At 40.4% G+C, this 67929-nt stretch overlaps 2 protein-coding genes and 1 long non-coding RNA gene across 5 annotated transcripts in view; 1 reads left to right on the plus strand and 2 right to left on the minus strand.

Annotated features, from left to right (window-relative positions):
* LOC306670203 overlaps nt 1-23883 on the plus strand; it is a 505412-nt gene extending 481529 nt beyond the window's left edge. Inside the window, exon 3 of the long non-coding RNA XR_013766345.1 lies at nt 23830-23883. This is a non-coding gene — a long non-coding RNA (uncharacterized lncRNA). The remainder of the gene's footprint in view (nt 1-23829) is intronic.
* Nucleotides 23884-43451: 19568 nt separating this feature from the next.
* MGARP (mitochondria localized glutamic acid rich protein) lies at nt 43452-58363 on the minus strand. Of its 3 annotated transcripts, none has more exons than XM_079154838.1 (5): nt 58205-58361; nt 54126-54155; nt 52588-52691; nt 46288-46381; nt 43452-44959 (listed from the first exon to the last, which is right to left on the minus strand). In XM_079154838.1, exons 1-5 carry the CDS (start codon nt 58284-58286, stop codon nt 44544-44546), a joined length of 726 nt encoding a protein of 241 aa, XP_079010964.1. In that variant the 5' UTR covers nt 58287-58361; the 3' UTR covers nt 43452-44543. The 3 variants fall into 3 exon arrangements, with proteins under 3 accessions (XP_079010964.1, XP_079010966.1, XP_079010965.1); XM_079154840.1 differs by lacking the exon at nt 58205-58361 and adding an exon at nt 56435-57177; XM_079154839.1 differs by lacking the exon at nt 54126-54155 and having other exon boundaries at nt 58205-58363.
* Nucleotides 58364-66287: 7924 nt separating this feature from the next.
* Nucleotides 66288-67929, minus strand: part of NDUFC1 (NADH:ubiquinone oxidoreductase subunit C1) — a 4961-nt gene continuing 3319 nt past the window's right edge. Inside the window, exon 4 of the mRNA XM_079154852.1 lies at nt 66288-66426. The gene's annotated coding sequence lies outside the window, so the exon portion shown is untranslated. The remainder of the gene's footprint in view (nt 66427-67929) is intronic.

Raw genomic sequence — 67929 nt, forward strand, 5'->3', positions numbered from 1 at the left:
TAAAAATGAATTCAACCATATATTTTTAAAATGAGAGAAAGAATGCTTCACATGCATACTAATAAGAAGTCTTTAGTTGTTTTCTTTAAATATTCCAAAATGTCTTATCAAATTAAATTATACATCTAAGTTTCATCAAAATTCATACTATTTTACATCTTTTTTGTATATGAGTTTGTCTTCCACATCTCAAACAATGTCTTTTAGAATCTTCACGTTGTCATTGTGGGACATGATGCAGGGTTTGAATAATTTACAGTGGATCCGTACAGTGCATGTGAACCTTATTGAAAAATCCAAGTTGGCATGCATGTTACATGCCCCATCTAGGGATTAGAACTGGTTCACTTAAATCATGAACCTTAAAACGTGACTGTTGCAAAATACTGAAGTGGACTAAAACCTCAGGTATTATGGAGGCAATTACTGACCCAGCCCTCTACCTGGAGAAAAATAGCTCACGGTGGCTGTGACAGACTCCAGGTGAATAGAGAGAAAAAGATCTTCACCTGTCATTAAAATGTCTTCAAAAATTTTACAAAAACATTTGACCATTTGAGTATATTGCTAGGGCTCACCCCAGATGTCCTAAAGCAGTCAGCTTAACTAAAAAGCCCTGAAGTTCAAGTTTATCAATCTGAGGCCCATCTGTTTACCTGCCCCCAGGGTCCCCAGGACTCTCTGAATCACCTGTTTCCTTATAATATGCTTTTCTTTTTTGCTTATACATCAAGTTGATTCCCGGTTTTCTGGTTTTTTTTGTTTTTTTTGTTTTTTTTTTTTTTGCGCGCGGTACTGGGGATGGAACTCAGGGCCTTGTGCTTGCAAGGCAAGCACTCTACCAGCTGAGCTATCTCCCCGCCCTGATTCCCAGTTTTTGCAAATCAAAGTGTCTCGTGCAAGGACCTATTATGTTTTTTGCAGATGACACTGCATTTGACTTGTAACTGTTGTGCTTAATGCTGTTTTCAGTTCCACTTGGTTTTCTACATCCCTGCCCTGTTAAACTTCCTGAAGCACAGGTGAGGTCATTACTCGGAATCTCTGAGTACAAATCCTCATCCTAGCATGGAAGACCTGGGTAAAATCTCCCGTCGGTGACTTTCAAGGCTTGCTTTCCACTACTTTTCTCAAAGGAGCCATGTGGCTACTCAGAGAGCCCACCCTGATCTGCCCCACCTGTGCCTGTGCTCCTCCTACTCCAAATCCCTCCCCTGCTCTTTGTCTCTCAGAGCTGCCTGTCTTTCAGGGTCCATCTGAAATGTCATCTCTCCCAGGAAGCTTGTCTGATTTCCTAGCATACCCTCACCCCAAAAACTAAGTGTGATTCTTACCCTTCTTTGGCTCACCACAGCTTTTGGCTTTTACTTTGCCCCGACACTTTATTTTGCCTTAGTTTATAATTATCTCATACAGCAGCCTTACAGATTACACAGGGGATAAGCTTCAAAGTCAGCAAGCAAGACAAAAAAAAAAAAAAAAAAAAAGTAACAGTCAAAACAATTGCTGGAAATATCTTAAGGAGGTCCCAGTTTAGAGAGCAACTTATTGCCGCACTAGATCATCCACACTCCCTGCAAGCATTGAAAGGAATCGCTCTTACAAGTTGGATAAGATTTGGCCTGCATGCGGGGAGCCTATTACATTAACCACAAAATCTTTAAAGCTAAAATCACCCCCAGCATGGCAAAATGTCCCTATTCTAGGAGTCACAGGAACTGAGCAGGACAGTTTCCCCCTTTCCCAAGGCACCCTCCCAGGAGCTGCTCAGTTGAATTGGAATGAGAAGGGAAACTGCCCCATCCATTTAAATCCTCCCTTCTCTTGGCGCATACAATTGAATTCATATACTCTTTAAAAGCATGTATAATGAAATTTTATAGTAGATGAAGTAGATTTAAGAGTGATTAAGATGCAGACTGTGGCAATAAACTACGTTGATCGGTCCCTGGCTCCATCGCCTACGAGATGTATGAACTGTGGCTGTTTATTTACCTATATTCTATCATCTCTAGTTATGTTTATAAAAAGAATAATAATAAGGCCTAATAAGCTTATTATAAGGATTCAATTAATCTGTGAAATAGTATTCTAAACTTTTAATGAAAATTAAATGAGTTTGGATACATATGTGTATAACAGAATAGTGCATACATTAGTGCTTAATACACATTAGCTAATATTATTACTTGTCCTGCCTTTATTTCCGTTTTCTCATCTGTAAAATGAAACTAAGAGTAGTACCTCTTTCATGTACTTGTAGTAATACTTAGAATAGTGCCTATCAGAGAAAATGCTCTGTAAAGATAGGCGGTGATGATGATGTCACCACAATTGTGTCCTCCCTATTGTCAGTTCCTTGGGGACAGGGATATTGTCCTGTACAATTTTGTGTACCACAATGACTCAAATAGTTTCTTGTACATAGAATATTCTAAAAAAAATATTGTAAAATGTCTTTCCCAAAATATTGAATTACATTGATTTTAACTTTTGCAAATTCATAAAAAATAAAAGCAATGTATACTCACGTGACTTGGCTGCCCCCTTAGGATGTTCTTATTGTCTTCTACTAAATTCTTCAAAGTGAAAACTCCCCCAGGGGGCACTGAGTGACTCTGAATACACAGTTATTTAAATACCAAAGTCAACTGTAAATTACTTGGGAATAAGTATTGACTTTGGCTTCCCTGAGTTTCACTAGGTACATCTTTGCTATAAAAACAGATCTTTAAAGAGAGTAATTAATGATCTACAATTTGAAATTTGAAATCACCTTGGAAATGACAAAAAAAAAAAAATAGAATTTTAACTACAGTTCTTTCTTTTTGGGGGGAGTTTCATAGGTCTTTATGTGGTGTGGAGGTGGTAGTATGGTGGTATGGAGGGCAGGGTAATGGGGATTGAATCTAGGGCCTCACACATGCTGAGCAATTGCTCTAACACTGAGCTACACCCCTGCCCAATCCTCTATCTTTTAAATGATACCAACTGACATAAAAAAATTTAGTGATGGATCATTAACATGCTTAGAAAGTTAATACAGCTACGGTCTATTAGTTAAAAGGCTTCATTATCAGGGATGACTTATTTTCCAGGCATGTACTTCTTTAGGAAGAGCTTCCTCTTTCACACATACAACATTCAAGATGACCAATGGAGAGATAGAGGAAAACTCTCAGCCCAGTTAAAACAAGTTTTCCAATCAATAGTACGTTGGAGATCTTAGATGAGGCTCTGTTAACCCCTGCAGTTATCAAATATCCTCTTTCTTACTTTAACAGATGCAAAAATTTTATTTTCCTAGTAACTGATGTGACGATTTCTCTTAGGAATGAGACACACTTTAGTTGAGAAAATTCCATGAAGCCCAAAGTGTAAAGAATCTCCCAAAACAAAATGAAGGGAAGAAGGGCTAGAGAGATAGCTCAGTTGGTAGAGTGCTTGCCTCACAAGCACAAGGCCCTGGGTTCAATCCCCAACACTGCAAAAAATAAAATAAATAAAATTAAAGGGAACAATACGTTGATCCTGCTGGACAGGGAAGGGGTGCAGGTAGACCCCTTGAGGTGAAAAGAAACACAACCCTTCCACCATGTCACCAACCTACAACCATCTTAACCTAAGGTAGAAACATGGAGGGACTCGAGGGAGGAGGCCTGAGGGATTCAAAAAAATCTCTGAGTGGGACCTGGACTCTGGATGCACAAAATGGGTGATGGCACTATGAATTTACCTAAATCTCTGAGAGACGGGAAGACCCCAGGCCCACCTGGTTTACATTAGTAGTAGGACTAGGATAAAAGTAGCTTATTTCCAAAATCATGAAAATTAAAACAACATGGGGAAAAGAAGAAATCAAGATTTTAAGTTCTAAGTAAAACTAGAGAATGTTGCCTGACGAAACCAACCAGACCACTTTCACTATTATGCCAGAAGGAAAATTCCCTGCTATGTTAATAATTTTGAGCAAAATGTGGGAAAGTACCTTAAAAGAGAGATGGGGATGGGGATGTAGCTAAGTGGTAGAGTGCTTGCCTAGCGATCCTGAGTTTGATCCTAAGCACAGCAAGAAAGAGAGAAAGATCACTTTATTCTATATTAGCATCTCTCTTGTATCCTATCCAGAAATTAAGGGCTCTCAAACAGAAATACAAATTTTGTCCATTCTTATCCGAAGAGCTTTTTTTCAGTTAAGATTGGCTTTTTTATTATTATTATAAAAATAACATTCCCATTTTGGAAAAGTTTCAAAATCTAAGATAGTAGATGCATATCTTTCAAAATTATAAAGTCAGTTGATCTCACCGGGCACTCACCTATAATCCAACTGCTCTGGAGGCCAAGACAAGAGGGTCTCAAGTTCAATACCAGCCTCAGCAACTTAGTGAGGCCCTAAGCAACCTTGTGAGACCCTGTTTCAACATATAAAAATGGCTGGGGAGATGGGGAGATGGTTAAGTGTCCCTGGTTCAATCCCCAATACCAAAAAAAAAAAAAAAAAAAAAAAATTTTTAAAGTCAATTTATCTTTAATCTCTCTAAATGCAGAGATCATTCATGGTATTATTCCCAGCGTGAATAGCATGTGCTGAGAATGAATTAATGGTGAAGGTCATAAAACTGGAAATGTTACCTTTAGGGAGGGAAAAAAAGAAAGAAAAAGAAGGAATAATTTTGTACCCTACTCATTGAAATCAGGATTTCTTTTCTTATTGCTGGGGATGGAGCCCAAGGCCTTGCGCACACTAGCCAAGCACACTCTACCACTGATTTATCTCCCTTGCCCCAACTTATCAGGATTATCAGCATTCTTTCTTTTTTTCTTTTTGTAGTCCTAGGGATTTAACTCAGGAACTCAGGGATGCTTTACTTCTGGGTTATATCCCCAGTCCTGTTTTTCATTTTATTTTTAGACAGGATCTCACTAAGTTGCCAAGCCTGGTCTCAAATTTGTAATTTTCCTGCCCCAGCCCCCAAGTTACTGGGGTCACAAGTGTACACCACCACACCTGGGGTTTTAGTCAGGTTTTTGCCTCTGTGACCAAAAGACCTGACGAGGACAATTTTAAAAGAGGAAAAGTTTATTTGGCATTCAGGATTTCAGAGGTCTCAGTTTATAGATGGCCAGTTCTATTGTTCTGGGTCCAACTGAGGCAAAACCTTATGGCAGAAGGGTGTGGAGGAGGAAAGCAGCTCAGCTCAGGGCAGCCCGGAAGCAGGAAAGAGTGAGGAGTCCCCCAGGGCAAAACCTGCTTTCTCCAACCAGGCCCAACCTGCCTACAATTACTACCCAGTAGTCCATTCAGCTATCCATGTATTAGTCCAGCAAATGGATTCATCCACTGATGAGGTCAGAGTCCCGGTCTCATAAAACCCCACTTCTGAACCTTGCTACACTAGGGATCATGCTTTCAGAACATGAGCTTCATAGGGGCCATTCCAGATCCAAATGTGACAGTCCCAAATAAAAGCTGCCTTGCCATTTCAACAGGTGTCACTCAATGTACCTTTATGTAACAAACCAAACCACAGGACAGGCAAGGACAGCTAAAACAAAACCTCTCCTTTCAGGCTGCTCCCTCTCTGTTTTTCTCTGCTTCTCTTGGTAGTCTGGGATTCTTCTTGCAAGTCAACTTGCTTCAGCAGAGATGTTGCAGGCCCGGGACCTCACAGTGCCAGGGACCCCATGGTGAGAGTGAGCATGGGTCACTTCTCACCAAACACAGGGGAGATGGTGCTGCTATGAAAGAATACCACAGACTGGGTTATTATAAACAATGAAGGTTTATTTGCTCACAGTTCTGAACACTGGGAAGCACAGTTGGAGGAGCCCTTTCTGGTGAGGGCCCTCCTGCTGCGTCACAGCATGGGGGAAGGCATCACCTGGGCAAAGAACTCTCTTCTGTAAGAGGGGGCCAGACACCTTCTTATAATGGCATCATTCTAGTGGTGAGGGTGGGGTCCTGGTGACCTAAACACCTCCCATCCCAGCCCCCCTTCCAACACTGTTGCATTGAGGATGAAGGTTCCAACACCATCCATGTTAACTTGACTTTTTTTTTTTTTTGGGTGCTGGGGATTAACTTGACTTTTTAAAGAGCACTTTATAATTGTATCGTATACAAGATTTTAGGCATATTTAAGTAGCAGGCCAAGAAACTTCTACAGGAAGACTTGGATATCCTTCTCCTACAGAGAGCAATCTTCAGCTATTGTTCTCTTTTTATTGAAATAACAAATAAAACAAATTATCTGTGAGTACAAGCACTGACAAAGAAAGCAAGTCCTGAAATGACCAGTATCTAAAGAGCATCTCATAAAAAGACAGAGATTACAACATGGCAGACGAAGAGCATAGGAAATTATTTGATCTGAGACTGATTGATTCCTTTGGTTTTTAGATGTAAGTCCAGAAGGTCCAGTTCAAGCCCCAGCAGCCTGCTGAGTGAGTGCTGGTCCATATTTAATCCAGATATCCCTGCTGTGAGAAAAATATGTGACCCTGACCTTTAAGTGTGTCCAGTCTAAAGGATTGGGATGGAAGGAGGGCAGATGGAAGCAACGATTAAAGTGTCCTCAGAAAATAAGCACGGTGAGCAATTTCCTATTCTACTTCAGAACTCTGTGTTGAATGGATTCATATAACATAGTCATCTGCACACAGCATCATGAGAGGGCAAAACTTATAATTCAAAACTATGAAAGTTAACTTCATATAATTCAGAAAACATGTTTTACAAATAAGAGTGAAAAACGCATCATTCACATATAATTCACTCAATTCTGAACATAAAATTGTAGTTGAAAAGAAAAATGGAATCGAATCTACAAAAAAATTAGATTATTAGTGTTAAATCTTTTTATTCTAAATAGTCTAGTTCCATTTGTATTTATTTACTTAAGAATAGAGAAACCATGGCAAGCAAAAGAAAATTTGTAGCATTATATTGATCTTTATAGAGAAATGTAAAATTCATCACAGCATTATCAGTATAATTAAAGTATAATTTAAAAATATACATAATGACTATAAATCACTTGTAAGTTTTTTTCCTTGACTTCTGTTACTAGATTAGAAAACAACTGCTTTACCTCAGATGCCCCAGCCCCTCGCCTCTCAGATTTTTACCCTCAGTGATATAAAGTTTTGTGTCTGCGAAATACTTAGAGATAAGCACTGGCAATGACTTACCTTGTCCCCAAAAGTAGTTTGAAAATTTTGTTGAAAATGAAAAAATAGGGCCGAGGGTGCAGCACGTGGTAGAACAGATGTTTAGCACACGTGAGCGCCCCCCCTTACACATTAAAACGTTCAGTTCTTGTTCTTCTATCCAAGGGGGAGATATGTAAACATTCTGAGTGAAAAGATAAAAGATATTCAGTGTTTTTAGTAACTTTTCAATAATTTTTAAAAGTTAAGGTCAAATTAGACTTTTGGATGACAGTGCATTTTATTTTTTATCGTTATTTATTGATGAATTTGTTTGTTGTGGTACTGAGGATTGAACCCCGGCCTCTCTCGTGTTAAGCAAGCCATCTATCAATAAGCTACATCCCCAGCCCTGCATTTTAGATACAAAATGTATTAGTTTATTGCCATAAACTAATTGCATATTTTTCCATGACCAAAATTAATGAGATCTGGACTTAGGTTTTCTACTAGCCAGTAGTCACCTATGGCACCTTCAGTGGTTTATCCAGGTGGAGATGTTCTAGGTGAGTAAAATACTGCAGATTTCAAAGATCTAGTTAAAAAAAAAAAGTAAAATAGCTCATCAATCATTTTTAAACGTATGACACATTGACAACAATATTTTAGATAACTGATTAAAACAAAATATTTTAATAAAAATCATTTCACCTCTTTCCTTTTTCCTTTCTAAAATGTGATTTCTAATCCACTGGAAGCTGCCCACGTGGTTGCTGCTACACCACACCTAAAATGCTGCTTCTCTAAAGGAGCAGGAGGGAGAGCCTGGCCCTTTCCAGATATCCTGGGGTGAAAGACAACGTGTTCCTTTCTTCCCAAAGAGGGAAATTTGAAATCTAAAAGTTAAGACATTCTCCTTTCCATGGAATCCTGAGGTATTTGTTTTGAATTATGTGACCCTAAAATCTCTCCAATTTATGAAGTTTTCCTTCACAGATTTAGTCAGACTTCTAATAATTGATCCAAAAATTTGAAAAGTAATTTTCTAATGTGGAAAAAGCCAGCAAACTATGATCTTTTTTTTTTTTTTTATAGAATTTACTAACTTTCATACTTTAAATAAAGTCCAAATGGAAAGAAGTGGCAGTTAAAAACCAAAACTCTTGGTTTCGTCATAGTATAGCCTTTGTCCATTCATTTTAGAAAATAAACACACAGGAAGGATCTTTTCAGTTGCTGGTTTCCTTTGTTTACCCTTAGGGTTTACACCCTGTCCTCTCCAGTCTGCTTCTTCAGAGCAACGTTCACAAATTCTCCAACCTAATGCTTCACACCTAATCTCAGTTGCTTTTGAGCAAGAGAAATCACATAAGTATCCACTTCCTTCCTAACTTGGGCAAGTTCACTTTTTCAAATTGAAAATCGGTTTGATTGGGGCTGGGTAGAATGCCTAGCATGTGTGAGGCACTGGGTTCGATTCTCCGCACCACATATAAATAAAATAAAGGCCCATCAACAACTAAAAAAAAAACGTATATTTTTTTAAAAGAAAATGGGTTTGATTATGAATCCCCGTCAATCACCAGTCCGCTGTTCCTCTGTCCTTCCCTTGTTTTCTCCCTTTCTTCCCAGGAGTCCTCCTCCTCCCCGTCCCCTTTCTCCCTTCTCTGGTCAGCTTGGTGGCCCAAGCTCTCTGACTTAGTGCCCTCTTCTGTTCAAAACTTAAAGTGCACATCCAGGCTGGGCGTTCCCAAGCAGCCTGAAAAACTGTTGAAAGCATACCTAAGGAGAATTCCAAAGGTCTCCGTCTGCATTACCCAGACAGTGTCTGAATATTGGATTTGTCTTGTTTTCCTTTTCCAGTGCTATGCCCAATGCCTTTTAATTCCCAATATTTCTGATTTAGAGAATATCAGCACTTTTTTATAGGTCAACGGAAACAAGTTTGCTTGCTTTCTCATTAGCCAAAGTGTATTACCTATCTTTACACTGATGTTGAAAGTTTTAGAGCTGTTCTGACGAAAGAGAATGCTTACTTAAATCTGTACCGTGTGGGCTGGGGAGAGTGCCTGCCTTGCAAGCACAAGGCCCTGGGTTCAATCCCTAGCACCGCAAAAAAAAAAAATCTGTCCCTTGCCCTTGATGACCGTCCCATAGCCTTCTCTCTTTACCTGCTGGGAACGGAAGACCACATGTTGCTGAAAGCCCAGTTCTTGTCCCCGGGGCCCTACCAATAATGAGGACACCGTTTTGAGAAAAAGGAAAAGGTGTATTGCTTTGCTAGCGAAGGAGAAACACAGGGGACTCCTGTCCCAAAGGCTGTGATTCTGACCATTATCAGGAACAGGGGGCTTTTAGAGAGGTGATTCAAAGGCTCCATTCTGTGTGTTCCCTGCTGGAGTTGTCAATTTGGGAGATGGTCATTTCTGAGACCTTTTGGTGCCATCCCCAAAGTCTGGATGACTTCATTCCTGTAGTGGGTGTGTGCTCAGGACAGATGACTCTGCCTCCATGGGGAAGAAAGGTCATCCTGTTTCCCCTCAGATTAGGGAGGTGGGGGGATTAGGAAGGAGCAGGGAGAGAGGAAGAGAAGGAAACATGTCCATTTTAAAAATCAGTTGCGGTGGCAGAGCAGCAAGGGCTACATTCAGAGCATAAAGTGGCCTACTGCTACATACATACTCCACTCTCTTCCGATCGTGACTTGGTAGGAGGGGGGACATGACATCTCAGAAGCATCTGGGGCAGAGCACTCAAATGAGAATGGAAGTGCACTCAAGGCCACGTGGAGAATGGCTGCTCTGCATGGCCCCTTGCCTTCGCTTCTGTCCACCGGGACCCAGACTCCCAGAGCTGATGCTCTGCACTAAGATGCTCGGGCCTATTAGCCATCACTTAACAGGCTTGAATTTATAGATGGTCCTTGACTCTGGACCACTGTCAAATCATGCCGCCACCAATTGTGAGAAATAGAAAGTTCAGTGATCAGAATGTACTATTTAGCCATGGTTGGGATGTAAGATCCAACTGTAGGCATTTTAATTATAGTCCTTCCCTTTGCCTGCCCCAATTTTAAAATTAGCTAAGCCTGTAGATGGTAACCCCCAGATCCTCCAGTCAGGGCTAGGGGAGCGCTGCCTAAGGATAGAATCACCTGCCGCCCAGGTGTCTGCTGGCCAGGTTTCCTAGCATGTCCTTCTGGAGAAGTAAAGTTTGCTTGCCCACCCACTTCTGGGCACGTGTTGGATTTCGTATAGCACCTCAGTATTTCTAACACAATGGAACCAGGCCTCACGATTAGATCTCATGATCTAAAAAGCAATAATTCCCCATAGATTTGATTCTCATGGTTAAGAGGTAAGTGTGCTTCCTCATGAAATTCTGACTTTTACCAAAATATAAACTTTAAGGTTTCTAAAATGAATGTTAACCGGTCTGTACTGTAATTCATTACTTTCACAGTGGTGGAGTTCACTCTTGGGAGTTAGGGGATCTGTTTCAATTACCAGATTTGCTGCTAACTGGATGTGTGACTTGTAGCAAGTCACATGTATAAGCCTTCATGTTGACATCCGTGAAATGAAAAGAACAACACTTGCCCTATCTTCCTGAAGGTTGTTGTAATGATCGCAGGACAAAACATGAGAACGTGCTTTTTAACCTGTCAGCCAAGGGTGTAACTAACCAAGTATAAAATTAAACAGGCTGTTTTTGATTTGCAAATGAAACCATTTGGGAGCCTAAAGAGAAGATTTGCCTAGTCAAAGGCTGTTTGTTAGAAATGTTTAGCAGTCATGTGACCAATACAACAATCCTGGAGGGCTTGAGAGCCCTTGGAAACCACGTAATTGAGATGTAACCGCCATGATTGAGATGTATGTGGAGAAAAGTTTTAGTGCAGTGAATCAAATCGTCCCTGAGTGAATGGCGTGTAAGCTTTTTAAAAATAATTATTAAATTTTTAAATCATGACAAAATACACATAATATAAAATTTGCCATCTTAACAATTTTTTTTGTACTGGGGATTGAACCCAGGGGTGCCACATCCCAGCCCTTTTAAAAATATTTTATTAGAGACAGGGTCTTGCTGAGTTGCTAAGTGACTTCCTAAATGGCTGAGACTGGCTTTGAACTCAGATCCTCCTACCTCAGACTCCAAAGCCTCTGGGATTACAGGCATGCACCACCAGGCCTAGCCCATCTTAACAATTTTTAAGCATTACATAATTTCAATAGTGTTAACAGATTCACATTGTTGTGAAATGAATTTTCAAAACTTTTTGAACTTGCAAAACAAAAACTCCATACCCATTAAGTAACAACTCCCTATTTATTTCTCCCCTGACAACAACATTGTATTTTCTGCTTCTAAGAATTTGACTGCTCTAGTAGCTCATAATGAGTGAATTATGCAGTACTTCTCATGACTGGTTTATTTGGCTTTACATAATGTCCTCAAAAGTCATCCATGTTGCAACATGTGACAGTATTTCCTTCCTTTTTAAGGCTGAATAATATTCCACTACATGCATATCCCATGCTTTGTTTACTCATTCATCTATCAATGCACATTTAGTAAGACTTTCGTTTTAACTGTATTATATTCCGAATTAGCTTAAGAGCAAAGGAACACACACACATACACACACACATATGACCTTCAGGGATGGGGTGTGATACAAGGAGATACAGAAACTTGGGATTTGCAGAAAGGCAAGTAGCTCTGGACAGAGGCTCCTCCAGCTGCCTCATGCTTGATGAGATTGTAAAGAATCTACCTCAGGAAATGGTAGCTTTATTCATGACTGCAACTTAGCTAAAATGACTCATCTTCTTATCAGTACATCTAGAATTTCTGTTTCCCAAAAGAGAGATTTTATTGGATGTGGTTGACCTGTCAATCTAATGTGTCACCCTTGGACAGAGCGCTGCAGGCCAGCAGCGCCCTCGTGCCTTCTGCTCTTGCTGCAGCTAGTGTCCCAGTCCTCAGCCAGGGCGCTGTGACAAGGGGAGCAGGCTGCTTCACTGAAAGTGCTGGCCAGAAGCTGGAGGAGCTGACAGGAAGCAGGGATGGTGTTTCTGCTTGAGGAGAGAGCTGCAAAGGTACATCTTGTGAATAAGCCTTGTAATATACACACAAGGGCACACACACACACACACACACACTCACGTGCATATATATATATATACACACATCTCCAAATTTGAAAATTCGAATTATGTATCTCTTCCATTTGTCCCCTTAGCATCTTCCTTTTGTTTATTTATTTGGTTATGCTAGGGATGGAACCCATGGCCTTATGTATGCTAGGGAAGCACTTTACCACTGAGTTACCCCTAGCCCTATCCACCTATTCACCCATTCATTTGTACTTTCTTGCAACAAAAATACATCAAATCTGTGGCGGGCGAGACCCGGGGCCCAGGGTTACGCCACATGCACCCAAGATGGCGACTGGCAGAGAGCCAAAGGGCGTCCTGAATACGCCTTGAGAAAAACAGGAAGGTTTACCATTGGCTGTATGATAATTGGTTCAGCTGCCTAGCGTGTGGACAGATATATCTTACATGTGTGATTGAGCTCGTGATCGCTTGACCTTTAACAGGATTGGATGGACATATCTGGTTACAATTGCTTATGCATGAGACTGCTTATATATTGAGGGTGTTTTCCGAATAAAGCAAAGCTGCTTCATGAACTTCAGAAGAGTACCTGTCGTTTGTCCCGCTGGTCAGCGGCAAACGGCAAAATCCTCCGGTGTCCAGGTTCTTCATGTCTCTCCATGCTCTGGACCTATGCAGGCTGCTTTACCACACTAAGACTTAGATATTTTCTCCTTCAATCCTTTAGAACTCTGCTATCTTAATTAATTAATGTCTTAATGTGACAAAATGCTACTGTGATAACTGGAATTAATATAGTATGTTTTTCAGGTTAATTATTTTCTTCTAAATAGGACCTTTTTTTTTTCCTTTCTTTCTAAACAGGGCCTTTTTGAGGACAATGCTTTCACCCAAAGGATTGACTACTAAACTTGTGGGGTCTCCTGTCAAATGAAAATGCAGGCCTGGGTACACGCCAGTAATCCCAGCAATTCAGGAGGCTGAGGCAGGAGGATCCCAAGTTCAAAGCCAACCTGGGCAACTTAGAAAGATCCTGTCTCAAAATAAGATAAAAAGGGCTGGGGGCTGGGGATATAGCTCAGTCAGTAGAGTGCCTATCTTGCATGCACAAGGCCCTGGGTTCAATCCCAGCACCACAAAAAAAAAAAAAAAAAAAAAAAAAAGAAAAGAAAAGAAAGGGTTGAAGATGTAGTTCAGTGGTAGAGGGCTTGCCCTAGCATATTTGAGGCCTTGGGTTCAATTCCTCTTACAACAGGAACTTTTGTATAATAATTTAAGGATTATTAAGAATTTTAAGGGGTTGGGGAGATAACTCAGTTGGTAGAGTGCTTGCCTTGCAAGCATAAGGCCCTGGGTTCAATCCCCAGCACCGCCAGAAAAAAAAAAAAGAATTTTAAGACAGGGCTGGGGCTGGGGCTCAGTGGTAGAGCGCTTGCTTCACACATGCGAGGCACTGGGTTCGATCCTCAGCACCACATAAAAATAAGTAAATAAAGATACTGGGGCCACCTGCAACTAAAAACTATTTAGAAAAAGAAAAAAAGAATTTTAAGACAACAGCAGCAGAGCATTAAAGCAAGCCCAGAGCCCTTCAAAGCACGGAGACCTGTGCAGCCACACAGGCTGAACACCACCAGGCTGGTTCCACAAGAGTGATGTCAAGGTAGAATTTGAAGCAATACAGCCAGTCAAGGGAAAAGACTGTTTGGACAGGCAGTTCTCTTGCCATCTTTTAAATTAATTCAAGCTCAGCAAGCCTCTATTTAAACCACTTTTATGATTCTGTGCTAGCCAGAGTAAAGAAATAGTTTTGTGAAGATAGCTAGGATGGAGAAAGAAAGAAGCTAACGATAAAACTCAGAGAGGTTAAATAACTTGCCTAAGGTCACATATTCGTTAAGTATTTGAGCCAAGACTACAAAACTCCTGTTCATTTCCCTCTACCTCTGGTTTCCAACATACAGTGTCCATGGGCCCGGAAAGACAGGGACGATAGCATGTCTGTGCAGATGCTCCTTTACTTACCATAAGGTTGCATCCTGATAAACCCACCACTCTGAAGTATCATATGCCAAAAGTGAATTTAATACACTATGGTTGAGATATGTGATATCCCCCAAAAGCTCACTTGTGAGACAATGCAGGAACATTTAGAGGTGAAATGATTAGATTACAAGAGGTATAAGCTAATGGGTGGATTAATCCACTGATATGGATTAACTGCCTGTTAAGTATAGGCAGGTAGGGTGTGGCTGGAGGAGGACAGTGACTGGGGGGAGACTTTGGGGTTTATACTTTGTCCCTGGCTAGCAGAGTTCTGTTTCCTGTTACCATGTTCTGAGCTCCTTCCCTCAGCCTTCCACCATGCCTCATCTTGGGCTTAGAGCTACAGAGGGCTGATCATGGACTGAACGTCTGAAACCGTGAAACAAAATAAACTTCTCTAATTGTTCTTGTCGGGTCCTTTGGTCATAGTGATGAAAAAACTGACTAAAACATACACCTTACCTAGTAAACATCATAGCGTAGCAGCACTGCACACTGTACAATATTGGTTGTTTTCCCACGGGCTCACTGGGAGCTGTAGGTTGCTCCTCTGCCCCAGCACAGGGAGAAAGCATGGTACTGCCTATCACCAGCTTGAAAAAATATTAAATTCAGAATTCGATGTATCTTTTCTCCTGAATGCACATCACTTTTGCACTATTATGAAGATGAAAAATCATTAAGTCACATCAGTATATAAGTTGGTTTATTTGGGTTTGTTCAGATTGACCTTTGAACCCTTTGCTTTAAATACAGAGGTCCTGCTGGGTGCGGTGGCCCATGCCTGTAATCCCAGGCTGAGGCAGGAGGATCATGAGTTCAAACCTAGCCTCAGCAACTTAGTGAGGCTGAGGCCCTAAGCAACTCAGGAGACCCTGTCTCAAAATAAAATACAAAAAAGGGCTGGTATTGTGGCTCAGTGGTTAAGCACCCCTGGGCTCAAACCTGGGTACCAAAATCAATCAATGTAGAGGTCCTTCTCCTGAAAAGGTAAAAAAAAAGTATTGAAATGTGTTATTTGAAAATATAACATGCTGTTAAAAAATAAATTTATCTTAGAAGTGATGGCTGTACAACATTGTGAATGTACTTAATGAACTGCTCACCTTAAAGAAAGCTAAAATGGTAGATATGTACATTTTGAAACTAAAAAAACAAAATGAAATAATGTATCCTAGATTTCCAAACTTTTCAGATACCCAGTTCACATTTGGACATTGAAAGACATCCAATTTTATAATTGAGTGAAGAATCATATCATTCCCCACCGTGGGTCGAATGTATCATTAATATTTAAGCATACTAAAATGGAGAGTAGAGAGAAGCCTCAGTCTCTTTTGAGTTCACATACTCTTGCATTATTTAAATTTTTTTGCAAGGAATATATATATATATATATATATATATAATCATTTTTTAAAAGGCTTCTATTTTGAAAGTGGAAAAATATAAATATTTCAGAAATGGGAGTCACATTTAGGTGCTAGAGAGAGACTAAGGCTGTAGGTCTCAGCTGCCTGATTGACCACTCTTGACCACTCTGAGATCTGGTTCATTCTTGTGAACACAAACCAATTCTCTGGGATCAGCAGCATGCTCTTAACCTAAAATTTGGTTTCTAGTGAGGTTCTCTTCTAGGCTAGAAAACATCTGCCTCTTGTGCCCTCACCTGGCCTTTTTCCTGTGTGCACAGGGAGAGGGAGAGATTGAGTACCCAGCCAAGTGTGGACTACCTGCCCGGTCACTCAAAGTCTTAATCAGAAGGATCGCCAAGTTCAAGGCCCGGCTGGACAACTTAGTGAGACCCTGTCTCAAAATAAAGCCGGAAGGGATGTAGCTCAGTGGCAGAGCACTTACATGGCATGTGCAAGGCCCTAGGTTCAATCCCTAGTACTGGCGCGGGGCGAGAGGACTCTCCAAATGTAATGGAGTCACACTGAAACGGGAGTTTGGAGAGGAAACCCCATGCTCTGCTTCTGCTGGCCGGCGGGTCTGCACACCGCAGGCTTCTGCAACCAGAAGTGGGGCAGCTTTTCGTGGCGGCCTTGCCCTCCAGTGTGGCAGCAGACCCCAGCAGCTCACCATCAAGGTCTTCGGCTCTCGTGAATTCTAAGAATGAGCTCCACAGACCAGGACGGGCGGGTGTCACAGAATTTATTGAAGAGCAGGAACAGAACCCTTGCAGAGCAAGAGGGCACAGCATAATGGGTTTTCTCCCTCCACGCGAGCTAGTCCAGGGGGTGATAGAGCACTGGGTTCACCGCTATTGGTCCAAGTGTGTGCTAATCAGGGCTTGGAAACCGTGCTAGCTATTGGTCAATTCTTGAGTACGAACTTTCACTCCATCTGCCAGCGCCGCGCATTAGTTCTGCAGGGGCATCCGCACTGGGTGCAGACCTCGCTGCCCCAGGGGAGTGGACCACCGGCTTGCCCTGGCTGGGCCCTGGCCTTCCCTGCCTGTACCGCAGGCTTCACGTGGCCGTGGCCATGGACCAGCGCTTGCTGCCTGTGCTTTAGCCCACCTGGCCACCATTCTGCTGCTTCTAGGAGGGCAAGGACCAGTAGGCTGGCTGCACAGCTCACAGCTGGAGAGCCAGGTTAACATTGAGAGGGCTTCCGTATGTGAGTGGGGTAGGGACAGTTCACTCCATTGAAACACCTTCTGTCAAATTGCCTTTCAGAAAAATTGTATGAATTTATACTCGCACTTGCAGTGTTTGAGAACACCAATCCTGCACCCTCATTAAGATTTTAACCTGCCAGGTGAGGTGGCGCTCGCCTGTAATCCCAGCCGCTGGGGAGGCTGAGACAGGAGGATCTCAAGTTCAAAGCCGACCTCAGCAATTCAGCAAGGTCCTGCTCAAAATAAAACATAAAAAGGGCTGGGGATGTGACTTGGTGGTAAATGCTCCTGGATTCAGTCCCTGGTACCACACACACATACACACACACACACACACACACACACACACACACACACACAAAACAGCTTTAACAGTTTTAATGTTTTGATTGTATAGAAAATGATGCATGTTCATTTTAACACATTCAAATACAGAAAAGCATAAAGTACAAAGTAAAAGTCATTACAATCATCACCCAGGGACAACCATTATCCTAATCACAGATATATGAAAATGACTTTATTTAAATAAGTTCATACTTACATTCTGGGACCAATTTACTCAACCACACATGAACTCTTTCCAAGCCAGTAAATATGGAACAACATTACCATTATAGTTGATTGTAGTTACCATTATAGTTATAGTATAACTCTGAATACACGTATTATACTTAGTTCTCAATTATGTTGTTTCCAATGTGAAGTTACTAATACAGATGGTCCCCAACTTATGGTACTTTGACTTAAAAGTTTTTGACTTTGATAGTATGAAAGGAATATGCATTCAGTAGAAACTGTATTTTAAATCTTGAATTTTTACATTTTCCCATGTATGTTAGCTTTCCAGTACTATAACATAATTCCTGAGATAATCAACTTACTAAGAAAAATGTTTTATTTGGGGTCACAGTTTTGGAGGTTTCAGTACATGTTGCTTTGGGTCTGTGAAGATATAGCACATCATGTCAGGAAGCACATGGTGGACCAAACCCACTTACTTCAAGGTGGGAAGGAAGAAGAGGAAGAGGAAGCGGTAAAATTTCATTGCTCCCTTCAAGGACAATGGCCCTAATGACTGGAATATGCCCACTAGGTCCCACCTCTTAAAGTTTCCACCAATTCCCAATAGCACCTTGCTGGGGACAGTCTTGAACACATGGGCCTTTGAAGGACATTCCAGATCCTAGCTACAGCACTGGGCTAGTGATATGTGGTAAGATACTAGCTCACCATGCTGCCAACCACAACCATTAGCAGCTCCCAGGCAGTCATGAGATCAAAAAGATAAGCCAGTTCTGTAATCCCAGAGACACAAGAGACTGACACCCGAGAATCTCAAGTTAGAGGCCAGCCTCAGCTACTTAGCAAGAACCTGTCTCAAAATAAAAGATAAAAAAGGTCGAGGATGTGGCTCAGTGGAAGAGAGCCCCAGGGTTCAGTCCCTAGTACCAAACCAAACAAAACCAAAACCAACCAAACTAAAACCCCCAAAAGGTAAGCAACTGGTCCTCTGCAGCGTGCTATGTTGCTGAACCGTGATGTTTGGTAGGTTAGAGGTATCGCATACGTTTTTGAACTTGTGATGTTTTCAGTTTACAGTGGGTGTATCAGGATATGATGCTTACCAAAAGTCAAGGAGCATCCGTATACAGCAATGTTGAGAGAAATGTTCTTGTGCATATATCTTTCAGAAATATTTAAATGGGCATGTCTAAAGTCTTCAGGATTAATAACACATTAAAATTATGAAGTCACATAAAAAGAAATTGAAGATATAGATTCTCTATTGATATCTGTAGAAAGTAAATGGGTATTGCTAGCCTCCTGCAGGATGTGAGGGCCTGGAAATTCTTTAACTCTGATTGGCCCTTCATCCTCCCTCTGCCTTATGTAATCTTATGTTCAGAATTTGGAATCCTATCTTGATGTTTTTTACTTTGATTTTTTTTTTTTAAACTGGGTATTGAACCCAGAGGCACTCTACCACTGAGTTATAACCCCAACTTTTTTCATTTATTTTGAGATGGAGTCTTGCTAAATTGCCCAGGCTATTCTGTAACTTGTGATCTTCCTGCTTCAGCCTACCCAGAAGCTGGAATTACAGATGTGGTATTGCATCTGGCCTTTACTTTGATTTTTCGGGGGGTACTTGGGATTGAACTCAGGGGTGCTTTGTCACTGAGTTGCAGCTGCAGTCTTATTTATATTTTATTTTATTTTATTTTATTTTGAGACAGCATCTCTCCAAGTTGTTGAGCATCTCACTAAATTGCTGAGGCTGGCCTCTAACTTGAGATCCTCCTACCTCGGCCTCCCAAGTCATTGGGATTGCAAGCATGTGCCACTGTATCCAGCTACTTAGATTTTTTTAACTTGAAATTTTTCTTTGGGGAGAGGAGGGTAACATGTATTGAACCCAGAGGAATATTATCACTGAGCCACATCTCTAGCCTTCTTTATTTTTTAATTTAATTAATTTATTTATTTTTGGGGTACTGGGACTTGAACTGAGGGACACTCAACCACTGAGCCACATCCCCAGCCCTATTTTTATTTTACTTAGAGACAAGGTCTCACTGAATTGCTTAGTGCCTCACTTTTGCTGAGGCTGGCTTTGAACCCTTGATCCTCCTGCCTCAGCCTTCCAAGCCACTGGGATTACAGGTGTGTGTCACCATCCCCGGCTCAGCCTTTTTTATTTTTAATTTTAATACAAGGTCTCACAAAGTTGCTTAGGGCCTTGCTAAATTACTGAGGCTGACTTGGAACTTGCAGTCCTCCTGAGTTGCTGGTATTATAAGCATGCACCACTGTGCCTGGCTTAACTTGAAAATTGTCAAGCCCACAGAGAAGTGAAAGAATATCTCAAAGAACACCTGCATACACCTTACCTAATTTTATCAATTATTAATATTCTTGCTCTTTTTCTCTATCTCCTTCTTAGAGATATTTCTTTTAGGGAAGTTTAGCTTTCCATTTAAAAGAACATGTACTATATTCTGCACAAAATTTCTAGATATTATTTGAGTTTTTCAGGATATTCATTTGGCTAGTCTGCCAGAAATGAAAACCCGGTTTTATTAATTTATATTCTGATTTTTTTTTTTTTCACAGAATATTGTGTAATTTTCTTTTAAGGCTCCTTACTGTGGACTAGATTGTGTACTCCCAAAAACTGTATGTTGAGTCCCTAACTCTTGTGTGACTGTATCTGGAGCTAGGGTCTTTAGGAGAAAACCGTGAACCAAATAAGCATCTATTCTTTATAAGTTACCCAGTCTCTGATGTTTTGTTATAACAGCAGAAAATGAACTAAGCCCAATCCACACCGACTGAGACAGTGATTAATTGTGACATAATTCACTAATGATCTGCTAAATTTTCTCAGACTATTAGGCCACGAGACTGCCCTGTGTGTTATTTTGGCACAGCTGTAGGAGATACAGAGTTCAGTAAGAGAAGAGTACCAAAGACTCTTTAAACAGAAGGAAAGGTGGAGAAAGGACCCAGAGTAGGTGTGTGGAATATCTGACCAATTGGTTTCTCACTCATGATATTATTTAATACGACAAATCCTAGATTTGGATAAATGTACTTTTGTGCTGCATCATAAGAACCATAGGGCCAGAATTCATACCTGTATGTAGGAGAGAATTTTTTTTTTTTTTTTTTTTTTCTGAAAAAAACCTATGTTCCCACTGTCATTGAACTTAGGAAAAAGTAAGTTCTAGGACAAGAACTGAGGTTGTGGACAGGGGAACTGTGAATCAGAGAGAAGGTCTCACTTCCCTGTAAGGCACTCTACAAGGACCCTGTGAGGTCTGGGTTCCGACATGGCTGCTAGAGATTACAGTGGTGACCAAGATTTTTCAGGGGACAGAGTGAGTTGCCCCCATTCAATCACAATAGTACCAGGGCCAGGCAGGGAGCTAACTGGTCCAGAGGGCCCGGGAGAAGATCTGTGATGAGCTATTATCACAAGTTATTTTGCATTTGCACTCTCCCTGAGCCTCGGGGGAGACATGCCTTAATTTGTGTTATGGGAATTAGCTAAAGGCGTGCCCCGCTCCTCCCACCTTGGACAAGTCTATGAAGGAAACACAACGTCCAGACACCATGACCATGAGCCTCATGCACCATGCATCTAGGATTTCAAGGGCCCTGTGAGTGACATCCTGAACAATGAGGAGAAAGATGAAAAAGAAAGGCAGCAAAGAACAAAGATTCCAGCTTCACTGCCATCGCTGCCATCGCTGCAGTCAGAGGATACAGATTAGCGTGTTAGCCAAGTGAGCCAGCTAACCTTGCCCCCTGGACCGAACGTCCCTCCACAGCACAGGAGTGCTGGACGATCACGTGACAAAGCAGACAGAATGCACACAGCCTGCGGGCAGGCAGCACTCAAAGGAAGGGAGGAAAATCCTGACCTGCTCAGCCCTTCTCCCAAGCCCTCCTCCTTGGATCTTTGGGGACACACCTTTAAAAGAGAGGAAGGTAGTTCTCAAAAAAGCACTGTTTTAAATGGAACAAACCTGCCCCCATCCAGTGCTCTCTGCTTCCTGGCTCAAGATGTGACCACTGCTTCTGGGCGCATTCCCACCTTTGCTATTCACCAGGAGGCCATATATCCAAGGGACAGCACTTGCCAGAGCCTACACCAGGCCATTTGGATTTTCAGCTTCACAGTTAGCTAAATAAACCTCTTAAGAAGTTAGCCTGTCTCAGGCATTTCCTTATAGCACGAAAAGCTCACTAACACATGGGAGGACCAAACATTTATTTTTATTGCTTTTGCTTTTGATCCAATTTGTGGTTCTGGGGTTATTTATGACTTGGTATTTTATTTTCAAAAGTTGCACATGGCAGGTAAGGTTTAATAAAAACCAATTCATTTTACTCTTACATTTGTATATGAGTGTGCTGCATTCATTATCTAAGGCTATTACAAAATCAATGGGATGATTACAAAATCATCGCATAGCTTAATATCTTAAAATATCAATAATAATGTATCATCTCTCACCATTTCTCATGATTACAAATCCAGGAGTGGCTTGGCTGAACCTTTCCAGTTTTTAATCTTTCATGAGGTTGTTCTCAGATGTAGATGTTGATCTATAGTCAGCCAGGATTTGACTGGGACTGGAGAATCCAGTTCCAAAATGGCTCACTCAAATATCTGGCAAGCATGTGTTGGCTGTTGGTGGAAGGCCTCAGTTCCTCGCTATGTTTTTTGTTTTTTTTTTTTTTAGTTGTAGATGGATACAATACCTTTATTTTATTTCATTCATTTTATGTGGTGCTGAGGATCAAACCCAGTGCCTCACACCTGCGTGTGAACAAGTGCTCTACCACTGAGCCATGATCCCAGCCCCCTCGCTATGTGAACGTCGCCTCCTGAGCTGCTGAATGTCCTCACTCCATGCCTGCCAGCTTCCGCCAGAGCAGGCTGTCCTGGATGGAGACAGAAGTTCAGTGCATTCTCTGACCTAGCTCTAGAGGTCCTACAGCATCTTTTCCACCACATTCTATTGGTCACACAGACCAGCCATGATGCTACACAACAGTATGAATGCCAGGATGCAAGGACAATCGCAGGACATCTTAGAGACTGGCACCTGCATAGTTTTATTTATTTATTTATTTATTTATTTATTTGGTGCTGAGGATTGAACCCAGGGCCTTGTGCCTGCGAGGCAAGCACTCTACCAACTGAGCTATATCGCCAGCCCCAGCTGCATAATTTTAGATATAAAGTGATATCTACGATATCAATTTTTTAGACAAGAAATAGATATTTGCTATAATTTGGATCTTGAGTGTCCCTCAAAGACTTATATGTTAAAGGATTGGTCCCCAGGGTGGGATGGGGACAAGTCATCAAGGATTGACTGGGGTTTTTAGAAGATGGCAGAGTCTTCAAGAATGGAGGCCTAGTGTGAGGTCTTTAGTCACTGCAGGCCTGCCTTTGAAGAGGATGATGGGACTCCAGTCCTTCCTGTTCTTCTTTTGCCTCCTGAATATGAGAGGAACAGTTTTTTTCCATCATATGCTTCCATCAAGATGTGCTGCCTCATCCAAAGGAATGGCTCCCAAACTGGGAACCCAAATAAAGTTTTTTTCTTTATAAGCTGACTATCTCAGGTATTTGTTATAGTAATAGTAAGCTCACTGACTCAATATTGAATGTTTAAAATGGGAATATTTACTTTTACAGAAACATTTAATAAGACATCACATGTTTTTTAGAAGAAAAATCTAAATTTCAGCTTTTAAAAGTATATTTTAAAATGTAAGGAGGCTGAGGCAGGCGGATCATAAGTTCAAAGCCAGCCTCAGCAACTTAGTCTGGTCCTAACAACTCAGTGAGACCCTGACTCTAAATAGAAAATAAAAAGAGCTTGGTTTGGCTCAGTGGTTAAGCAACCCTTGGTTCAATCCCCAGTACCAAAAAATACAAAGTGTTAAATGTAATACTTGTTAATTATAATTTGTAGTTTCTTTTTCAGCTTTAATAATTTTAAGTATTTTTACAAGAAAAATAACTGCTTTGGGAATAACTATTTTTCCCTAGCACTCCCTCTCCTTATTGTGAATTAGCATCCATATATCAGAGAAAACATTTGGCCTTTAGTTTTTGGATTTGGCTTATTTTGTTAGCATATAAATATTTTTTTTACATTTAATTTAAGTTTTTTATTAAAATATACTCAAATGTTTTATATTATGAATACAGTTGAATTTTTAAAAAATCTAGATTATGGCTATCATTTGAATTCGTTTGTGAAAATCTTGATCATGAGATTTTCTGTGGCTCACTGAAGTGAAAAAAATTCATAGAAATTTATGGGGGCTGGGGAGATAGCTCAGTTGGTAGAGTGCTTGCCTTGTAAGCACAAGGCCCTGGGTTCGATCCCCAGCACCCAAAAAAAAAAAAAAAAGAAAAAGAAATTTATGTATTACGATTGCCTTTACTATATCATGCATCAATAGAATGTAGACGTGCAATAATAATTAAAATCATTTTAAAAAATATTTTGCCAATGTTTCATCATATGAAAAATCTTGGCTTTATACATATTTCAGGTATGTTGTTTTGAAGTATATTTTTTCAGGGTAGAACAGACTTTATTAAACAACTTGATTTGTAAGTTATCCCTATCTATGCAGGCATGTGGTGTGTGGGCCTCCATTTGAGTTCTTGTGCTGCTTACTTGACTTAGCCTGGAAAAAGTAGTCTCAGGCTGAGGGGAGGATGGACAGAGCTTGTTTTGGTCAATTTACTGCGTATGAATGCTTGTGGAAGAACAGGGATAAGAGCAAGAATAGATATTGTGATGAAACAAAATCTGCTGCCTGAAAATTTGCCACTTGTGTATGTCTAAATCAAGGGGGTAAAAGTATCCTTACTTTCCACAGTATCCAAGGAGTTCTAATCTGGCAGGTGGGTCATGTCAGCAGAAGTCCTAGCAGGGAGAGGTTTATCAAAGTTGGGTGAGTGGCAGTGTTGGATAGTCCATCTGGCTTCCAACAGGACCACAGATTAGCTGTAAGGGATGAAGGCCAAGTTCAACTCCTTGGAAAAGTGACAAAACTTAAGTATACTGTGAGCATCGGGTCCAAAGAGTTAGTAGCAGGAAAGATTTCATTTTTTATTTTTTTTATTTTAAAATTTGTTCTAATTAGTTATACATGACGTAGAATGCACTTATGAATTTTGATAAATCATACAAAGATGGAGTATAATTTCTCATTTTTCTGATTTTATACATATGAGATCACATCAGTCATGCAGTCATATATGTACATGAGGTAATAATGTCTATTTCACTCTACTGTCCTTCCTGTCCCCATATCCCTTCCCCTCCCTTCACTCCCCTCTACCTGATCTAAAGTAACTATTTTTCCCTAGCACCCCCACCCCTTAGTGTGAATTAGCATCCACGTATCAGAGAAAACATTTGGGCTTTGTTGTTTTGGGTTTGGCTTATTTCGTTTAGCATGATATTCTCCAACTCCATTCATGAAATCTTGTGCGTCTAGGTGTCCTTCAACAGATGAACCAAAATAAGGTTTTTTTTCTTTTTCTTTTTTTTTTTTTTTTTTTTTTTTTTGTGGTGCTGGGGATCAAACCCAGGGCCTTGTGCTTGTAAGGCAAGCACTCTACCGACTGAGCTACCTCCCCAGCCCTAAGTTTTTTCTTTATAAGCTGACTATCTCAGGTATGTGTTATAGTAACAATAAGCTCACTGACTCAATATTGAATGTTCAAAATGTGAATATTACTTTTATAGAAACACTTAAGAATTTCACTCTTCTTTAAAGCTAAGTAATATTTCATTGTGTGTGTATATATATAGATGCATATGTGTATATATACACACATATACATACCAAATTTTCTTGGCCCATTCATCTATTGAAGGACAGCTACATGCACAAGATTTCTTTTTTTTTTTTTTTTTTTGGCGGTACTGGGGATCCAACCCAGCGCCTTGTGTTTGTAAGGCAAGCACTCTACCAACTGAGCTACCTCCCCAGGCTAAGACTTCATTTCTTGAAGAAGATCCTGCTGTCTCAAATATTGCAACGTAGTCTAAGCACACAGGTGGTGGGCATGCAAAGCAGGCGGCCAAGAAAGATGCCACTCAGAGAGTAGGTACTAGGGTTCCAGTGCTTACCCAGGAAGTGGGGCTGGGGTGGAAGCATAGGCTAACAACAGTGGAGTCAATCCCAGACCCACCTGTGGGTAAAAACGTGTTCTTCAGGTATTCCCCGTCTTGATCAGGACTGGTTCCAGAACTGGGGAGGCGGTGCTTACAGGGCTGCACCTGGAACAGTAAGCGCTGGGAGGGAGAGCGCTGTTGTTGAGTAAAAAAGTTTCTCGGCGTCCGTCACATATGGCATTCAATTACTCCCACAGAACATTAGTTTTGAGCAGAAACAAACTCTGGCTTCTGTTTTTAAAGTACAATTTTTTTTTTTAAATACTCAGGTGGCTGCATAACAGTACACAGTAGGGGTAGAAGCAGGGCGACCCATCAGAAGCCGCAATGAACCGTCTCAGCTGCAACCAGTGCGCAATGGTGTCTTGATCTTGAGAGGCACTGGGGGATTCTGGAAGAGTAAAGAGGAAACGTGGGGAGGTTACCTAAGTCCTTATGGAAGGGAGTGGGAACAAGAGCGGAGCACCAGGAAGGACTGGTTCAGGCATATGTTGTAATAGGAGAAAGGGCAGAAAAGGTGGAGACAGAGGAGATGTAAGATTCATCCAACACCCACTATGTGCCAGAACTGTTCTAGAAGTTCCATGTGTATTGATGCATTTAATCCTTACAACCACCCCATGAGACAGTTATCATTATCATCCTCATCACACAAAAAAAGAGAAGCACTCACAGAGTGGGTATCTTACCCACGGTCCCATTACTAGCAAGCAACAGAGTTAAGATTGGACATTGAGCCGGGCATGGTGGCACACACCTTTGATCTCAGGGACTCAGAAGGCTTAGGCGGGAGGATGGTAAGTTGAGGCCAGCCTCAGCAATTTAGCAAGTCCCTAGGCAACTTAGTGAGACCCTGTCTCAAAATTAGAAATAAAAAAGGACTGGGGATGTGACTCAGTGAGTGGCTAAGCACTCACTGGGTTCAATGTCTTGTACCAAAAAAAAAAAAAAAAAAAAAAAAAATCGAATTTGAACCATCCTTTGAGTGATCACTAGACTAAGTAGAGGTAGATTTGGTGGTGGGACAGTTGCAGAGAATAAATAGTGTAGTCCAAGAAACGTGCTTTATAAATAGCTTCTGTTATGGTTTGGATATGAGGTGGTCTCCCCAAAAGCTCACGAGTTAATGCAGGAGATGAAAAGATTAGACCATGAGAGCTATAACTTAATCAGTGGATCCATTTGATGGATTAGTAATTTGAATGGGTTACTGGGAGGTAACTGTAGGCAGACGGGGCATCGCTGGGGCAGGCGGGTCACTGGAGGCATGCCTTTAACACTTATATCGTATGCCGGGTACCTCTCTGTCTTTCTCTCTGCTTCCTGGCTGCCACGAGCTGGCACTTCCCTCACCATCCCTTCCCACCATGATGTTCTGTCTCACGTTGGGTCCAAAGCTGTGAAGTTGGAGAACCACGGATGAGACCTCTGAAACCATGAGTTCAAAATAAACTTTGGGGGCTGGGGGTATAGCTCAGTTGGTAGAGTGCCTGCCTCGCAAGCACAAGGCCCTGGGTTCAATCCCCAGCACCCAAAAAATAAGAAAATAAATTAATTAATTAAATAAAATAAACTTTGTATCCTCTAATAGTTCTTGTCAGGGATTTTGGCCACAGAGGCAGCTCCCAAGAAAGAAAAAGAAAATATCTTTCACACGATAATCTCAAGTGTAATTATTCTCATTTAGTAGTGTTTGAAGAATGTGAAATGCATTCTCACAAATGCAGTATACTATTTTTTTTTTTTTAGGGGGTACTGGGGATTGAATTCAGGAGCACTCCACCACTGAGTCACATCCCCAGCCCTATTTTGTATTTTATTTAGAGACAGGGTCTCACTGAGTTGCCTAGTGCCTCACTTTTACTGAGGCTGGCTTTGAACTCTCGATCCTCCTGCCTCGGCCTCCTGAGCTGCTGGGATTACTGGTGTGCACCACTGCACCCAGCAGTATACTGTTTTTTAAAAAATATTCTTTTAGCAGGGATCAATGGCACAGACCTGAAATCCCAGTGACTCTAGAAGCTGAGGCAGGAGGAAGGCAAGTTTGGGACCAGCCTGGGCAACTTAGCAAGACCCTGTCTCAAAAAAAATAAATAAAGATAAAAATACTGGTGATGTAGTTCAGTGGAAAAGTGCCCTTGAGTTCAATCCCTGGTACAATAAATACATTAATTAATTTATTCAATATATTTATTTTTAGCTGATGAATATTGATTGTGTATATTTATGGGTTACAATGCAGTGTTTTGATCTGTGTTTACATTGTAGAAAGTCAATCAAGCTAATTAACATAGTCACCCTAACCAACTTATTTTTTTTCCATGGTGAGAATGTTAAAAATCTATTCTTTTAGCAATTTTGTCCTGACCACTAGGGGGAAGAGTAGAATTTCAAAACATTTAGGTGTCTTCCATGGATTCTCAGTGGCTGATAATAAGTGTTAGTTCCTTCCCTAACATAGCAGAATATGAAAGTTCTTTTGTATTTTTTACTTGTGAGAGATTGTTTTCAAATAAAATACACTTGCCATTCATAAACATTTCCCTCCAGTTTCTTTCTAAAAATAACTGTATCATGCAGAGGGAAATAAGGTAGACAAAGATCACATATTATGCCATGTCATTTACATGAAGTGTTCAGAAAACTATACAGACATAAAGTAGGTTAGTAGTGTTCGGGGAAGGGGCTCAAGGAGCTGAGGTTAACAGACGATGTGCTTGAGGGAATCTTACTAAGTGATGGGAATGTTCTAGAACTGACATATGGTGATGGTTGCACACATAAAATAGTAAAATGTACAAAAGATCACTGAATTGTAGACTTAAAATATTGAATTATATGATATGCAAAATAAGCCTCAACAAAGTTGTTGAAAAAAGAAATGTAACATTTAATGAATCAAGTCAAAAACCCCCATCTATTCAAACAATAGTTATTAGAGTTTTTGTTTATTTTGTGGTGCTGGGGATCTAACCAAGGGCCTCACACATGATAGGCAAAAGCTCTGCCACTGAACCATCATCCCTCAAAAAGACTGAATATATAAGTTTATCTGTACATAGAAATGCATAGAAAAATATTCATTTTTAGTAGTAATTAACTGTCAGAAAAGCTATCATGAGGAGAAACTGGGAACTTTTTTGGGGGGATACCAGGGATTGAATCCAGAGATGCTTAACCACTGAGCCACAAATAAAGACTTTTAAATTTTTCTTTTTTTTTTTTTCTTTTTCTTTCTTTTTTTTTTTTTTTTTTTTTTTTTTTTTTTAGAGACAGTGTCTCTCTAAATTACTTAGGGCTTTGCTAAGTTGCTGAGGCTGGTCTTGAACTTGGGATCCTCCCACCTCAGTTTCCTGAGTCCCTGGGATTACAGGCATGCGCCACAGCACCCAGCTAAACTGGGAACATTTTTATGCTGTATGTCTTTTTGAATGATTTTTTTGGTCAATAATTAATTAAAAGTTTTTAGACTTTAATTAAACACTTTTTAAAGATAGGAAGCTAAAATGTGTCATGAAGTTATAAATATGCCTGTGGTACTGTGAGATGACATAATTTTTTGTCTTTCTCGCTTTATTTTCCAATGAAAAATAATCTGCAGATGTTCAAGTTCCTTATGTAAAATAGTGTAGTATATGCATATAACATACAGGGATCCTCCTACAGACTTTAAATCATCTCTACCCTACATTTACTACCTAATGTAAATGCTGCATAAATAGTTATATTGTATGGCCTAGGGAATCATGACAAGGGAAAGAAGTCTGTACCTGTTCAGTACTGATACCACTTTTTTCCCTCAGTATTTTCTATCTGCAGTTGCTTGAATCTGCGGACGTGGAAACCCATGGATACAGAGGTCAACTGTACTACGCGATGCCTTGAAGAAAATGCCTGCGTGTGATGAAGAAGAAGAACCTTCATCCCGCCAAGCGTGACACTGGAGCCAAGTGCCTGGAAGAAGCACTGAGCCCGGCCAGAGTCTTGCATCAGTAGCCCAGACACAGAAAGCAGGGCACCAGGGCTAACAGAAATGGAACTTAGATAAGCCTCTGGCAGACTAGGATTTTGGTCTCTAAGAGTGTCTGCATGCCTGGGTGGTGGTGGGCACTCAGTAAACACTTGTGAAATGACAAACATATGGCCTATGGCTCTGCCTGGGTTTCAGCACCACAAGGCTGGCCTGCAGGGAGGTAGAGCCCCCGGGGTCCGCAGGGAAGACAGGCAAGGTGGAAGCAGTGATCAAGCCAAGCATGATTAATCCATAAGATGAACTTCTCACTAACTCTGGAAGTCAAGCGGGTGAGGGCGAGGGTTCGCCGTCATCCTGTAGCCAGGCGTGACCCAGCTGACCATTCTGCTCCATGCCTGCCCACTTTGAGCCATGACTCTGGTCCAAAAGGTGACCCTTCAGCAAAAAAAGCAGAGGGTGCTCTGGACAGAGCACATGCCAAGTTTCCATGTGGTCCAGAAACACAGCTATAATCTCACTTAGAGTTGGGGGACTTTGGTTTGTTGGCTTGCTGCTTGTTTTTTGGATGTGAGAGAATGTCAGGAAATATTCTTTAAAATGATGATTTAAAAAATTACCTCTTAGGGCTGGGGATGTGGTTCAGTGGTAAAGCGCCACTGAGTTCTATCCCCAGCATGAATAAACAAACAAACAAACAAATAACTTGCTTTAAAAAAAAAAAAATCCTACCTAAAGGGGTCATATCTAGAATCTAATAGGTTGTAGATATATCTATCATCCTTCCTGAAAAATGAAGATTCAAGTTCAAAAAGTCAAATAAAATGCCTTTTTTCACACTCTCCCTCTCTCTCTCTTTCTCTTTGTCTCTCTCTCTCTTTCTCTGTCTTCTGAACAAAGAAAATACCCCAAAATCTCATAATTGTCATTTTATTACCTAAAAGAGAATTTGTGTGTGTGTGGTGTTTGAAAAAGAATACAGTACAATCCAGACAGATCTGCTGAGACCAAGAGTAGTCAATAAAATAATGGTGTTGGGCTGGGGTTGTGGCTCAATGATAGAGCACTTGCCTGGCATGTGTGAGGCCCTGGGTTCAATACTCAGCACTGCATATAAATAAATGAATAAAATAAAGGTTCATTGACAACTAAAAACTTTTTTAAAATAATAATGGTATAAGAGTAGGCTCTAGGTGCTGATGTTCTGATTACATAATATCCACACTTTTTAAAAAAATCTAGGGCTGGGGAGATAGCTCAGTCGGTAGGGTGCTTGCCTAGCAAGCACAAGGCCCTGGGTTCGATCCCCAGCACTCAAAAAAAAATCTAGTTCATGTGAAAATATGGAAGTGATTTAGACATCAGAAGGCAGCAGTAACTGTAAGAGGACCAGACCAGAAAGGCAAGGTCCTGTGCAAACAGGTCCCTTCTCTGTGATTATGGTTGGAGATCAAGAAGTTAGAACTCTGTGCATCACCTAAACTCAACCAACATGAACTACCTGGTAACCTGTGACATAGCCCTAATTAAAGTGGTGGACTGGTTTCAGGAATCCCCCACAGACCCCAGACACCTTAGACTCTGAATGTTCACCTTGACTCTCCTTTATCCAGAACAGCCAATGATCTAAGCCCCACTTCCTCATTGGATTCAGAGGACTCAACCTTCAAATCTCACATGAGACTTTCCCTTCACCTGGAGTCCCTCTGTGACCACAGTTCACATCCCCCACTCCTCAAGCTCCAATAGCACCTTTCACATTTCTGTGTAATTAGTACATTAACTGGTCTGTCTTTCTCTCCAACTGGAATGTAGGCTCCTCAATTTAATCAGGCAATTGCCACAATAGACAGTTCAACCAGTGCTTGCTAAATATTATTTGGAGCAGTGCAGCACGTCTGTAATACCAGGGACTTGGGGAGGCCGAGGTAGGAGGATCAGGAGTTCAGTGACTTAGCAAGATACTGTCTCAAAATAAAAAATAAAGAGGATTGGGGATATGTGGCTCAGTGGTAAATCACCCTGGGTTCAACTCCCAGTATAAACAAACAAATAAATATTATTTGGAGTCTTGAAAATTAGAGAATTAATTTTGGCCAACTAAAAGAAGGAGCTTAGAAGGAGCTCCATGAACTGTAAACCTTATGCCACAAAATTTGCCAGTGATCATTAAAACTAAGAGGCACAGGGCTGGGGCAGGGGTGGCAGAGTGCTTGCCTAGCACATGTGAGGCACTGGGTCCAATCCTTAGCACCGCATACAAAAATAATAAAATAAAATAAAGGCATTCTGTTCATCTACAACGACAAACAAAACAAAACAAAAATAAGAGGCACTGTTCAGTTTTCTTTCAATTTCTTTTTTCCAGAAAGACACTATCCATGCACTAGGGCCCTCTTTTAATGCTCAGAAGAAAAAAAAAGAAAAAAAAAAAACACTAAAAATAAGGATTGTCACCTTTATTTCCATTTTCAGCTGTGTGCAGAGAACATGATGAGCAGGAAATTGTAACCAGGTGCTGAGTGCTTTAAAGAACCTGGACTCTCTCATACCCTTCTGGAACTGGGATGGCACATTCCTAATTCTTTCTTTCTTTCTTTCTTTCTTGCTTTCTTTCTTTCTTTCTCTTTAAATTCTTTTTGTAGTTGCAGATGGACAGCATGCCTTTATTTTATTTGTCCATTTCTGTGTGGTGTTAAGGATCGAACCCAGTGCCTCACACTTGCTAGGCAAGCACTCTACCACTGAGCTACAGCCCCAACCCCTAATTCTTTCTTCCTTTCTTTTTTTTTTAATACATGTATTTTTAGTTGTAGGTGGGCACAATACCTTTATTTTATTTTTATGCAGTGCTGGGGATTGAACCCAGGGCCTCACGCATACTAGGCGAGTGCTCTACCACTGAGCCACAACCCCAGCCCCCCTAATTCTTTCTTGGCCATGAAAATGGAGAATCTAGTCTCAAATCTGCAACAGCTGTGACAAAGGGGAAAAAGTTGCTCTTAAATTTCCATTTGACAGAGAAATAAACATGCAGAGCAGCATGCCATCAGTCTTTCTCTCTGTCCTTCCTTCCTTCCTTCTGTGGTGCTGGGATTGAACCCAGGGCCTTGACACATGCTAGGCCAATGCTCTGTCACTGAACTCTATACCTTCATCCCCTGTATTAGTCTTAGAGCAAATTACAGAACCAGAAACAAATTCCAGAAGGAAATTGAAAGAAAATACGTGGTCCTATAATCTAGGCAACCTCAAAATGAAGTCGGAACTCTCTATCATCCTAATTGCATGGCAAACAAGTTAACAGCTATTTACATTTTAGCCCAGTCTTTTAAAATTAATTATAAAAGATGCCAAGCATATGCTTTTTGGGGGAATACTTTAGCGAGGGCTTTATGCAGGTATTACTGTTCCTAAACTCAGGGAGATCCTTCTTTATCCCCATTCCGTATTTTACATTTCTGATAATAAAACAGGAAATTGCTTTGAGAAAATGCCTGGAAGATAATTGAATATTTTCAAGCCTTTCAGAGGAATGGATTTTTTTTTTTTTTAAGTTAAAGCTTGCCAAAGGGAAAAAAAGCAAATAATGTCTGATTCTGAACAACCCAAAGGAGAAAAAGCAGCTATCATTTGGCTGTCTGTGCCTTCATCTCTAGACATCCCTGTCACTCCTACTTGAGAACACACCTGGACCTTCTCTGAATTCCTGGGTCCCAGCAGCTCAGAGATGGGAAAGCCAGCTGCTCCCTGTCTGTTTTCTGTCGATGCAGCTCTGCTCCCAAGGGACTGCTAGCTGGTTTTATCTTTTCTGAATGTGAAGGATGCAACAGGGAACCAGAAATGGCTTTCTGAAAATGTCGTTTGTTTCTGACTTCTGGGTCTCCCACAGAGTTCTTTCTCTGGGACTCAGAGAGAGACAGAAAAGATTCTCTCTGTGGCTTTTACCAAGTCCAAAAATTTTGAAATATAGTACCTGGAACTCATTCTCATTTTGAATGAATTATCATTACTGTATTTTTTTTTTCCATTTAAAGAAATATAATTAATTAATTGGTACTAGGGATTGAACCCAGGGGCACTTAACCACTGAGTCACATCCCCAGCCCTTTTTATTTTGTATTATGAGACAGGGTCTCACTAAGTGGCCTCACTAAAATGCTGAGGCTGGTCTCCAACTTGAGATCCTCCTGCTTCAGCCTCCCAAGCTGCTGGGATTACAGGCATGCACCACTACACCTGGCAATAGTCACACTCTTTTAAAACCAAAATTGCAACTAAAGCCACCATAGTGAGTGGTTAACATTTGTGTGGAAGATTGAAAGCACTAAAAGATTATATATTTAATTAAAGTGCTCATGAACCTGTAATTATTGCCTCCTCCTTCTACTTGATTTTATCTTTCCCTATATCTGTTTTAATAAAGTGTGAATGTGATTTATTGTATTATTGCCAATACTGTTCGAGGACAAGATGGGTAAATTTTATGAGTAAATAACAAATATAAGCCTTTATTTCCTTCGTCATCATTACCCAACTTTGAGTGCTTCTGTGTCCTGACTCTGTTCTGTATGCTTTTGAGGAAGGCTAATATGACATTTTGAGTTCTTACATTATCTAAAGACTCAGATAATGAGCAATATTCTACTTAAACTATTTATTCACAAGTCGTATATTAACTCTGAAATATTTTTTTAGTCATAGGAATGATTTTGTGCTGTAGGAACCACTTTCTGCCTAGTGGCTCTTTCTTTGACTAATGGCATGTATTTGTTGAAGTCTTATAGTTGGGAGTGCAGGTTTTACTTTTGGAATGAGGAAAAATAACTAGAATAAGTGGGGTTCTTTGTGTATATGTATGTGGCAGGGGCGGTACTGGGGATTGAACCCAGAGCCTTGTGCTTGCAAGGCAAGCACTCTACCAACTGAGCTATCTCCCCAGCCCCAGAATAAATGGGGTTCTAATTCATAAGTCTGTATGAATTAGGGAACCAAGTGCAGAGAAGAATGAATGTTCTCCAGTTTTAATTGTGGCAGTTATCGATCAGTGCACGGTATCAAACTCCAATGAACTGGTAAAGATCACATCAATCCAGCAAATAAATGTTGGATAATGAAGTCCACGGAGACAGAGTCCACTGGTGGAAAGTTTTGGTACGTCAGTCTCACCTTCAACCTTATTCAGAGGGTATTACAGACTCTCACCCCAGCAAGGTCAGAGGACTGAAAGAGAAAAATAATAGCAAAACTTTTAATCGTCATTCTCTTCCAGAGCAGCTGGATGACATCTCCTCTCCCAGTGACAACTGTGAAAAAGACACAAGTTCCCAAAGTGAGTGAGACATCACAGGAGACTCACCTTTGTATCCACCAACATTGGGAATTCAAGAACTGCGCTTCCAAGGTGTGCAGACACAGGGATCTTTATTGAAGGTAGCTCAGGCTTCTTTGATGACATGGATGTTGATGATAATGCCACTGGAAAGGTCACCAGTAATGGTGAGTCCATGTCTGAGCAGAAACTAAGTCTGTATACAGAGCCTACAGGAGGAGCTAGCAGTGAACACCTAGCTTCCCTCACCTCGGGATTCTGGGTAGACAAGTCCCCGCTCCCAGGGAAGGTGGTGGGCTGTCTCAGATTCCCTTCTGCTGCTGCAGCTTCCCATGGTTTGTTGTCTTGTTTTGTTTTGGAACTGAGGATTGAACTCAGGGGTGCTTAACCACTAAGCTCCATCCCCAGCCCTTTTGATTTTTCATTCTGAGACAGGATCTCACTAGGTTGCTTAGGGCCTCACTAAGTTGCTGAGGCTGGCTTTGAACTTGCCATCCTCCTGCCTCAGCTGAGATTACAGTTGTGCCACTGAGCTGGGCTTTCTTACAGCCTTCGCCCAGTCACCTACCTCCTCTAGCCACTCTGGGAGCTGGGCCTCTGAGGAGGCATAAGGCACCTCCATAACTGACTGGCTGCCATCTGGACCAATCTGCAAAGTCCCGACTGAAAGTCTTCTGGGAGTCCACGGGGGCAACTTTCCACTCTACCTCATCCACCAGAGCCCTGTAAGTTCCGTAATGTAGGTTCTGTCTTCTCTGAGCCCAAGTAATCCCCAGCAAGGCCTCTCAGAAGCAGAGCAGATCCAGCCTTTAGCATGAAAGAGGTCACTCCTCCTCAACGGCCAGGGCATGGGAAGAGTGCAGACTTGTTGGCGTTTGCCTTGGTGGCTTAGGACCCTAGCCCCTGGCTGCCAGGGAGAGCTGTCCTGGTTTCATCACAGAGCTTCCGCATTCTTCTGTTTGTTTTTTTGTACCAGGGATTGAACCAGGGGTGCTTTGCCACTGAGAAACATCACTAGTCCTTTTTATTTATTTTTTAGCTGTCAGTGGATCTTTTATTTTATTTATTTATATGTGAGGCTGAGTATCAAACCCAGTGCCTCACACATGCCAGGTGAGTGCTCTACCACTGAGCCACAACCCCAGCCCCCCTTTTTATTTTTTGAGACAGGGTCTTGCTAAGTTGCTGAGGGCCTCACTAAGTTACTGAGGCTGGCCTGGAACCTGTGATCCTCCTGCCTCAGCCTCCTGAGTATCTGGGATAACAGGCATGTGCCACCTCTCCTGGCCTGCCTTCTTTTTTTTACCATGTAGTTTTAGCCATATATTTATATTAGTTTTCAAACTGTGGGGACTTGACTAGACAGAACTCTTCCACACAGAGAAACTGCACACAATCCCGATGATGGCCAACTTTGAGTGCTGAAATGAGTATGAGAAATTCTGCTTCCAATCAATAGAGTTATGAGAAACAGGAAATTGAGTTTTAGGGAGAAGGAAATATTACCATAAGCAAAACAACCAATAGGTAAAAAGAATTAAGATGGTACCAAGAACCCAGTTGTTCTCATGAATAACTTGTTTGAAGTGGACCAGAGATGTCTTTGCAAGAACTTACATAAGCTCTCATATCAATTTTATTATACTGACTTGATTCTTGAATGAGTTTTAAGGGATAATTGGAGATGGAGTGTTTCTGTTGGACTTTCAGCCTAGGAGAAAGCTGGTCACTCTGATATGAAATGCTTCAGTACAATCTCTTCAGGAACAGTGAAGCGAAGGTAATGAGAGGGGACACGTGTAATTGCACTGGAATCTGCCTGCAGCCGCAGTTCTCCCGTAAACTGACTAACTCCACAACGCTTGGTCTACACCACTAAAGCAGAGCCCTGCTGAGCCCAACCCTGATTTGCCCTCTCTAGTTTATTGATGAAGAGGGGCAACAGTCTAGATGGAGACCCAACTAACAGATCAATAATTATAACGCTTCCATTTAAAAAAACATAAATGTAATAAATATTCCATTTAGAATAGCAAACAGTATTAGGCCTGGGTGGGGGGAGGGGGGATGGGCTGATTTCTTTATGCAAAAAATTTTATTTGGAAATTTGAGTTTTATAATAATCTGAGAAAATTTTGTATTTGCATTCAAAATTATTTCAGTGACATTAACCAATCTGAAGTTTTCTCAAGATTTAGTTCTCTGTATCGGTTACATTACATGTCAAGACTGATCAAATTGCATACTTCAAATATGTGTATTTTATTGTATTTCAATTTTACCTCAATAAAGCTATGGGAAAATTTTTTAAATAAATAAAAAGATTTAGCTCTCTGAATGTATTTTGGTTGAACCCTGGGAAATTACTGGTTTTTCATAGGTCAAATACCAGCAGTTTCATGTGGTTGGAATTCTGTAAAGCAAGTCATGAACTCCCCGAGTCTCAGAATTTAATTCAATAAACATTTATTGAGGGTCCCCGTCCAGTCTTTGTTCTACGGCAATTGCCCATTCTAGTGGGAGATTCCGAAATATAAACAAATAACTGCAAAACAGAATGAGAAATGCATTAATAGAATCCGGTGTGAAACGACAAAGGAAGGTGTAGTCCCCTCTGCTGCTGGGAGGGAAAGATTTGCAAAGTAGTTCATGGTTAACTGAGAGGAAATAGAAGGAAGTTGAATTGGCCTCAGACAGTGGTGCATGCCTGTCAGCCCAGCAATTTAGGCGGTTGAGGCAGCGGTTTGCAAGTTCAAAGCCAGCCTCAGCAACTCAGTCTCTGTCTCAAAATTAAAAAAAAGAAAAAAATGGGGCTGGAGATGTGGCTCAGAGGTAAAGCGTTCCTGGGTTCAATCTTCAGCACCAAAAAAAAAAAAAAAAAAAAGAGTTGAGTTGGTTGAGGGATGAGAGATGGGGCGTCTTTGCAGGTGGGGTTGACTCTATGATCTTTAGGCAAAAAATAGTTTTGAGCAAGTTCAAGGAATAATGCCATTAAGTCTTTTAGGATGTCTGTATCATGGGGGAAGAAGGTGGTTAAAGGCTACAGGAAAAATTAGAATAAGGACAGAAAGTAAGTGTGGAGAAAGCAGAACAAGCATGATTGTGGAGCTTTGAATGCCATCCTATAGAATAAGAATTTTGACTGTAAAGTTATTAGAAATTTAAATGTTCTCAGTCAGAAATCAGTAGGCTAGTGAAGCTTTAACTGGGGGTAACATGATCCACTCAGCATTTCAGAAGGTAACTCTGTGAGCTGAATACTAGGGAGACTTGCTTAGAGGCTTCAGGTGTGAGGAACTGAACTGAAAGTCTGGAGATGCGGGCAAGGGGTGAGAGATGTGATGGAGATAAATTCCAGAACATTTTCCTACTACTTGAGTTCTTTTGAAAAAAGTCACTTTTTATTTTTTTATCGAAAGTTGTATATGATGAAAAAAAAAACTTACTGTGACTTTGTAACATCTGTTATTCTATACGCTACAGATAAAAATCACTGAATAATTAAATTAATCAATTACAATCTAGTCTCAAGGTGAATTTGTTTTCCTGTCTTGCTCTTCCAAATAAGGTCTATGGGAGTAGCATGGAAAATGTTTGCTGTTTTTCCCGTTTTTTAAAAAAATCACTTTTGTTTAAAATTTGATCACCTTAACTACTGTAAACATAACCTAGTTTTGTGCTTAAGATACCGAATGGAAAACTCCATTGTGTGTTGCTGGACTGTTTGGAAATAGTTGGTCAAATGTGTGTTACTTTGTCTGTAATGGCATTTAAAGCAAGCACACAAACAAAAAGCTGTGAAAATGGCCTCGGAGCATCAACTTTAGTTACTTGAAGAGTTTTTAGTTTTTTAAAATTTAGTTTATGTTAAAATAATTTCTTATCGATTTATAGAGGACATTCAATGTGTGAGAAAACAGACTTTCTTTTGGATTTTCTTTTTGTGGTCATCATGAGTGATTACTTTTTTTTTTTTTTTTTCTCTTTTGCAGTGCTGGGGATCAAACCCATGGCCTTGTACATGCAAGGCAAGCACTCTACCAACTGAGCTATCTCCCCAGCCCATGATTGTTCTTTCCTTTTCTTAGTTTTACATTCTTCCTTTGTTCTAAAACTTAGACTGACATCTAGCTTTGACAATCATAGTATGTTTTATTTTCCTGAGGAGGGGATAACTTATGATACTGTTTAGATACTTATAATGCTGTTTAAGTTTTTAAAAATTTTTAATTTTTTTTTTTATTTTTACAGACTGCATTTTGATTCATTGTACACAAGTGGGGTACAACTTTTCATTTCTATGGTTGTGCACAATGTAGATTCACACCATTTGTGTTAGTCATACGTGTACGTAGGGTGACAATGTCTGTCTCAGTTCACTATTGTTGTTTAGTTCTGTACTATTGGTGTGTTGGTGAATTTTGTAACCGTGTGCTAACTGCAATAAATTATATGAACTAAGAAAACAAACAAAAAAATCAGGTTCATTGGCCATTCTATTTGGTTTCTGCATGAGACACAATGGATGTAACCTCGGACTTCATAGAATCTTCTACTCCAATGGAAGATTCCTTTTCCTAGTTCTGAATGAAAGCGTTTTGTATATGCTGAGGCACTCTCATTCTTAAAGTGGGGGTGGAGGGGTGTAGTAGTAGTGTCCACAATCATCTCATGTTCATGTCATCTGATAAAGGAAAAAGCTGATTTAATCTTCATCCTTTTTTCCTCTGGAAATCACTATCCATAAGAGATAATCTCCATATTATAGTGATAAGTGCACACCAATGTTTACAGCAGCACGATTCACAACAGTGAAGTGAGATAACCAGCCCAGGTGCCCGTCAACAGATGAATGAATAAAGAAAATATGGTATATATACACAATGGAATATTACTCAGCATTGAAGAATGAAATTACGGCATTTGCCAGTAAATGAATGGAACTGGAGGCCATCATGCTAAGTGAAATAAACCAGACTTGGAATGTCTAGAATGTCTAGGGTCAAATGTTTTTCTCTCATATGTGGAAGGTGGAGAGAGAGAGAGAGAGAGAGAGAGAGAGAGAGAGAGAGAGAGAGAGAGAGAGAGAGAGAATAAAGGGATTTCATGAAGATAAAAGGGAATAGAGTAAAGGAAGGTAATAGAGAGGGGGGGAGGAGGTGGGGGCGGGGTGGGGAAGTGCTGAGGAAGGAAATCTACCAAACTATGTTGTGTCCATGTATGTATATACCACCATGAATCTTGATTTTATATAAAATTATAATGCACTAATTAAAATAATAATAATAGAAATCAGTGAAGTAAAGGAAGTGGATGGGGGAGAGAGGAGGAGAGAGAAGGGAAGGTACTGGGGAATGAGATTGCTCCAATAATGTTATACACTTGCACAAATACTGCATAATGAATCTCACTATTATGTATAATTATAATACACCAGTAAAAGAAAGAAAAAAGAAAAAATCTCAGAAAACAATATTAGTTTGATTTTTAATTGAACAATGATTATTTGAAATTATATCTATGTGAGAAATTCAAAACTCTTCCAACTTGTTTACAAAAAAAAAAAAAAAACCCAAAAGTTAAATAATGTCTTTCTAGAAATTTCTTTATTTTAACTGAGGAAAAAATTATATAATGTGCTTTATTATAATGGACAGGGTTACCGGATATCAAAGGATGCTATCTGACAGGACAGATAGTTGGCACAGAAACTATTAACACATTCAGAATCTAATCTTCCCTGAAACTAGCTTGAACATTCAAATACTGGTTGTGGAATATACTGGACTTTGTAATAGAAATTGCTCATTTTAAAAAATGGGCTAAAATAATAATCTCAGGTTTATTATTCAAGACTGCCTCCATATATTATTTTCAACAAGTAACATTTAAATTTCATGGACCTAGGCACATCATTGATTGCATTTTTTAAATGTAGTCTTCTTTTTATATCCCTTGCTGAATTACAGAGAGAAATATCTTGACTGTCTGACTCTACTACCAATTTTTTTTGTTTGTTTGTTTGTTTTGTTTTTTGGTGCTGGTGATTGAACCCAGGGCCTTCTGCCTGTGAGGCAAGCACTCTACCAACTGAGCTATATCCCTAGCCCTCTACTACCAATTTTTATCTTTCAATATGCTTCACATTCTAGACCTCACATTCTATTTGTCCCACTCCAACTTTTTCAATGTATTGCTCATTAAACTCGATCAAAGGGGACACCCAGTTCTCTGTCCCCTTCTTTGCAGAGAAGTCTGTCTATGTTCTAGCCTTTAAATAAAACTTGCTTTCTATGCTTACCTCAGCAAAAAAATAAAAAAATAATAATAAATAAAATCAATCAGAGTTCTAATGATAAAAAATGTTGCTTGTGAGATGCTGCTGTGCAACTTTCATTACCTTGGTGGTTAAATTTGAAAAATGTGGATGAGACTAGTTGATTTTGGACTTGATAGCTCCTACTTCAAAAGATCATTGTAGGCTGGGTACAGTGGTGCATGCCTGTAATTCCAGCAACTCAAGAGGCTGAGGCAGGAGGATTGTGAGTTCAAAGCCAACCTCAGCAATTTAACTAAAAAATAAAAAGGGCTGGGGATGTGGCTCAGAGCTAAGCACCTCTGAGTTCAATTCTAGTACAAAAAAAATTGTTATTAAATAAATATTATTATTATTATTATTATTTTTGTATACTGCTGGGGATTGATCCCAGGGTCTTGTGCATGCTAGACAAGCACTCTACCAGCTGAGCTACCTCCATAGCTCAATATTGAATTTTTAAAAGAAAAAAAATTCTTCCGTATGCAGTCATATTTTGGCATTTACCAGTTCAGAGAAGAATTTCAGATTGGCCAGGAGGCTAAGACAGAGAAATTACGGTCTGCTGGGTACGGCTAGTTTTTTCTTCAATCCTGTTGAGGAATGTGAAAAAGCAAGAGTGCAAAAACTTAAAAAAAAAAAAAAAAAACAGATGAGCTACAAATTCAAAGTTAAATTTTATTGCCTTACGATCTTTTAACTACATTTCACTGTTAAACATACTACCCCAACTTCATGATTTAGGGTACACGAATGTCCTATTCTCTCTACTTTTGTTTGAAATTTTAAACAATAAAAATGTTTAAAAAGACTGAAGTTTGTTTTTTCAGATGAAGAAACTTCTTTTTTGCAGAATAAAATATCTAGACTGTGGCGCCTCATCCTGTGATGATGAGGAAGTTGGCCAAGGTTAAAGCCAGAACATTCTTGAGAGTAGAGCAGGATCACGGATGACCTGGTTCTTCTTCTTCTTTTTTTTTTTTAAGTTCTTTTTAGTTATACATGACCTGGTTCTTGACTGAGTCACACAGGGATCAACCAACCCTGATATCTAGTTATATAAGAACTCTGTTGTTTAATCCATTTTGAACTGGTTTCTGATATTTGCTGTAGAAACTATCCTAACAAAACAGCAGGGAAAAATGCCTGTGTGTGCAAAAGGTCAGTGAGAGCCAGCCCGGAATGCTTCTGCTCTCTCTTCCAGAGCGTTCTGGAGGGTGCAGCATCCCTTCAATCGCACCATAGACCTTGGCCTTGGGAATCCAATGCAGAGTTGATTTGGGGCAAATTAAAAACAAATACAAGGCACCCTCCTATACCTCAGAGTCATCAAGTGCTTATTGTCATGTTTCTCTGTACCTGTCCACCCTCAGGGCACTAGCTAGTCGGTACATTACATTTCACCCATATCTTGCCTCTGCGTATCACTGGTGAAATCTTAGTAATCACATTGCTACCAACTGCCAGGGACCAGCAATCCCTCTTCCCCTACCACCAGTGATGGGATCCTCATTGCCATCTAGCCAGAGAGTGACACAACTCCAGGGTCCTATTCTTACATCCTGCCTCCTAGGACCACATCCAGGACAAGTTATCCTAAGCGAAGCTCCCTAGAAACAGGGATTCCTGGCCAGGTGGTGGAGAGGAGGAAAGCTGTCCTCCTGCGGGGTGAGGGGATGCTTAAGGAGGATGTAATCTCAGCTGCGACCTGACCTAACCGGGACTGTGGGGAGCTCTGAGCGGGAGTTGAACTGCAGAGTTGGTCCCACCTTTTGTACCTTGTGGTTCTCGGTCCTTGGTGATGAGCTGCCTGGGCGAAGGGTGGGTGGGGGTGGGGAGTGTGTAACACAAGAGCGGAGGGTAAATGCACCCGGTTCAGGAGATCCAGACAGAGCACCGGCCGGGTACACTATTTCCCAACTTACTCCAATAGCGGAAATCTTGCATAGCTCCACGTGACCTAGCCCATCCCTGCCACCCACTCCCCTTCTCTCTGAATCACCTCCAGCTACTCTCCCTCGGTCACGCCACTCCAGCCACCCTGGTCACTTTGCAGTTCTTCAAATTCTCCATCAGGCTCCTGCGGCAGGTTCTTTGCACGTGTCCCCCTGCCGAGGTCCTGGTGATGCGGTCCCTGACGCATTCTTCCGGTTTGTATTCAAAACACCTTCCTAGTAAGACTTGCTCTGCCTGCTCTATTTAAAATGACAACTTCCACCCCAAACCAGCACTTAAAATCCCTTTCTCTTCATTTCTTTCACCCTTGGCACTTGTTGGTTTCTAACATTCTATCAGTTTTCTTATTTATCTTGTTTATTATCTAGTCCCACTCAAAAAGAATAAAAAGTGAGGAAGACTTAAAACAGGGCCTGGTAGGTTGTAGGTGCTCAGTTAGTATTTGTTAAACACGTGAAGGAATGAATGACTCCTGGCACAAAGTGTAAATCTTCAATAAATATTGTTTGAATTGAACCAGAAAATATCTGCATAGTCCATTATGTAATAGAGCTGGGGAGGGCATTTACATTATCAAAGGCACAGTTCCCCACAGCTGTGTCCCCTCTTCAATATTATGAAAGCTTAATTTCTTCATGTGTATATGTTAGTGTATTTTTTATACCTACGTAAGTGCTAGTGAATAAAAATAGAAACACTAAAGATTTTCTAATTTTATTTAAATGAGTTCAAATAAAGCTTGAAAATCCAGACCTACATATAATAAAGTAAGGTAAAAGCAGAGCAAAAAGAGCAAAATTAGAGTGAAAACAGGATGTAGAGATAATTTCTACAATGCAAAATAAAAATATTTCATATTTCAGCTTTTTTTTTTTTTTTGGTACCAGGGGTTGAACTCAGGGGTGCTTAACCACTGAACAACACCCCCGACCCATTTTATTTTCTATTTTGAGACAGGGTCTCACTCAGTTGCTGTCACTGGCCTGGAACTTGGGATCCTCCTGCCTCAGCTTCCTCAGCCACTGGGATTACAGGCATGCGCCACCGTGCCTGGCTAAAACTATAAACTCTTTACTGCAGTGTCATGATCTCAGAGAGTAGAAAATCATTAAGAAATGTAAAATTGCCAATCTCTTAATCTAAAACTCTACCAGAAGATACCAAAAATCTTCAGGGCTCATTGGAGTGCATTAGAAAGAAGTTTTTTCAAAAACCAAAATTACTACAAATACAAAGGCAGCTATTAGACACACTGACGTTTTTGTTTTTGCAGGAATGTCCACTGGCACGAGATTAGCCTGAGGCAGCCTCACAACCAGCATTAGCTTCCTCCTGCAAATGCCCAGCAGAGGGCTCGGAATCACCTGGAGAAGTTTCTTCCAGCTCAGCACATTCCTGGGAACTGTCGTTCTCCACGGTACCTTGATCATTATGGGTGGAAACAGCTTCATCTGGTGCTGCATTCGTAGGCTCTGGGGTCATTTCGGATTCGCCCTCTGCGGGGTCACCCATCTGTGCACTTGTAACCTTAGGCTCCATTTCAGCACCCACTGCCGTCGCCTCCTCCAGAGGGCCCTCCACACCTGACTGTACGTCCCCAACTGCAGCCGCTGGAATTTCTTCAGCATCTACCACCTCAGCTTCCACGACAGAAACTTCCAGGGCTTCTGAACTTGCTTTCTCAGCGTCTGCAACGTTCTCTTTTTCACCTTTAAGATTTAGTTCATTAAGCAGAGTGTTAATTTAAAGAACATGGGAACGCAATGGTACACTGTGCAATCATTTAAAAAAGTGAGTCAGATCATCTGCATGTGCTGACATTTGTTGGTCTTCCAAGTGGACTGTAAAAGGCAAAGCCAAGGAAAGAACAATGTATGCAGTATGGACAAAGGGGGTGTGTTAGAGAGCTAGGGAGCTGTATTTGCAAAGATGCCTTGCTGGGATTCAAAGAAACTGATATTAGTGGTTGCCTTTTGGGAGGGAAGATGAGAGATCTGTTTTCTTATAAACTCTTTTGAACTTAAAAAAATTGCATATATTACTTATTCAAATACTGATACTAATAAATAACCACCCTATTCAACCCTCCATGTAAGATGGTGTGGAAGAGTAGCCAAGTCACTAGCCTAAGACCCTGTGGAAACCAGTAATCCTCTCAACCTCAGCTTTTTCTTCTTTAAAATCAGAATATTGATAATATTCACCTCACAGGGCTATTGTGAAGATTAACTAAAATAATCTGTACAAAATGGGCCTTCAGGTCAATGCTGTATTTGTTATTATTACAAACAGACTTCTCATGTTTCTATTCAATAACATTTATCGATGATATTCTGTTTCTTATTGTTGTCACAATGAAAAGGGTAAACTGATTCATGAGCAGCCAGTATCTCTGTCCCTAAATAGTGACCATGGTAATTGATAATGGTATTATAGTTGAAATGGAAAAAAAAAACTATGTCTTAAAGCAAGTAGTTATAGGCAAGAAATAGACATAAGGGCGAAAATGTCAAGCTTCTGTCCCCATGGTTGACATTTTTATCTACAGAGGGACTCAGTGCACCCAGCTCTGATGGCCAGTATATTTTGAGCAGAGACACAGGGAAGTCTTAGCCAAAACAGAAACAAAAATTAATCTTATGATTTAAAAAAAAATAATGAGGGAAACAAATGGTCAAGCTGCTGAGAGAGACAAATACTAAAATTATGCCTGCATGAATGGACGTCGGAGAGGGGAGAAATAATATTACCACACAAAGAAGTCAAAGCCACGGTCAGCAGTATAAATGCAAAATGCTCATTTACCAAATGCACTCATCCAAAAGGCCTAAGAATATTCTTTAGATTTTGGTTGGGCTTTTCCTTCCTGAATGAATTCCTACGCAGAGCCATTCTGGATTAAGTTAGCCAAGAAGCCAAGGGCAAATAGTGTTCATTGCTAGACTAAGAATGGGAATCAGCACCTCAAAAAAAAATAAATAAATAAATAAATAAATAAATAAATAAATAAATAATAATAATAATAAATTCCCCTTACCTTGAAGTGGTTGTAACTCTGCTTTTGTTTTTTCTTTCAAATTTGTTGTATGTTCTGTGTGTTTGGCTTGCTTTGACGTGACTGTCTTGTAAGTCTGAAAGAAAATGTGTCTTTAACTTTATTCCTTTTCTTTTTCTTTTTTTTCTTTTTTGGTACTGGGGATTAAACTCAGGGTCACTTTATCACTGTGAGCTACATCCCCAGCCCTTTTGATTTTGAGACATAATCTCACTAAGTTGTTTAGGGCCTCACTAAATTGCTGAGGCTGGCCTTGAACTTGTGATCCTCCTTTCTCAGCCTCCTGAGTTCTTGGGATTACAGGCATGGACCTCCACACCCAGCCTTAGCTTTATTTCTAAAGCTTTTGCTAACTTCAACAGTATACACAATGCTCCCTGTAATTACCATTAGAAGTTTAAGCTGCAATCCCAACACAGCAAGAAAGGAAACCAACTACACCATTTACTCTTTTACTTCTCCTTTGGATATTTTTGTCATTAAGTGGAATGCTTAAAAAAGGAAAGGAACAATCTCTAACAGGAGTCAAAGGTAACTGAAAACATGCACAGGAAATAAGAAGATGAAGACAAAGAAGGTAAAAATAAATTAAGCTAGAGCCAAAATATCTTTACAGGCATTTACAAACACTCTCCAGAACTTATCACAGACAAATGTAACTCCAGGTTCACACAAAAACTCACAAATGTTCATGTTGGTTTCATTTATAATGGAAATAACCAGAATCAGCTCAGATGGCTTACAAAGGATGAACAGTTAAACCAAGGGTGGTCCGTCTGTAACAGGCAACATGACTCGGCAGCAAACAGGAATAAACAGTGGGTACCTGGTGACAGTTCCCATGAATCTCCAGGCAATTACACTGAGTGGGAAAAAGGCCACTCTCAAAAGGTTCCAGACCTGTGGTTCTATTTAGGTAGCATTCTTGAAATAACAAAAACATAGAAATAGAGAAGAGATTAGCGATTGCCAGGAGTTAGGGAGGGCGGAAGGGAGAGAAGTGGGTACAATTATAAAAAGGCAGCATGAATGATGCTGACAGAGATGGAACTATCCTGCATCTGGACAGTGGGGACAAACACATGACTCTAGACATGATAAAATCACCTAGAATTAAATATACCCACACCCAAATGGGTGCATGTAAAAGTAGTGAAATCTGATTAAGATGGATGGGTGATATAAATGCCACTTTCCTGATGGTGCTATTGCATTATCGTTCCAAAAGATATTATCATTGGAGAAAACGAGGTAAAGGTAGATAGAACTCCATGTGAATCTTACTTATCTCACAAAGACATTAAAAAAAAAAAATCTTCCAAAATGACATACCACACAGCTACATCCTAAAGAAGATTTCTTAGGAAGGCTAGGGTGAGTCATAAAAAGCAACACTGACTGACTGTAGGTTACTGCAGAAATAATACGGGGCAGAAAGCTATCTTAATTACAGACAAAATGTGCAGGCTTCCTTTAATTTCATACTCAAGAGTCTTCTTTGGCCTGTATTCACATTAAGCAATGATATTCTAAAAATAAAAATCTAGCCAGGCATAGTGGTACATGCCTGTGACTTCAGCTGCTTGGGAGACTGAGTCAGGAGGATCAGGAGTTTGAGGCTGGACTAACCTCAACAGAGTGAGATCCCGTCTCAAAAAAAATGAGGGCCAGGGTTGTGGCTCAGTGATAGAGTGCTTGCCTAGCACGTGTGAGGCACTGGGTTCGATCCTCAGCACCACACAAAAAAATAACTAAATAAAATAAAGGTATTGTGCGCATCTGTAACTAAAAAAATATTAAAACTAACAAAAAAGAGAGGGAGGGAGGGAAGGAAGGAAGGAAGGAAGGAAGGAAGGAAGGAAGGAAGGAAGGAAGGAAGGAAGGAAATCTGCCAAGAGAGTTGGCACATGCTTGTAATCCCAGCAGCTCGGGAGGCTGAGACAGGAGAATCTTGGGTTCAAAACCAGCCTAAACAATTTAGTGGGGTCCTAGGCAACTTGCCGAGACTCTGTCTCTAAATAAAATAAGGGCTGGGAATGTGACTCAGTGGTAAAGCACCCCTGGGTTCAATTGCTGGTATCCAAAAAAAAAGAAAATCTAGTGTTGTGAGTATAACTCTGTGATAGAGCGTGTGCTTAGCACCTACAAGGCCTAGATTTAATCCTCAACACCAACAATAAATTAGTAAATAAAAATGAAAATCTTATTAGTTAGATAACATTGTTTATATTATCTCGGCCTCAATTAGTCAGGAAACTTCAAATGTGTCACTAGTAGGTACCAGCTTTCACTCATACCCAGATTGCCTTGCTTCTGTCATCGTTCTTCTGCTTGATGTTGAGTCACTGCCCAGGCCACTCTAGTTGGAGGTGAACCATGGCAAAAACAAGCTGGGACTAGGCCACGTGGTGGATGATGATCTGGACCTTGCTAAACTGCAGAGGCGGCTTTAAAACAATTCTTAAATACTTTTATTTTATTTACTTATTTTTATGTGGTGCTGAGGATGGAACCCAGTGCTCACACATACCAGATGAGCCCTTCATCACAACCCCAGTCCCCTGAGGCTGGTGTTGAACTTGAGATTCTCCTCTCCAGCCTCAGCCTCCTGAGTCACAGGGATTACAGGTGTGTGCCACTGTGCCTGGCATCCCTCGTCCTTTTTATTTTGAGATAGGGTCTTGCTGAGTTGCTGAGGGTCTCACTAGATTGCTAATGGCCTTCAATTTGTGGTCTTCCTGTCTTAGTCTCTCAAGTTGCTGGGATTGCAGGTGTGTGCGACCATGCCCAGCTGGGATTGCTTTTTGGAAATATCCCCAGACCCTCAGGAAATTGAAGTGATCTGGGCCTCTTTTATATCTAAGGAGCCCTAAGAGTAGAATATTTTCCTTGGGAATGGAAAACTGCTCTTGGCTACTGAGCATCCATGAGATCAATCCGCAAAACCAATCATTTTAATGCAGGATGTGAAAGTGAAGGGAGGACTAGAATACAGATTTGCAGTGCTTTGCAATTTTTTTTTCTGTAATTCCTAAAAGTAGCCTAAGATTCTTGGGAATCAAGGTTTTTAAGGTTTGAGATTCAAACTAAAGAATATCGTTAAACATTAGTATTAATGTGAACCAGACTAAGTGGGGTTCCATTTTTACAACTCTGCTATGCTTTGCTTTTGGATTTAGAAGTAAAAAAGTATCTCTGACTTTCTGTTAAAAAATAAATAAAACTACATAATCTCAGCTATGGAAGGGGACATCACCTTGTTTGATTTCCATGCCATTTTGAGAGAATGAGGCCACAGAGGGCTCTGAGGAATATTCAGTTTACAACCTTTCAGTTTAAGTTTCCTTTTGCAAAGAAAGAATTAGCAGACTGGAGAGGCTCATGTCTGGCTCCAGTTGATATAATTAGTGGTATCGAGACATCCAGATGAAATTCAGTCTTCCAACTTCCCAGATCATCATCCACCACGTGGCCTAGTCCCAGCTTGTTTTTGCCATGGTTCACCTCCAACTAGAGTGGCCTGGGCAGTAACTCAACATCAAGCAGAAGCAAAGCAATCTGAGTATGAATGAAAGCTGGTACCTACCAGTGACACATTTGAAGTTTCCTGACTAATTGACGCTCTGGTGCAGTGGTACAAGCCTATAATCTCAGTTGCTCAGAGGCTGAGGTGGGAGGATCATAAGTTCAAGGCCACCCTCAGTAACTTAGTGAGGCCCTAAGAAACTTAGCAAGATCTTGTCTCAAAATAAAATAAAAAAAAGGGGGGGGGGGGGCGGGCGTGTGTGGCTAGGAGTGCAGCTCAGTGGGGAAAAAAAAAAAAAAAATCCAAAGCTTAGAATTTTGGTTTGGCTATTCTACATAGTCCTATAGAAATGGCTCCTAACTATGACTAAAAGTCCCTTATGTGTACCTGTAGGGTCAACCCAAAATATAGTGACTGCTTACTTTAAGGGTTTCTGAAGAATTTGTGCTTATTCAATTTTTCTTCACAATGAACATTAGATTTTTGATTTCGAAAGTTTATGACTAAGTGGTAAATGTTTCGACAGTTTTACCTAATTTAATTTAAATGTTCTGTTCTTTTAGCTCCCAAATCACACTATTTAAAAGCTTTATCTTGGGACCAGGGAATGTATCTCAGTGAGTATGTACTTAACATGTGCAAGGTCCTGGGTTCAATCCCTAGCACTAAAAAACAAATGAATATTTGTCTTACAGTAGATCCCTAGAAGGTGTGGATGGAGGATGGGGGAGGAAAAGAGAGTCAGAATTTTACATATGCTTATTTTGAATTTTTAATGAATTATGAATATGACTTTTAAAATAATAAACCTATGTAAAATATAAAACAAAAATTATAGAAACAGTAAAAATATTGGGAGTAAGGAGAAAGGAATGGATAAGTGGAATACAAGATTTTTAAGGAAGCGAAACTATTCTGCTTGACACTGCAGTGGTGGTACAATCATTCTATATTTGTCAAAACTCATAGAACAGATAATGCAAAGACTGAACCCTAAACTGGGCACAGTAGTACACTTCTGTAATCTCAGGGGTTTGGAAGGCTAAGGAAGGAAGATCGAAAATTCAAAGTCAGTATCAGCAACTTAGCAAGGTCCCATGCACTTTAGAAAGACTCTTGTCTCAAAATAAAAAATAAAAAGGGCTTGGATGTGACTCAGTAGTTAAGCGTGCCTGGGTTCAATCTCCAGCAAAAAAAAAAAAAAAAAAAAAAGAGTGAACCCTGATGTAATCTCTGGACTTTAGTCTATATTGGCTTGTTAATTTTAACAGATGTACTACACCAGAAGTGAACAGGGGAAAGGAAGAGAGGGTGAGGGAATTTTCTGCACTTCCTGCGTTTTTTTTTTGTTTTTTTTTTTGGTGCTGGGGATGGAACTAAGGCATGCTAGGCAAGTGCTCTGTCATTGAGCTATACCCACAACCCCTTGCTCATTTTTCTATAAATCTAATAAATAAAAGTCTACTTTTTTTAAAGGTAGTTGGGCTGGAGGAGTAGCTAGCGGAGAACATTTGTTTGGCATGCATGTGGCCCTGAGTTCCATCCAGAGCACTACTAAAAAAACAAAAAAAAAAAAAAGGTAAAATTTAAATTAAAAAAAAAAAATGAGTAGATCTTCCAAAACAATTTTTTTGGGGGGAGGTACTAAGGATTTAACCCAGGGGCACTTTACCACTGAGTGACATCTCCAGTCCTTTTTATTTTTTATTTTGAGACCGGGTCTCACTAAGTTGTTGAGGGCTTAGCTAAGTTGCTGAGGCTGCCCTTGAACTTGCCATCCTCCTGCTTCAGCCTTTTAAGTTGCTAGGATTACAAGTACTGGCCACTGCCCCAGCCCAAAACAATTCTTGTTAAATATGACAAATAATAACAATTCTTGTTAAATATTCTTATAGAATTATTATTATTTTGTGATGCCAGGGATTGAACCTAGGGCCTTGTGCATGTGAGGGAAGCAACCTACCAACTAAGTTATATCCCCAGCTTCACAGAATTATTGAAATGATTAAAGGATTTATGAGTCTGGCAAATGATAAATACTCAAATGTTATTTATGTATTTATTTTTTTGCAGTGCTGGGGTCTGAACCCAGGGCCTTGATGCTTGCAAGGCAAGCACTCTACCAACTGAGCCATATCCCCAGCCCAAATGTTAACTATTAATATTAGCATTTATAATACTGTTTTTACTACCAGGTGTACCAATATAGTCGATGAAATTAGTGATCCTGTCTCAAAAATTTTAAAAAGGTTAGGGATGTAGCTCAGTGCTGGAGTATTCCTGGGTTCAACCCCCTAGTAATGATAATAAAAAATAAAATAAAATAAAACAAAAAAATCATAACAATCTAGCTAATACATTTTTATGGAAATCTTATATTTATAATGACTATAGAGTATTTTTCTTTTTTTCTTTTTCCGGTGCTGGGGATCAAACCCAGGGCCTTGTGCTTGCAAGGCAAGCACTCTATCGACTGAGCTATCTCCCCAGCCCTAGAGTATTTTTCAAATGTGTATGCTTCATGACATTTAAACCTATTTCTCTGTTGTATATCTAATTAATCCCATGTCCTGATTTTAACATTGCTTTGAGTTTTACCACAGGTTTTTTTGTTTTGTTTTTTTTGCGCGGTGCCGGAGATTGAACCCAGGGCCTTGTGCATGCGAGGCAAGCACTCTACCAACTGAGCTATATCCCCAGCCCTACCACAGGTTTTAAAATACATGAATTTCTAAACACTACAGTTAAATACTTACATAATATCCACCAGCACTGACCGTGACACCTACGACCAGATAATAAATCATATTGGATCCAGATGTTCCAGGGAATTTGTTAGATGATATCCGGCGAAGAGATGCTAGGAAAGTGAGTTTAAACACAGTTAGCATCGCCATTTAAGCAGAACTATGTAAAATAATTACTTCTTTTTAAAGATGTTTCTCCTCAGTGAACCGAGAATCCATTATCATCAAATGATTTTAGCTTAAGGGAATACGGTATCCAAGGCAGGTGATAATTCCACTTGACATTCTCCCAATCTAATTTGATAAGTACTTATGAAGCCTGTCATCTTGATGTTAAGCATCATGCTTTTCTTGGAAGGGGTGCAGGTGTGGGTAGGGAGAAATGACAGGAGCATTAAATAATTTTAACAGCAAACTGATGTGCATATTAGCAAAGAAATCCATGTACTGTACACACTCAACTACAGAATTAAGTATAAATGATTATTTTTCAAAAAAGTAAATATGTTTATAACTTAAATTTCATAAAATTCACATATATATGTTAAATAAAACATTAATTTAAAAATCCAAGTCAGGCTTGGTGATGCACGCCTGTAATCCCAGCGGTCCCAGAGGCTGAGACGAACGATCACTGAGTTCAAAACCAGTCTCAGCAATGGGGTGGTGTTGACAGCTCAGTGAAACCCGGGCTCTAAATAAAATACAAAATAGGGCTGGGGTGGGGAGGGGTTGTGGCTCAGTGGTAGAGTGCTTGCCTAGCATGTGTGAGGCATTGGGTTTGATTCTCAGCACGGCATATAAATAAATGAATAAAATAAAGATCCATCAGCAACTAAAAATATATATTAAAAAATTGGGCTGGGATATGGCTCAGTGGTCGAATGCCCCTGAGTTCAATCCCCAGTCCTCCCCCCCCAAAAAAAAAAAGTCCAACATATTTCATAAATCTATAATACAAATGTAGATCCAGAAAGAAATCTGGATTTTTCTAATACCATAGAAAGCAAAAAGGACTAGCTGGACCTGGTGGTGTATGTGCCTGTAATCTCAATGGCTTGGGAGGCTGAGGCAAGAAGATCACAAGTTCAAGGCTAGCCTCAGCAACTTAGTGAGGTCCTAAGCAACTCAGGGAGACCCTGTCCTCTAAATAAAATACAAAAAGGACTGTGGATGTGGCTTAGTGGTTAAGTGCCCCTGGGTTCAAACCCCGGGACCGAAAAAAAAAAAAAAAGCTAAGATTGGCAGATACAAGCTTTTTGTTGTTGTTTTTAGTTGTAGATGGACATGATATCTTTATTTTATTTGTTTATTTTTATGTAGAGCTGAGGATGGAACCCAGTGCCTCACACATATGAGGTAAGTATTCCACCCCTGAGCTACAACCCCAGCCCAGATAAAAGCTCGTCTTAAGCCAGATATTGCAACAAGATCATACCTGAAATAGAAGTGAAATTCTCTAAAACCAACTGAAAGAGATGAAAGTAATGTATTTATATGTTTAAACATTTTTTTTTGAAGTTGTAGCTCAGTGGTGGGGAACTTACCTAGCACGTGTTGAGGCACTGGGTTCGATCCTCAGCACCACATAAAAACAAAGGAAAGGGTATTTAGTTACCTAATGCAAAGGTATTTTGTCTATCTGCAAAAAAAATCATTTAAAAAGACATTTCTTTTGTAGTGCTAGAATTTGTATATATGCTAAAGCTCTGGATTTGAAAGTTTTACAATAGAATCAAAGCTAGAAGGAGCTTGAACTTCATATAGCTCAATTTCTTTATTTTAAAGGTGAAGAGAGGGCTGGGGTTGTGGCTCAGTGGTAGAGCACCTGCCTAGCACGTGTGAAGCACTGGGTTCAATCCTCAGCACCACACAAAAATAAATGAATAAAATAAAGGTATTGTGTCCATCTGCAACTAAAAATATTTTCTTAAAAAAGGTGAAGAGATAGAGACACTTCTATATTCATTCAACAGATACATTTGAGCACTTTGGAATTGTTAGGAATCATAGAAGCATTAAAGACACAACTGTGAACAAGCGAAGCACAGAGTCCGGAAGGAGAGAACACTTGAACAGACAAATACCTGCAGACAAATAATCGTGACAGAGTAGGACTAATGTTGCAATAGATGTTCAGCTGAGGAAAATGCTGGGAAGAAAACTGAGTTAGTGGGCCTCAAAGTAGCTGTTATAATTGAAGAGACCCCCACCTGAGTTTTGAAGAAAAGTAGGCCTTCTCCCATAAATACAAGAAGAAATGGCAGTGGAGGTCAGAGGCACAACACTGGTAAAAGCAAGAGAGTAGGCAACAGGGAAAGTGCAAAGTAATTTGATTTGAGGTGGCCTGATAGCGCACAGGCTCAAGAGAGACCAACTTGAACAGGGGCTTCACAATAGCAAAATCACAATGATTTCCTGTTTGTGTCCTTAGTTTGAATTTAAATGACCATCGTGGGTCATGTATGGTTGCAAAAGCCTGTTATCCCAGCGACTCAAGAGGTTGAGGCAGAAGAATCACAAATTCAAGGCTAGATCAGTTCAAAATAATAAATAAATAAATAAATAAATAAATAGGACTGGGGATGTGGCTCAGTGGTTAAGCACCCCTGGGTTCAATCCTCAGTATCAAACGAAAAAAGAAAAAAAAAAAGATCTTTAAGTCTACTGTGACAGTGCATGTCTGTAATCCCAGGCTCAGGCAAGAGGACTGCAAGTTCAAAGCCAGCCTCAGCATTTAACAAGGTCCTAAGCAACTCAATGAGACCGTGTCTCAAAATAAAAAACAAAAAGTGCCGGGGATGTGGTTCAGTGGTTAAACACACACCTGGGTTCAATCCCCAGTACAAAAAAAAAAAAAAAAAAAAAAAATCTTAGAGAAAAATAAATTTTCCGTAATTTCATATAAATATGCCCAAGAGACTGATAAAAAGATTATGGTTTTGACTTGTGCTAAGACTGTTGTTGGCTTGAAAATACAGTCTGTGAGCTGGCAAGTGTCTTGTAGTCCCAGGTGCTGAGGAGGTTGAGGAAGGATTGTTGGGTTCAGGAATTTGGGGCCAGCCTGAACAACAAAGAGAACCCCATTTCTCTCTTTTCAAACTCAGGGCTCTGTGCATACTAGGCAAATGCTCTACCACTGAGCTACATCTCCAATCCAAAAATATTTTTTAAAATAGAAATACATAAAGAAAATTATCAGGGGTTTAAATAGACAAATACTTGAAAACTTACTTGAAATAGCAAAGAAATGGGAAATATTCAATAGGAATTAATAGGGCAAGTTTTAGTACAGTAATAAAATGTGAAACAAATTTATAATTTTTGTAGACGAATATTTACATGAGAAAATGTAGTTTACAACATTAAATTAACGTTCATAGCAAAATACTATGTATGGGACTATCCCAGATTTGTGGAAGTATTGTGCCTAAGGAAAAATACAGGAGAGGAAAAAATAAAGATCTGGAAAACTATATTACTAACCTCTAAATAGTGATGTTCCCTGAGTGGTAAGAATACAGATGACTTACAGTTTCTATTTTGACTTTCTGGTCTTTCCCCAATGAACTATTATAAATCTAAGTGATTGATTCATGAAAAGTTACATTTTTGAAAGCAAAAAGGAGAGAAAAAAGTTGATGAGACGTTAAAAATTTGTTTCAATTTTTTTAATCCAAGTAGAACGCACCAATAAAAGGCTAATTAATGCCCACAACTGAAAACAGATAAAGTTTCCAGTCAATGATAGTTCATAAAACACAAATCAGTTCTACGAAAATAGTAATTAGATAAGATAAAGACCAGTACTCTTACTACCAGTATTGCTAACTATATATTTGGAATTTTCAATTACTTCTATTTTGCTCCATGTTGGAAAGAAAATCACTCGAAACTCCTGCCAGCTACAAAAAACCGGCGTGTGTGAGGTTGGCGGAGGCTGCGAGGGAGAACGTGCAAGGCCACGGCCAGGGTCGGGAGGGAGGCTGCTCCCTTTTCTCCTCATCTCCATCAAAACAGCGCCGTTATCTTCAGAAGTGTAAAATAATGTCTTGTCTCCTACTTCATCAAACGGGGCAGAAATAGCTCGTTTTTAGGCACCAAGATCCTGGGAAGCTGGTGGGGCAACTGCCCGGTACTTGCATTTTAAAAGAAGAATGAAGCCAGTCGGGCAGACCTTCCTGCTCCTCCCCTCCTTTACCAACACAGGCCTCATCTAAGCCCCAAACCAAAAACAAGACAACAACAAAAACTCCCCCAAAACTGGCCCATGGAATTTTCCGCAGGAGTCTTTGTCTTTCCGGCTGGAATCAACACTCTGGGCTAAAGCCGCCTCGGGAAGAGAGGCGGAAAGCGAAGTGAATAGAGAATTCAGACCTTTCCTGGAGACTGTCTAAAAGCTGTCCCTCCATCAGTGATGGAAAGGAGTGCCTGACGATCAGGAAAGGGTGGCTGGGGCACGACTGCGGGGAAGCGCAAACCTGGTCCGCAGCCTCGGGCAGTCGGCTGAACGAACAATCTTTCTTGCTCCCTACTCAGGCACCTACTACGTTCCAGGCACCGTACTGGGTGCTTTTCCTATATGACATTTTGTGTGTGTGTGTGTGTGTGTGTGTGTGTGTGTGTGTGTGCGCGCGCCAGGGATTGAACCCAGGGGCACTTTGCCACTGAGCCACACCCCCAGCCCTTTTAATTTTTATCTTGAGACAGGGTCTGGCAAAGGTGCTTAGGGCCTAGCTAAATTGCCGAGGCTGGCTTTGAACTTGCCATCCCCCTGCCTGTCTCCCGCGTCGTTGGCGTGTGTCACCGTGTCCAGCTTATGACAATTTTTATTTAATCAACTTCCAGCCTGCAACCTCCCCTTTAGAAAAAAAAAAAATATATATATATATATATAAAATATAAAAATATATATATATTTATATAAAATATAAAAATATATATATGAGTTCGCATCCTTTTCCCACGCATCCCTGAAGCCAAAGATCAAAGATATCTGGACGCCAGAGCAACATCTGGATAGCTGCAGGCCCATCTGCAACCTAGTTCAGGAAAGTGACCCCAAGCCCTCCTCCTGTCGCGGGGATGCTGAGGGCCCCCAGCATTCAGGGGTTCAGGCTTCCCAGCCCCGGCCAGGTCCTGGGCGATGTACTCATTTGCTCCGCAAGCTTTTGCGCGCGTTCTCCCTCTCCGCACTCGCTCCCGCGCGCCGCCTGGCTCGCCGCTGAGTCCACCTTCCCACCCAAACCTGCTTCCCCACGAGATCAGGGAGCGAAATGATCCCTAAAGTAATAAAAGTGGTAAGCTACGAGTATGATCGCCTGGCACTTTTTGAAGTGCGTTTAACTATGTATTAACTCATGAAAACTCACAATTATTACTGTTAAACGGAGGACGAAACAGGTTAGACCACCTGCTGGAGATCCGCATACGAACCCAGAAAGTCTAGTCCGGATTCGGAGGTCACGCTGCAAAGGTTCCCCACTGCCAAAGCAGCCGAGAATTTTGGAGCCTCTTCCCCGTCAAACCCTCCCTGCCTTCCCCCACCCCCAACCCAGGCTGCTGCGGCTCCAGGCCGAGTTTGGCCAACCGGGTGCCGGCGGATCCAGGGGCGTCCCGCACTCACCGTCCTTCCCCAGCGGCGCCGGGTTCGGGGGAGCCCTCAGCGGCAGTGCCAGCGTCTTTGAGAACGCCCTGCGGAGATACATCGCGCCCGAGTTTGCAGGACTGCAGCCTCGACGGCCGCGCGCAGGCTGCCCAGCCTCTGCCGGGCGCTGAGCTGCGAGCGCCCCGCCCCGGGGAGGGGCGCCGACCCCCGCCCAGTCCCGCCCGGCTGACCTGGGGCGACTGGCAGGGGTTAGTATTTCGCATGGTGCTCCCACACGCGGCCCGCCCCGGGCTGCTTTCCCTCACGTCCAGGGAGCTGATGACTGCCTCTCTGAAAAGGAATTCAGAGCCTAGAAGTTGTCACCTGCCTGACCCATTCGGTTCCACTGAGTGCAACTCCTCCAGAGCGGACTGGGAATGTCTGGGGCTTCCAACACTGACATGGTTCGTTATGCCGGATGTAATCCGAACCCACTTTCTCGCACTCCGAGGAAAAGGCAGTGGTAATTTTTTACAGGTATAGTGAGGGGAGGGGTAGCCTTAACTTCCCATTAATCATACGAAAATCCCGAGGTAATGGCTGGATTACTAGGTAAGTCATTGTTAAAACGACTTTAAATACAAACATAAAAAACACTGTAGCGGGACACGGTGGCTCTGGCCTTTAATCCTAGCGACTAAGGAGGCTGAGGCAGGAGGATCCCAACATCGAAGCCAGTTTTGGCAAATTATCCAGCCTCCAGTTTGAAAAAAAAAAAAAGAAAGAAAGAAAGAAAGAAAAAAAAAAAAGGCCGGCGGCGACGAGGACTGGGACTGGGGCCGGGATTCGGGATGTAGCTGGTGGTAAAGCGCCGCTGAGTTACATTTTCAGTACCAGTGGAAGACAAAACCCCCAAAATGTACGTTCCTCTGTGGGAAGTGAAAAGTAGTATTTTCACATGGATAAAAATGCTAAATTATTATCTTCTTTCCCTAGATTTCAATTACTCACCTCTTGTGGCTATAAGGATTTGTCATGGTTTGAATGAGGAAACCAATAATTTATGCTTATAACATTTTCAAAACGATTAATCTTTCGAAGGGACTGTTTTCTACTCTAATAATCCTTCGTGTGTTTGACAGTTCATAAAGCACTTTCACATATCTTCTTTAGTTCTCATTCCAACTTTGAGAGAGGGGGCAGTTATTTCCTTTAGCAAATGACAACGCCAACTGGTGGGGAAATAATGCTCAAAGACTCACTGATGATCATGAGTTAAAAAAAAAAAAAGACTCCTAGCTCCAAGTTCTAGAAGGCAAGTAACAGGCAAAATATTCGTCCTTTGCTATATGAATAAACATTTTTCAGAAGTTATAGTCCTGAACCATTCATTCTAATGATATTAACATTCACAAGAGGAGTATAAACTTTTTTTTTTTTTTTTCCAACACTTGGAGTAGTTATAGGCTGGGTTGTAACTCAAAGGTAGAGAACAGGCTTCCAATGCTCAAGGCCCTCCTCATTCCACCTCCAGCACTACATTAAAAAGAAAGAAAACCAGAAAAGGGTACTTAACTATTCCTAGTGATTAAGCCTTTAAGAGCAATTAGGTCATCTGTAGTAAATGAGGGGTCAAGTTGAGCCAACAAGCAGCAAAAGGGGCTACATACCCAGGCCCTTTACCAAGAAGTTGAGAATAGAAAGCCACAGATTAGCACACTGGCTGCATTTGACTAGCACAAAGTACATAATCTCCAGCAAAGCAAGAAGTGATTCTCTACTTTGCTGGTGGTGTGGAATGTTTAATGAACTGCGACAGACTGACAAATCAAACTGCATGTTTTTACCACCACAGTTAATTCTTTCCTTGGTGTACTTAGGGATGGGTTTTGACTTGGTTACCAGGGACAGAAAAAAAATCAGTAAATGCATTTTAATGAATGAATGGATGCACTGTACTGTATTTAATACTGTATTCTGTAAATCTTAAATCCTAAAGCTCCCCTAAATGGTATTCTTTCTGAGCAAACATTTATAAACAATATTTACAAACAATTCCAGTTCTAAGGCTCCTTTCAGAATTCAATTGTAAATTGTTGGATGTGGTGGCACACACCTGTACTCCTAGCTTCTCTGGAGGCAAGAGGATTGTGAGTTCAAGGTAAGTATGGGCAACATAGTGGGACCAGTGTGAACAAAACAAATTGTTATTGCTTACAGAGATTATAGCTTCAGGTTAAAGAGACATAGAATCAATGTCTTTTCTCATGAGCTTCTGTCAAGCTCACCATCAACGAGGGTCAGTGAAATCTCTGACTAGGTATCGATAATAAAGCTAATTTAAGAGTTCTGACCAAACTCAAATTGGTTTAAAGAATGCACTGAGGCTGATGTAGGAGGATCACAAGTCCAAGGTCAGCCTCAGCAATTTAGCAAGACCCTCTCTCAAAATAAAAAAGGTCAAGGATATAGCTCAGAGGTTGAGTTCAATCCCCAGTAGAGCTCTCCTCATATCCATCCCCCCCACCAAAAGCACTGTCACTCTGTTTAACAACGCTAAGGAATAGGCGGGGGCATTTTGATTATCTTTACATTGCATATGAAAAAAAAAATTGAGGTAGCTGTTAACTGGTTAAGAGTACAAATTTGGGAATCAAATACCGGGTCTAAATAAAACGTGGATAATTTCCTTACTGATAGGGTTGCAAGTGCTCCAAAGCGGTTAGGTATGAAATGTGCTTAGCTAGTTGGAGGAGGCAGCTAGATCCTGGCTTCCAGTCTAAGCAATGTCAGGTTCCCAAGTCTCCCCTGCTCACTCTGCTGCCTCTCAGTGTGGCGTTCGACAGAACTCATTGTCGAACCTTCACTTACCAAGTCGTGAGTCCAGTGGGAAGTTAATGCCCTCTGGGTTGGCTGTGGCAGGCCAGCTGGGAGAGGAAGAACTGCGATGAAACAGTGCACTTCTCTAGATTCTTAGATAAAGACTCCTGCCTCTCAGGTTCAAGGGAGTCACTTACTCTTTTGTTCCTCTAGATTATGTGGCTTTTACTTGGGTAGCAAATTCTTTTCGTATCTTGATGAAACATTTCCCCAGAGAGGACATTGCTCTTTAGTTGTCAAATTCACTGTGAATTTTCAGTTGTTTTCTTCTGAACTCCAGAGAATTTTAACCTTAGCTCTTTGCTGTGTAAATCTCAGGCAACTTTCCCAGCCGTTGGTCAAATTATTCACAGTGCTGCCCTTGAGCACATCCTTGGCCTTTTTCTGGTCTGGTTGGAAAACAAAAATCTAAAGTCTGAGATAACTTGGCTTACTTCATATGACCTCCATCTAAACTGGATTGTTGACAAGGATGGTACTAATTTTGAAAACATATTGAAAAGGTCCTCTACTGACAATATTAATTATACTTTCAGCGTTTAAGTTCTATATAACTAAAAACAATTTTGAAAGAGCAAGTGATTTCCTAGATTCCACAGAAAGCAAGAAAGCAGCTGATCTTTTCTTTTTTAAATATTGTTTTAGTTGTCAATGGATCTTTATTTATTTATATTTTTTGCTGAGGCTCGAACCCAGTGCCTCATGCATGCCAGGAAAGTGCTCTGCCACTGAGCCCGATTTTTCTTAATAGTCACTTCTTAGGTTGCAACCTGTTTGTTTTTTTGTGCTGGATATTGAACCCAGAACCATTCTACCACAGAGCTACATCACCAGCCCTTTTTATTTTTGATCTTGAGACTGGGTCTTGCTGAATTGCTGAGGCTGCCTTGAACCTGTGATTCTTCTTCCTCAGTCACCCGAAGAGCTGGAATTATAGGCGTGCACCACTGTGCCTGGCATAATTGTATTTTTGACAGATGGATACTTATAAAAAATGAAATAATTTAAAAGAATTATTTAGGAAGACGAATTGGTGAAGAATTAAGAACATCCTGAAAAGCACTCTATCCTAAACCATTTGAATAAAATGCAGGTGAAAAGGAAATTGTGATGATAAATTCTTAAACTATTCTTGGAGGACACTCACTCTCATCTATTCACTTTCTCTTTGGTAGCAAAATTAAACACGAGATTCCCTAACACTTCTGTATTCTTTTCCTAAGGATATTATAAACAAATGACCACAAACTTGGATGACTTAAAACCCTAATCTCCTGTCTCACAGTTCTAGAGGCTAGAAAGCTGGATCAGGTATTGGCAGGGCATGCCCTCTCTGAAACCTCCTCCAAGCGGGGAATCCTTGCTTGCTTCTAGCTCTTGCTGTTTGCCAGCAACCCTGGGCTTATAGATGCATCACTCCAACGTCTGCCTCCACAACACATGGCTGTCTTTTTGGTTGTTATGGTGGACTGAACCCAGGAGTGCTTTATCACTGAGTCACATTCCCCATCCCCTTTTTTACTTGAGACATGGTTCCTGAGGCCGGCCTCAAATGTGCAATACTCCTGCCTGAGCCTCTGAAGTTGCAGAGACTAAAGGCATGCACCACTATGTCTGACTCCCTGTGTCTTTCTGCTTTTATTTTTTTGAGACAGGGTCTCCCTGTATTGCCCAGGCTGGTCTCAAATTTGCGGGTTCAAGTGATCTTCCTGCCTCAGCCTCTTGAGCAGCTGGGACTGCAGGCATGCCTCACCATGCTCGATTGTCTCCTTTAAATACTCCAGGTGTGTGAATTTAGAGCCCATACTACTCCAGTATGAACTCATCTTTTTTAACATTTTTTTTTAGTTGTAGGTGGACACAATACCTTCTTTTATTTGTATGTGGTGCCGAGGATCAAACCCACTGCCTCACATGTGCTAGGCAAATGCTCTACCACTGAGTTACAACCCCACCCTAACCTCAACTCACATCTGCAGTGACCCTATTTTCCAAATAAAGTCACTCTCCTGAGGCACTAAGGATTAGGACTTCAACATATTTTGAGGGATACAGTTCAATCCATAACAACTTCAAATGCTAGAAACTTAGTTCATACAGCCTGGTTTTTTTTTCCATAGCAATTAAAAAAAATTCAAATTACTTACCTCATAAGTGCTGAATCTGAACTTGATTTTAATCTGATAAAAAGCTTTACAGTTGGCATGATTTTGTGTACATCTTTTTTTTTTTTTTTTGCACGAAACTCTGTGTATTATTACAACAATCCTTTGATTACAGTTAATTCTAAGATCCTTTTGGGAATTTAGAATCACGATTCTTGTTCAGCCCAGCAACTCTCCTGATATAACCCCAGGAGCTATCTGCTGTGGCCTTGAGGTTGGTGCAAAGGACATAAGCAGATGTTACATTTAGCACAGCTAAGGCCGAGTTGTGATGACATTTGAGTTCTGGGTGCATTCCTGTTTTGGCGATTTGGTTTTTTTTTTTTTTTTTTGGTGCTGGGGATCGAACCCAGGGCCTTGTGCTTATAAGGCAAGCACTCTATTGACTGAGCTATCTCCCCAACCCTGGGGATTTGTAGTCTCAGAATTTTTTGCTTTTTAAAATCCAACTTAGGCTTCAATTATTTAATTTAGGAAGTTTTTTTTTTTTTTTTTTTTTTTTTTTTTTTTTTTTTAACAAGTACCATTATGTGGTACAATTCTAGGGCTTGCTGTCTAATACAGTAGGTACCACCCCTTTTAACTATTTAAATCCGAAATGGAGACACACGAATCACATTCCAAATGCTCATTAGCCACATGGAACTGGGGGCTGCTGTTCTGTTGGCAGAGCCTTCTGTCACAGCACCCTTTTGGACAGCCTGGTCTTGACAAATGGCTCCCCCTAGAGTTACTGAGGTGCAACCAAGAGGAAGGTCCACCAAGAGTAGCTATATTCTCCAAACCTGACACGAAGAAGCTAGTGTTTTTTTTTTTTCAACAATTAAAACAATTTTTTTAAAGTTGTGGATGGACACAATACCTTTATTTTATTTATCTATATGTGGTGCTGAGGTTCAAACCCAATGCCTCACACGGGATAGGCAAGTGCTCTACCACCGAGTCAAAACCCCAGCCAGAAACTAGTTTATTAAAGGTATAATTTATTTTCAAAAAAGACTATCAGTTTCCAAAATTTCAAGTCTCACTGACGTATTCTATTCCCTTTGGAGTTGTGAATTTTTAAGTGCTGTGTGGAAAATGCCCTCAATTTGGAGTTGTTACCTGACCTTGTACCCTAAATTGCTTTGTGATAGTATCCTATTTCCTATTGCTGCTGTAACAAAGCCTGTGACCTGAAACAAATTAGGTGTTACCAGGATCGTTCATTCTTTTTTTTTTTTTTTTTTTTTTTTGCAGTGCTGGGGATTGAACCCAGGGCCTTGGGCTTGCATGGCAAGCACTCTACAAACTGAACTATCTCCCCAGCCCCAGGATCATTCTTTTTAGCAGGTTGTAGGAGAGAATTTGCTTTCATGATAGTCTTTGGCTCTTGGCCTCCTCCCACCTTCAAAACCAGAGATGGCAGGTTGAAGTCTTCTCATACTGTGTCACTGACACTCTCGTGCCTGTCTCCCTATTCCCCTTATAAGAATCCTTGTGATTAGAGGGCCCAACTGGATAGATAATCCAGGGTAATCTCGTTTTAGTGCTGATTAGGAATCTTAGTTCCATTGCAATCAAATCCCCTTTGCCATATAATCTAACACATACACCTGTTCTTGGCAGGAGATAAGCATTTTTTTAAAAAATGTTTTTAGTCGTAGATGGACACAATACCTTTATTTATTTATTTTTGTGTGGCGCTGAGGATCGAACCCAGTGCCTCACACGTGCTAGGCAAGTGTTCTACCACTGAGCCACAACTCCAGCCCCTAAACATCTTTGTTGATTCATTATTCTACTAAACACAGATGTTGGACAGCTCATTCTGCACCTCTGGTTACTGCAGCTGCATGAAATTTGTCTATGTAATCTCTAAAGCCCTTTCAATTCTAACAGGAATCCAAACTGACACAAAGTAATAGTCGCTATTATCAATATCTGTTCATTGAATATATATTAAATAACTATTCTGAAATAAAGTAACTGAATTCAGAAATAACTTCCAAAGATATTGGGTTACAATTCATCCAGAATGAGTGTTGGCAAAAGCTCAACATATATAAAATACCAGTAACAGACTTTTCTACTTAACTTCAAAAAGAAGATGAAAAAATGAATTATTTTAAATAAATTGTGTCTGTCAGAGCTCTTCCCTCCACACCTTTTTTTATGGTACTGGGGACTGAACCCAGGGGTGCTTAACCACTGAGCTACATCCCCAGCCCTTTTTTATATCTTATTTAGAGACAGGGTCTTGCTAAGATGCTTGGTGCCTCCATAAATTGCTGAGGCTAGTTTTGAACTCCAGATCCTCCTGCCTCAGCCTACGGAGCTGCTGGGATTACAGCTACCACGCCTGGCCCTCTTCGCCCTCTTCGCCCCCCCCCCCCTTTTTTTTTTTTTTTTGCAGTGCTGGGGATTGAACCCAGGGCCTTATGCTTGTGAGGCAAGCACTCTCTACCGACTGAGTTATATCCCCAGCCCTTCTTTGCCCTTTTTAAGAACAATCTAAAGATTCCTAAATTATTGGGTGAAAGCCATCTTATTTAAAAGGGGCAACAAACCTCACCCAAATAAAAATAATTTAAATTCAAGGAAATGAAGTTAGAAGAACTACTGGTAGCAGAATTTATCTTTACTTTCTAACTTACTAAAATGGCTTCTCTGGAAGAAAACATTTAGGATCTTTTGTATTTTGAGTAGTAAAATAGTTGTCTCCTTGACATACTAAAGAATAAGTGTTTTAATCAGAAATTAAAAGTTTAGAGAAGTAAGTTCATCAGCAAGGACTATCAAATCCATTTCTTTAATTTTTAGTTGTAGATGAACACAATACCTTTATTTTTTTATTTTTATGTGGTGCTGGGGATCAAACCCAGTGCCTCACACATGCTAGGCAAGTGTTCTACCACTGAGCTATACAACCCCAGCCCCTACCGAATCCATCTCTATAACAAGTCTTCTTATGAAGTTTTTTAAATACCAATGACTCTGTTATCAGATGGTATCTTCCATATTGAAGTACTTCTAATAATGTACCTTAGACATTTTTTACAAGTTGTCACAATATGTATTATTTGCAGAACACAAAATAGTTTCATTTCTTTCGTTTAATCAAAGAAAACATGAATTCTGACTTCATATATATTCACATATAACTTTCTCTGACATTCAAAACTCAATAGATCAGTGAATCCAGAAGAACTTCTATAATCATTATATGGAGCATACCTACAATGAAGAAGAAAAAAATTTCAACTATAGCATTTACCTTAAAAATATTAAAATTAGACTAAATAATTCATCTTAGAGAATTGGAGAGAGTCTAGAAAACATATCCACAAAGAATATCAATAATTTATTTTAAATTCACACAAAAATATGGTCTGAACTATGAAAAGTAACAAGTTATCTGGTTTTAATGTTTTTTGTGGTTTTTTTTGTAATGAGGATTGAATCCAAGGGGTGCTTAACCACTGAGCCATCCCCAGCCCTTTTTCTGATATTTTATTTAGAGACAGGGTCTTGCTGAGTTGCTAAGTTCCTTGCTAAGCTGCTAAAATCTGTTTTTAATTTAAATAACTTATTTTATCTCTTGATTGGCTAACTGGAATAGTGAAATAGACAAGGTATTATTTACAGAAAAAAAGAAGCAAAAGATTTGGATAGTCAACCCTAAAAAAGTGCTGAGATTGAGTTGTTAAATATGGAAAACAGTGATTTTGTGATCACTATTTTTTATTTTTCAGCAGATAAAAATTGTCTACTTTAATTATACTAATCCATGTAAGTTGAAATTTTAAGAATTTTTCACTTACAAAAGAATAAAAGATTTCTTCAAAAATTTCTTTGTATTTCTGTATTCTGAAACACTATATATACATATAATGCGAATAACAGCTATATTAGGTGCATATGCATATATATAAAAAATAAACTCTCTTTAATCATGCACAGTATATCTTGTTCACAGCTAGGTCTTATCAGGAATTGTTCAACTAGATGTTAGCTGGAACAGAGATAATGAAATGGTCATGCAGAAAAAAATTCCAAAATCTACTGGAATATAGTCAGCCATTCCACAAATATTGAGCTTCTAGATTACCTGTGCATTCAACAAGTTGCTGAGTACATTACCATTAACAAAACATACAGTGTTTCTGCTTTCATGGAATTCACACTCAAGTGCTGGAGATGCCAAACATACTAAAAAACACACACACAAATTATAACTTGTCAGAAGTACTTTGAAGGCAATGTGTAAAGAACTATTAGATTTTTAAAAAATAATATAATTTTGGTTTCATTCTTAAGCACGACTGTCTTTGAACACAGTAAAAAATTTGATTAACAAATAAAAAATAATAGCGAGATGTGGTGGCACACACCTCAGGGGCTTGGGAGGCCGAGGCAGGAGGATCTTGAGTTCAAAGCCAGCCTCAGCAAAAGCGAGGCACTAAGCAACTAAGACCCTGTCTCCAAATAAAATACAAAATAGAGCTGAGGATGTGGCTCTGTGGTCGAGTGCCCCTGAATTCAATCCCTGGTACCAAAAAAAACCCCAAAAAACCAAAACAACACTACCAACAAAAAACAACAATAAAAACCAACTGATTATGCTAAAAGATGCTGGAGTTAAGGTATTAAAAATCCATAAATGTGTCACAGACAGAAACCTGGCACTACAAGCATAAGCCTAAAAAACAAAACAAACTACTGTATTAAAAAGAGGTC

Source organism: Sciurus vulgaris, assembly GCF_902686455.1.
Source record: "Sciurus vulgaris genome assembly, chromosome: 9".
NCBI lineage: Eukaryota > Metazoa > Chordata > Mammalia > Rodentia > Sciuridae > Sciurus > Sciurus vulgaris.

Coding starts and splice junctions, on each gene's coding strand:
- MGARP (XM_079154838.1), bottom strand. CDS start 58,286: ATGTATCTCCGCAGGGCGTTCTCAAAGACGCTGGCACTGCCGCTGAGG. Junction 52,692..54,125: donor AGTGCCTCAACACGTGCTAG/GTAAGTTCCCCA, acceptor TCACTTTCCTAG/CATCTCTTCGCCGGATATCA. Junction 44,960..46,287: donor AGAGTTACAACCACTTCAAG/GTAAGGGGAATT, acceptor TAAATCTTAAAG/GTGAAAAAGAGAACGTTGCA.